At 42.6% G+C, this 72089-nt stretch overlaps 2 protein-coding genes across 2 annotated transcripts; one reads left to right on the top strand and one right to left on the bottom strand.

Moving 5' to 3' along the window:
• Window positions 1-13896: 13896 nt before the first annotated feature.
• Window positions 13897-17265, bottom strand: LOC139549794 (ATP-sensitive inward rectifier potassium channel 1-like). The gene has a single exon (XM_071360547.1). It carries the CDS (start codon window positions 17252-17254, stop codon window positions 16154-16156), a length of 1101 nt encoding a protein of 366 aa, XP_071216648.1. The 5' UTR covers window positions 17255-17265; the 3' UTR covers window positions 13897-16153.
• An 11527-nt stretch (window positions 17266-28792) lies between these two features.
• On the top strand, window positions 28793-71277 carry LOC139549302 (G protein-activated inward rectifier potassium channel 4-like). The gene is made up of 4 exons (XM_071359601.1): window positions 28793-29340; window positions 43391-43473; window positions 51594-52467; window positions 69357-71277. The coding sequence occupies exons 2-4, from the start codon at window positions 43411-43413 to the stop codon at window positions 69713-69715; spliced, it is 1296 nt and encodes a 431-aa protein (XP_071215702.1). The 5' UTR covers window positions 28793-29340; window positions 43391-43410; the 3' UTR covers window positions 69716-71277.
• Window positions 71278-72089: the final 812 nt, after the last annotated feature.

Raw genomic sequence — 72089 nt, 5'->3', positions numbered from 1 at the left:
AGCAGAAATAGAGATAAAATGAATCACTAACCTTTGATGATCTTCATCAGATGACACTCATAGGACATCATGTTACACAATACATGTATGTTTTGTTCGATAATGTGCATATTTATATCCACAAATCTCGGTTTACATTGGCGCCATGTTCAGAAATGCCTCCAAAATATCCGGAGAAATTGCAGAGAGCCATGTCAAATAACAGAAATACTCATCATAAACTTTGATGAAAGATACATGTTTTACATAGAATTAAAGATACACTTGTTCTTAATGCAACCGCTGTGTCAGATTTCAAAAAAACTTTACGGAAAAAGCACACCATGCAATAATCTGAGACGGCGCTCAGATATAACAACATTTCTCCGCCATGTTGGAGTCAACAGAAATACGAAATTACATCATAAATATTCCCTTACCTTTGATGATCTTCCTCAGAATGCACTCCCAGGAATCCTAGTTCCACAATAAATCGTTGTTTTGTTCGATAATGTCCATTACTTATGTCCAAGTAGCTACTTTTGCTAGCATGTTTAGTACACATGTTCAAACGCTCGCGCAGATCCAGGCGAACGTCGGACGAAAACTTCAAAAAGTTATATTACAGGTCGAATAAACTTGTCAAACTAAGTAGGGAATCAATCTTCAGGATGTTGTTATCATAAATATTAAATAACGTTCCAACCGGAGAATTCCTCTGTGTCTACAGAAGTAATGGAACGCAAGGCAATATCATTAATAATGCGCATGACCAAGAACTGAAACTCTGCCAGACCACTGACTGAAACACCTCCCATCCGGTCCCATATCACAGTAGAGGCTTCATTCAACGTTCTACGGACTGTTGACATCTAGTGGAAGGCGTAGGAAGTGCAAACATATCCATATCTTACTGGGATTTGAATAGGCAATGAGTTGAAAATCGATCAGCCTCAGAATTCTCACTTCCTGTTTGGATTTTTTCTCAGGTCTTTGCCTGCCATATGAGTTCTGTTATACTCACAGACATAATTCAAACAGTTTTAGATACTTCAGAGTGTTTTCTATCCAATAGTAATAATAATATGCATATATTAGCATCTGGCACTGAGTAGGAGGCAGTTCAACAATCAAAGCTAGATGCCCTCAATCTCACACAAATCATCAAGGAACCCACCAGGTACAACCCTAAATCCGTAAACATGGGCACCCTCATAGACATTATCCTGACCAACTTGCCCTCCAAATACACCTCTGCTGTTTTCAATCAGGATCTCAGCGATCACTGCCTCATTGCCTGTATCGGCTATGGGTCCGCGATCAAATGACCACCCCTCATCCCTGTCAAACGCTCCCTAAAACACTTCTGCGAGCAGGCCTTTCTAATCGACCTGGCCCGGGTATCCTGGAAGGATATTGACCTCATCCCGTCAGTCGAGGATGCCTGGTCGTTCTTTAAAAGTAATTTCCTCACCATCTTAGATAAGTATGCCCCTTTCAAAAAATTCAGAACTAAGAACAGATATAGCCCTTGGTTCACTCCAGACCTGACTTCCCTTGACCAGCACAAAAACATCCTGTGGCAGACTGCAATAGCATTGAATAGTCCCCGTGATATGCAACTGTTCAGGGAAGTCAGGAACCAATACACGCAGTCAGTCAGGAAAGCAAAGGCTAGCTTTTACAAGCAGACCTTTGCATCCTGTAGCTCTAACTCCAAAACGTTTTTGGACACTGTAAAGTCCATGGAGAACAAGAGCACCTCCTCCCAGCTGCCCACTGCACTGATGCTAGGTGACACGGTCACCACCGATAAATCCATGATAATCGAAAATTTCAACAAGCATATCTCTACGGCTGGCCATGCCTACCTCCTGGCTACCCCAACCCCGGCCAACATCTCCGCCCCCCCGCAGCAACTCCCTCGAGCCTCCCCAGCTTCTCCTTCACCCAAATCCAGATAGCAGATGTTCTGAAAGAGCTGCAAAACCTGGACCCCTACAAATCAGCTGGGCTAGACAATCTGGACCCTCTCTTTCTAAATCTATACACCGCCATTGTTGCAACCCCTATTACCAGCCTGTTCAACCTCTCTTTCGTTTCATCCGAGAACCCTAAAGATTGGAAAGCTACCGCGTTCATCCCCCTCTTCCAATGGGGTGACACTCTAGACCAAAACTGCTATAGACCTATATCTATCCTGCCCTGCCTCTCTAAAGTCTTCGAAAGCCAAGTTAAAACCTCTCTGGGGCAGGTGGGACGCAATCGTCCCACCGGCCAATAGCCAGGGAAAATACAGCGCGCCATATTCAAATAAAATTATATAAAAATCAAACTTTCATTAAATTACACATGTAAGATACCAAATTAAAGCTACACTCGTTGTGAATCCAGCCAACATGTCAGATTTCAAAAAGGCTTTTCGGCGAAAGCATAAGATGCTATTATCTGATGATAGCACAACTGTAAACAAAGAGAGAAGCATATTTCAACACTGCAAGCACGACACAAAACGCAGAAATAAAATATAAATCATGCCTTACCTTTGACGAAATTATTTTGTTGGCACTCCAATATGTCCCATAAACATCAAAAATGGTCCTTTTGTTCGATTAATTCCGTCGATATATATCCAAAATGTCAATTTATTTGGACCGTTTCATCCAGAAAAACACAGCTTCCAACTTTCGCCACTTCACTACAAAATATATCAAAAGTTACATGTAAACTTTACCAAAACATTTCAAACTACTTTTGTAATACAACGTTAGGTATTTTTAAACGTTAATAATCGATCAATTTGAAGACGGGATGATCTGTGTTCAATACAAAAAGAAAACAAACTGACGCACCTTTTTTCGTAACGTGCCTCTCTCAAAACAAATTCTTCATGTGACCCTCATTTACGATAGCCCTACTTCTTCATTACACAAAGGAATAACCTCAACCGATTTCCAAGGACTGGTGACATCCAGTGGAAGCGGTAAGAACTGCAAGCAAGTCCATTAGAAATCTGGTGTCTCTAAGAAAGCTCATTGAAAAGACAGTGACATCAAAACAATAAAAATTCTGAATGGTTTGTCCTCAGGGTTTTGCCTGCTACATAAGTTCTGTTATTCTCACAGACATGATTCAAACAGTTTTAGGAACTTCAGAGTGTTTTCTATCCAAATCCACTAATAATATGCATATCTTATATTCTGGGTATGAGTAGCAGGCAGTTGAATTTTGGCATGCTATTTATCCGAAAGTGAAAATGCTGCCCCCTGCCCACAAGAAGTTAATAAACAGATCACTGACCATTTCGAATCCCACCATACGTTCTCCGCTGTGCAATATGGTTTCCGAGCCGGTCACGGGTGCACCTCAGCCACGCTCAAGGTACTAAACGATATCATAACCGCCATCGATAAAAGACAGTACTTTGCAGACAGAGTTCAGTGTGTCAAATTGGAGGGCTTGTTGTCCAGACCTCTGGCAGTCTCTATGGGGGTACCACAGGGTTTAATTCTCGGGCCGACTCTTTTCTCTGTATATATCAATGATGTCGCTCTTGCTGCGGGTGATTCCCTGATCCACCTCTACGCAAACGACACCATTCTGTATACTTCTGGCCCTTCTTTGGACACTGTGCTAACTAACCTCCAAACGAACTTCAATGCCATAAAACACTCCTTCCGTGGCCTCCAACTGCTCTTAACCGCTAGTAAAACCAAATGCATGCTTTTCAACCGTTCGCTGCCTGCACCCGCCCGCCCGACTAGCATCACCACCCTGGACGGTTCTGACCTAGAATATGTGGACAACTATAAATACCTAGGTGTCTGGTTAGACTGTTAACTCTCCTTCCAGACTCATATCAAACATCTCCAATCCAAAATCAAATCTAGAATCGGCTTTCTATTTCGCAACAAAGCCTCCTTCACTCACGCTGCCAAACTTACTCTAGTAAAATTGACTATCCTACCAATCCTCGACTTCGGCGATGTCATCTACAAAATAGCTTCCAATACTCTACTCAGCAAACTGGTTGCAGTCTATCACAGTGCCATCCGTTTTGTTACCAAATCACCTTATACCACCCACCACTGTGACCTGTATGCTCTAGTCGGCTGGCCCTCACTACATATTCGTCGCCAGACCCACTGGCTCCAGGTCATCTATAAGTCTATGCTAGGGCAAGCTCCGCCTTATCTCAGCTCACTGGTCACGATAACAACACCCACACGTAGCACACGTTCCAGCAGGTATACAGTGGGGCAAAAAAGTATTTAGTCAGCCACCAATTGTGCAAGTTCTCCCACTTAAAAATACTTATTTTCCACCATAATTTGCAAATAAATTCATTAAAAATCCTACAATGTGATTTTCTGGATTTTCTTTTCTCATTTTGTCTGTCATAGTTGAAGTGTACCTATGATGAAAATTACAGGCCTCTCTCATCTTTTTAAGTGGGAGAACTTGCACAATTGGTGGCTGACTAAATACTTTTTTGCCCCACTGTATGTGCAGATGAGGATGTGCAAGTATAAATACTGGTGTGCAAAAGAGCAGAAAAACAAAAACAAATATGGGGATGAGGTAGGTAGTTGGTTGGATGGGCTATTTACAGATGGGCTGTGTACAGCTGCAGTGATCGGTAAGCTGCTCTGACAGCTGATGCTTAAAGTTAGTGAGGGAGATGTAAAGTCTCCAACTTCAGTGATTTTTGCAATTCGTTCCAGTCATTGGCAGCAGAGAACTGGAAGGAAAGGCGGCCAAAGTAGATGTTGGCTTTGGGGATGACCAGTGAAATATACCTGCTGGAGCGCGTGCTACGGGTGGGTGTTGCTATGGTGACCAGTGAGCTGAGATAAGGCGGAGCTTTACCTAGCAAAGACTTATAGATGACCTGGAGTCAGTGGGCTTGGCGACGAATAAGTAGCGAGGACCAGCCAACGAGAGCATACAGGTTGCAGTGGTGGGTAGTATATGGGTCTTTGGTGACAAAACAGATGGCACTGTGATACACTTCCACACTCACGAAGGTTTTAGTAAAAGGCAGGGCTGTGACTACACCAGTGAGAGGAACCAATTACATTCCTGCCTAGCAACAGTGATGTATTGGTTGTCTAGATGTGTAAGGAGTTGACCACGCCTATTAGAAGGTTATAAATGCTGTATTTGTGCTTGTGTAATCATGTCTTGTCTTTGCAGCTGTATGACCGAGTGGGTGAATAAACTTGGTTTGAAATTTTTATTCAGTTTGTTCAGAACCTAATAGTTCTCCATTTTTGTAATCACCGAGTTAAAAAAAACGTTGGGGTAGATTAAAACACACACTGGCCTCCTTGTGAACAGAAGTTTTCATGTTTTGTGTTGTCTGTAATTAAAACCTTTTTGTTGCTGATTAAGATTTGGCAAAATGAAAACTAACGAAATGTACATGTTCTCTTTTAGAAGAGGATGGGGTGTCCATATCTCTCCCTTTGAAATGTTTCCCGAGGCTGTTACTTTGGGAGAGCAGTTAGTAAAATGTTGCAGTTCTATTAAGTATAAAGGTACGCAGCTCCCAATCAAGTAAGGCCTGGCCATTTGTTTGTTTTTGCCCTATGTGTTACCACACACAACCCACCTGTTATGAATATTTGTTAGTGATGTTAATACTGTTTCTGATTTATTTGGTTTTAGTGGGTTCTTCACAGGTTAGAAAGGATGTACGTTAAAGGGCACACCAATGACATTTTCTGAGGTATCTATTGTCCAAATTTTGGTTGCACACATACATTCTCTTGCTAAGAAATGTGCTGAAAAACCCAATGTAAACCTGGTACACAGAATGTTTGAAATGTCTTTAAATAATGAGTCTGAAGTACCGGGAAAGAACACTCACTTAATGGTGTTGAATGACCTCTGTTCTGACTTTCTGGTGAGGCCTGATCACCCTCACCAGAAAGGCTAGATACATTGGGTGAGATTTAATTATAATATGTAAATTCTAGTAAATATGAAGAAGTGTATTGCTGTGATTGTTTTTTTTGTTTTGTTTTTGTCTTTGCTTCAATACAAATCTCACCAGATATGGTCTGCTGTATGGTCGGGATGTCTCCCTAAGGGTTAGCCCTCTAACTCCCTGACCATATAAATCTGCGCTGAGGTCGCCAATATGATAAGGGAATATAAGCCAATTTGCTAAATGGTTTCAATAGTGTGTTGTTACTCTCTTCAAGATTTGTCTTACACATTTGTATTAAGAATATTGGGAATGTAATAATTTGTCATACAGTGAATAGTTTATCCGGCTTTCCAAAATCAGAAATGCCCTAAACTGTTGTTCTGGTCTGTCATCTCAAGAGGTTATGGCGAAGGTGACCCCAGATTGTATCTAGATGCATGAAAGGATTATAATTTGACCGAGAACAGTGTGAGCCTCACCCTCCCTCGGCTGAAGTAATGGCGTTCACTATGGCCCTGTCCTTCACCACTTCTACCTGAGAACTGAGTCCGAGTCAGCAACCGGTGTACAGCATCCAGTCAAATCTATCAACTACCTTTTCTCTCAGGAGTGCGGCATGAGTCCCGAGACCGTACACGTGGAGTGAGCATGGAGAGAAATCTCTCATGCTGTTGGTGTACTGGCCAGAAAATGGACAAGACAGAATGGACCGTAAAGGATGGTGGTGGCGACTCAGGTATGAGTTACATGTGTGCCATTGGGAGGATGAACTATAAAGCTATCTGAAGAAGAAAAGTAACCTGTCTAGCCCCGGGGTTCCGCTAGCGGAACTCCTCCCACATTCCACTGAAAAGGCAGAGCGCGAAATTCAAAAAATATTTTTGAGAAATATTTAACTTTCACACATTAACAAGTCCAATACAGCAAATGAAAGATAAACATCTTGTGAATCCAGTCAACATGTCCGATTTTTAAAATGTTTTACAGCGAAAACACCACGTATATTTATGTTAGCTCACCACCAAATACAAAAAAGCACAGACATTTCTTTCACAGCACAGGTAGCTTGCACATAACCAACCAAACTAACTAAGAAACAACTTCATCAGATGACAGTCTTATAACATGTTATCCTTTTGTCAATAGGGGGAGCAGTTAGCATTTATTTTTTCTGGGTGTCGCCAAATTAAACTGCCTCGTGCTCAATTCTTGCTCGTACAATATGCATATTATAAATTCTATTGGATAGAAAACACTCTCTAGTTTCATAAACCGTTGGAATTATGTCTGTGGGTGACCCAGAACTCTTTCTACAGCGAAATCCATGACAGATAGTGCGAAGATCTGAGAGCGAAGCTCTGGTTTCAGATCAGTTTTTAAGGTCTGTGTGTATCCTATGGAACGACATGAACTGCACCTGCCTTCCCCTGGATGTCAGTAACCAATGAGAAGTGGAATGGGCTTTTTGCGTAGCTCTCAGAGGTTATAAAAGGCCAAGGAGTGAGGGTAGCCCCCCTTTCGACTCTGACCATTACGCAGGAGAGGACCTCGGGATGCCATTTTCAAAGGCTCGGTTATCAACGTGAAATGTATCCGTCTGTAATTTAATTCGATATAGGAGTTAGAAACATCATAACGTAGTTAATTTAAACTGTTTTATAGCAATTTATATCCGTTTAGTGCGATTTTGAGGAATTTCTATGTGATGCTCTTTGAAGCTTTGGGCACGTTTCGGGGTCCCGGTCGAACGTTAGTGGGCATTTCGACGGACAGAGGACATCTTTCGACCAAAAGAAGATTAGACCCAAGAAAGGATACATTGCCCAAGAATCTGATGGAAAATCACCTCATAGTAAGAAATATTTAATATGATAAATCGTTGTTCTGTCGAAATATTTTAAACGCATATTCCGCCATTTTGTTTGCTATAGCTTCGCTTGGCGAACCCTGTATTGCACAGTAAGGATAATTTTAGAAATGTAAATCAGCGATTGCATTAAGAACTAATTTGTCTTTCGATTCCTGTCAACCCTGTATTTTTTAGTCAAGTATATGATTAGCTTTCGATTAAACTAGATCACTATGAAAGATGGCGTCCGACATGTTGAGGCTTGATTTGCTACTATTTTCATTGTATAACCACGTTTTTTTATGGCTAAATATGCACATTTTCGAACAAACAATATATGTATGTTGTAATATGATGTTCCAGGATTGTCATCGGAAGAATTCTGAAAAGGTTAGTGAAAAAATGTATATCTTTTGGCGATGATAACGATATCGCTCCCTTTGGCTTGAATTCATGCTGGGGTGACGTTTGCACATGTGGTATGCTAACTTATCGATTTATTGTGTTTTCGCTGTAAAACGCTTAGAAAATCTGAAATATTGTCTGAAATCACAAGATCTGTGTCTTTCCATTGCTATGCTTTGTCTATTTTTATGAAATGTTTTATGATGAGTAAATTGGTCATACACGTTGCTCTCTGTAGTAATTCTAGTCGAGTTGTGATGGTGGGTGCAATTGTAAACTGTGATTTCTACCTGAAATATGCACATTTTTCTAACAAAACCTATCCTATACCATAAATATGTTATCAGACTGTCATCTGATGAGGTTTTTTCTTGGTTAGTGGCTATCAATATCTTTATTTGGCCGAATTGGTGATAGCTAGTGATGTTGAGAAAAAATGGTGGACAAAGAAAAATGGTGTATTTTGCTAACGTGGTTAGCTAATAGATTTACATATTGTGTCTTCCCTGTAAAACATTTAAAAAAACAGAAATGATGGGTTTATTCACAAGATCTGTATCTTTCATCTGGTGTCTTGGACTTGTGATTTAATGATATTTAGATGCTACTATTTACTTGTGAAGCTATGCTAGCTATGCTAATCAGTGTGGGGGGGGTGGGGGGTGCTCCCGGATCCGGGTTTCTGAGGCAGTAAAAGTTAAACAATAAATCTATGTTTTGTTCGAAAAATGTGCATATTTGAGGTATAAATCATAGTTTTACATTGCAGCTACCATCACAGCTACCATCACAAATAGCACCGAAGCAGCCAGAGTAATTATAGAGACCAACGTGAAATACCTAAATACTCATCATAAAACATTTATGAAAAATACATGGTGTACAGCAAATGAAAGACAAACATCTTGTGAATCCAGCCAATATTTCAGATTTTTTAAGTGTTTTACAGCGAAAACACAATATAGCATTATATTAGCTTACTACAATAGCCAACCACACAACAGCATTGATTCAAGGCAACAGTAGCGATAGTGACAAAACCAGCAAAAGATATTAATTATTTCACTAACCTTCATAAACTACATCAGATGACAGTCCTATAACATCATATTACACAATACATATATGGTTTGTTCGAAAATGTGCATATTTAGAGCTGAAATCCGTGGTTATACATTGTGAAAACGTAGCAACTATTTTCCAGAATCTCCGGATATATTTCTGACACTCACCTATTCTGACCAAATAACTAATCATAAACTTTACTAAAAAATACATGTTGTACAGGAAATGATAGATACACTAGTTCTTAATGCAATCGCCGTGTTAGAATTCTAAAAATAACTTTAGTACGACATACAGCTTACGTTATAGCGAGAGAGCGCCCAAAATCTGGGCGGAAACTAATAGTAAACATTTTCGACAGAAATATGAAATAACATCATAAATGGGTCCTACTTTTGGTGAGCTTCCATCAGAATCTTGTACAAGGGGTCCTTTGTCCAGAATAATCGTTGTTTGGATTTAGAATGTCCTCTTCGTCTGTTGATTTAGCAACCAAAACTTGCCAAGTGGCGCGAAGCTGTCCATCGTCACCAAACGCAGAGAAAGGAACACGCCAAAACTCCCGAAAAAATTTCAAGAATCTGATAAAACTATATTGAAAAAACATACTTTACGATGATATTATCACATTTATCAAATAAAATCAAAGCCGGAGATATTAGCCGTCTATAAGGAAAGCTTTTCAGATGCCAAAGCTGATGTCCTTCCCGCATCTTCCTGAACAAAGGACATTGGGGTCATGTCATTCCAAGACCTCTCTTTTGACCATAGATATAGCTAGACTCCCCATTTCACCTCTCACTGCCTATTGACATCTAGTGGAAGGCGTATGAAGTGCATGTATAGTCATAAATTCAAGCAAATTGATAGGGAGGCCCTGGAACAGAGCCTCGATTTCAGATTTTTCACTTTCTGACAGGAAGTTTGCTGCAAAATGAGTTCTGTTTTACTCACAGATATAATTCAAACGGTTTTAGAAACTTGAGAGTGTTTTCTATCCAATAGTAATAATAATATGCATATTGTACGAGCAAGAATAGAGTACGAGGCCGTTTAAATTGGGCACGATTTTTGGGCACGATTTTTCCCCAAAGTGAAAATAGCGCCCTCTATCCTCAACAACCTGTCTGGGAACAGCCAATGAAATTGCAGGGCGCCAAATTCAATCAACAGAAATCTCATAATTCTAATTTCTCAAACATATAAGTATTAGACACCATTTTAAAGATAAACTTCTCGTTAATCCAACCACAGTGTCCGATTTCAAAAAGGCTTTATCATTATGTTAGGTCAGCAACTAGTCACAGAAAGCATACAGTGATTTTCCAACCAAAGAGAGGAGTCACAAAAAGCAGAAATAGAGATAAAATGAATCACTAACCTTTGATATTCTTCATCAGATGACACTCCCGGGACAACATGTTACACAATATATGTATGTTTTGTTCGATCAAGTTCATATTTATATCCAAAAACCTCAGTTTACATTTGGCTTTGCCTCCAAAACATCCCGTGAATTTGCACAGAGCCACATCAATTTACAGAAATACTCATAATAAACATTGATAAAAGATACAAGTGTTATTCACAGAATTCAAAATATACTTCTCCTTAATGCAACCGCTGTGTCAGATTTAAAAAGAACTTGACGGAAAAAGCAAACCATGCAATAATCGTGGTCCCGTGGTCCCGTGTGGCTCAGTTGGTAGAGCATGGCGCTTGCAACGCCAGGGTTGTGGGTTCATTCCCCACGGGGGGACGAGGATGAATATGTATGAACTTTCCAATTTGTAAGTCGCTCTGGATAAGAGCGTCTGCTAAATGACTTAAACGTAAATGTAATAATCTGAGTACGGCGCTCAGACAACAAATCAAGCCAAACAGATATCCGCCATGTTGGAGTCAACAGAAGTCAGAAATAGCATTATAAATATTCACTTACCTTTGATGATCTTCATCAGAATGCACTCCCAGGAATCCCAGCTCCACAATAAATGTTCGATAAAGTTCATCTTTATGTCCAAATACCTCCGTTTTGTCTGCACGTTTAGCCCAGTATTCCAAATTCATAACGCGCAATCACTAGGAACAGACGAAAAGTCAAAAAGTTCCGTTACAGTCCGTAGAAACATGTCAAACGAAGTATAGAATCAATCTGTAGGATGTTTTTAACATAAATCTTCAATAATGTTCCAACCGGAGAATTCCTTTGTCTTCAGAAATGCAATGGAACTCAAGCTAACTCTCACGTGAATGCGCATGGTCAGCTCATGGCACTCTGGGAGAGACCTTACTCAATCCCCTCTCATTCGCCCCCACTTCATAGTAGAAGCATCAAACAAGGTTCTAAAGACTGTTGACATCTAGTGGAAGCCTTAGGAAGTGCAATATGACCCCATAGACACTGTGTATTCGATAGGCCAAGAGTTGAGAAACTACAAACCTCAGATTTCCCACTTCCTGGTTGAATTTTTCTCAGGTTTCCGCCTGCCATATGAGTTCTGTTTTACTCACAGACATCATTCAAACAGTTTTAGAAACTTCAGAGTGTTTTCTATCCAAATCTACTAATAATATGCATATATTAGCAGCTGGGACTGAGTAGCAGGGAGTTTACTCTGGGCATGCTTTTCATCCAAACGTGAAAATGCTGCCCCCTATCCCAAACAAGTTACGCCAGAAGAATGAGTGTCGGGGAGGGACGGGGGAGTCCATAATGCCCATAATGGATTTAGGCTTCTTAAAAATTGGTCATTTGGGGTATCAGGTTGATTGTGGGGGTCTGCACACTGTGAAATTTAGGGTAATTTAGATGTAAAATGCATTGCGATACCAATCTGTCATTAACATGCAACTCGCAAAAGTGTAGGACGTGGATCAACGGGGGGCCGTGCTGAGAAAAGTTAATGCTGGGAATAAGATGAACATACAGTATGTCAACGTCAGTAGTACATGCTGTATATTTATCTCCCGTATGTAAATTAACATTCTGCCAGTGTCGGTGTGTGCTAAATTTAGGGTCTTACATTCAAATGATAGACTCAACGTGAAGCACTAGGTACTGTAATTCTACATTTGGGTTGGATAATTTACCAATAGGTCTAATTATGATTTGGAAAGGCGAGAAGGAGAGACAGCTGCCCCTAAACTGTGAGGAGAGCACAACGTGAAGGGAGGGTGCACTGCTTATCCTGCAGGTGGTTTTTGAAACTAATTAAGTATTTGTGGGAATCCATTGAGTCTAGGGAGGTTATCAGAAAATCCACTAGATTGTAGCGTGGGCTATCCATAATTGGGATGATGACAGTAGGGGCTTTGTGGTCCTTGCCCCAATCTCATTCTTAACAAGGTTGGTGTGAAACTGTTATAACATGTGTTCTCTCTCTTCCCTGTGAAAGTCAATAAGGTTTCTAGGTCGTGTGAAATGTGAATGATCATTGTTCCAAATGAGGGAAATGGAAACTGACTAATTGACTTGAGCACTATTTTAGTATGTTTATAACTATGTAAGTGGCCAAGCAGTAGTAATTATTGGGTTAGATGGATTGATTTATGTGCAAATGTATTTGTGGCCGGCGGCAAAGTACAAAGGGGGGCGTGTCTCTAAATCTAATTGACTTCCTTCTACCTGACAGGGAAGACTGGGGAAAAGCAGGAGGAAGTTTGTTAGGGCATTCATTTGTGTGGACCCCAGCAGAACAGTGTCCCGAAAGTTAAGGAAGGTGGGAATCGTCATGTTATAAAACTTCGGTTCTTCCTATATATGAATATGCATAGCTTAATGCATTACTACCTGTACCATATTTTGTGTTACCTTTTGCTTTTCAAGTCTTTTGCTATCACTCTCTTACGAACCCGAAGGAGGAAGAGAAAGTCACAAGCTCCAGCTGAAATGTAAGAGGGGTGTTGGCTTGTGAAGGGATGCATACAGCCGTGATGATTACGGATGAGAACTCTCTTGGTAGATAAAAGTGTCTGCAGCTTACTATGAGGTATTCTATATCAGGTGAGCAAAAGCTTGAGATTTCCTTCACACTGGAAGCAACGTTCATGGAGAGAAACACCCCTCCTCCTTTGGACATACTCTAGGCCACATTTGTCTGATTGTGCCGCTGCATGGAGTGCATGGAGTTCTATGTACAGAGAGTCATCCAGCCATGCAAGGCATATAATATTGCAGCTTTTTAAGTCTCTCGAACGAAGGAGAGGGTCAGAGGGTCAAAGATGGTAATGGAGAGAGGTTAGCAAGTCTTGGGGGTATGATCTTTGATCCTCTGTAAAGTTCTCACTCATCATTATTCATGATTCATTCAGGATTATCCATAATCATGGTAGCATCCACATTAATGTACAGGGGAAGTGTTTGGAAACATAATCTATTGTTATTTACAATTAACGTCACTCCAAAATGACACAAGACATTATTTACACAAAATATTCGCTAACACACCAAAACACACCAAAACACACCAAAACACACCAAAACAAACTGCAAATGCATCCAACAAGTCTGTAGAGTCACAAGCTTCATGTAGTCATTGCCTGCTAGGAATTGGGACCAAATAAAAATCTTATTGGTAACTTATTGAGAAAAAATATATTACTTGTTAAACTGAATCTCTTTCTCTGAGCAGTTGTGGAAATGTATTTATTTGTATTTATTTATTTATAGGGGACAATGCACATTAATCAACATCAATATTACAATAATGAAACATCCATGTAAATGTGCTGGGTTAAGTCAAAAGCTAATTTGCCCCCGTAGTCCCTGGACATGTAAGGGTCTTTACACAGCCACTATACAAATACTCACTAAAGCAATACAAAATACAAATACATTACATCCAATAATATATCATTCTAACAACAACAACACTATCATCAATTGTCGTCTTACGTACGAGGAACCACAGATAACTCATGTGTACAGGTTTGGAAAGATTTGAGCCTTGTTTTAAATTTAAAAAATTAAAAACAATAATCAGTGCAACTTCTCAAGTCCATGGGCATTGCATTCCAGTATACTGTAGCTATAACAGAGAAGGCCGATTGACCGATTTTACTGTGTTGAAAAGAGACAATGGAATCCCCTCTAGTTACTGCCCTTGTTATCCCGAGGTGCTTTCCTTGAGCATGATATGCTGGCATAGGGTTTTTTTCCCCAAAAAAAGTTGGATGCAATATAGCACAGTTTTTTACGTTATTTTATACAGTCAATATTGCTCATCTTAACAACGGTATCTTTAATTTCGGATCCTACTGTATGTATATATACAGTTGAAGTCGGAAGTTTACATACACCTTAGCCAAATACATTTAAACTCAGTTTTTTATAATTCCTGACGTTTAATCATAGTAAAAATTCCCTGTCTTAGGTCAGTTAGGATCACCACTTTATTTTAAGAATGTGAAATGTCAGAATAATAGTAGAGAGAATGATTTATTTCAGCTTTTATTTCTTTCATCACATTCCCAGTGGGTCAGAAGTTTACATACACTCAATTAGTATTTGGTAGCATTGTCTTAAATTTTTTTTACTTGGGTCAAACGTTTCGGGTAGCCTTCCACAAGCTTCCCACAATAAGTTGGGTTAATTTTGGCCCATTCCTCCTGACAGAGCTGGTGTAACTGAGTCAGGTTTGTAGACCTCCTTGCTCGCACACGCTTTTTCAGTTCTGCCCACACATTTTCTATAGGATTGTGGTCAGGGCTTGTGATGGCCACTCCAATACCTTGACTTTGTTGTCCTTAAGCCATTTTGCCACAACTTTGGAAGTATGCTTGGGGTCATTGTCCATTTGGAAGACCCAAGCTTTAACTTCCTGACTGATGTCTTGAGATGTTGCTTCAATATATCCACATAATTTTCCTCCCTCATGATGCCATCTATTTTGTGAAGTGCACCAGTCCCTCCTGCAGCAAAGCACCCCCACAACATGATGCTGCCACACCATGCTTCACGGTTGGGATGTTGTTCTTCGGCTTGCAAGCCTCCCCCTTTATCCTCCAAACATAACGGTGGTTATTATGGCCAAACAGTTATATTTTTGTTTCATCAGACCAGAGGACATTTCTCCAAAAAGTACGATCTTTGTCCCCATGTGCAGTTGCAAACCGTAGTCTGGCTTTTTCATGGCGGTTTTTGAGCAGTGGCTTCTTCCTTGCTGAGCGGCCTTTCAGTTTATGTCGATATAGGACTCGTTTTACTGTGGATATAGATACTTTTGTACCTGTTTCCTCCAGCATCTTCACAAGGTCCTTTGCTTTTCGCACCAAAGTACGTTCATCTCTTAGAGACACAACACCTCTCCTTCCTGAGCGGTATGATGGCTGAGTGGTCCCATGGTGTTTATACTTGCGTACTATTGTTTGTACAGATGAGCGTGGTACCTTCAGGCGTTTGGAAATTGCTCCCAAGGATGAACCAGACTTGTGGAGGTCTACAATTTTTTTCTGAGGTCTTGGCTGATTAATTTAGATTTTCCCATGATGTCAAGAAAAGAGGCACTGAGTTTGAAGGTAGGCCTTGAAATACATCCACAGGTACACCTCCACTTGACTCAAATGATATCTATTAGCCTATCAGAAGCTTTTAAAGCCATGACATCATTTTCTGGAATTTTCCGAGCTGTTTAAAGGCACAGTCAACTTAGTGTATGTACACTTCTGACCCACTGGAATTGTGATACAGTGAATTATAAGTGAAATAATCTGTCTGTAAACAATTGTTGGAAAGATTACTTGTGTCATGCACAAAGTAAATGTTCTAAACGACTTGCCAAAACTATAGTTTGTTAACAAGACATTTGTGGAGTGTTTGAAAAACAATTTTACATGACTCCAACCTAAGTGTATGTAAACTTCCAACTTCAACTGTACGTATTATACATTTTGCATCCAAAAGTTCACATCATATTAAGTTATTCTAGGATACCAATCACTCCAAATCCACCATTGTCAATTCCATTAATGGAGGGGAGGTGGTGTCCTACTATGTTGTGGAAGCAGTAGGCACAGTGTGCAGTGGTCACCGCCTCAACCTTGGAGAAGTTGGAGAAGTCCACTCTGTACTTGCCCTCTTTGCTGCGGGAGATAATGGGCAGGAAGTTGTAACCCCACATGATCTCCTGAGGGATGAAGGAAGTCCTGACCTGGCAGGCTGAGCTGGTGGTCTCGGCTGTGCCGTCCAGAAAGACCACCAGCTCAAACTCCTGTTTATGGAAGGTGTCCTCTGCCATGTCAAAGAAAGGGCTAGCCTTGTCAATCACATGGTAGAGTGTGAGAGGGCACACAAAGAAGAGGTTGTCCTTCCCAGCGTCCATCATGAACTCAATGTTCACCTGGTCCATGATGATTGTCTCCCCATCGGGTTTGACAGTTGTCCTCAACAGCTTGCCGTAGATTTGGCTCCCGATCATCAGGGTCTTGCGTAAGTTGGCCACTCTTATTATGAGGCAAAGGAAGTCCTTCTTAGGACAGATGACAGCCATCTCACTGAATGCGATGGTCTTGGCCCTTTTTTTAGGGAGGGATATCTTGGAGACGATGACTCCACATATGAAGCAGTGTATGAGGGCCCCTATGAGAGTCTGGATAATGATGAGGGCTACAGCAACAGGACAGTGAGGGGTAATGGCGCGTACACCATACCCGATGGTGGTCTGGGTCTCTAGGGAGAAGAGGAAGGCTGTAGTGAGACCGACGACGTTCCACACACAGGGGGTGTGGTCGTTTGAGGGGTTCTGCCACTTCAGATCCCCGTTGTTCCAGGCAATCCAGAACCACAGCAGGCTGAAGATGAACCAGCTCAGGGTGAAGGAGGTGATGAAGAAGAAGAGGACAAAGCGCCAGCGGAACTCCACGAAGGTCGTCCAGAAGTCCACGAGGAAAGCAAAGTGGTTGCCGTATTTCACGTTGCCAAATTCAATGTTGCAGCGGCCATCTTTGGTCACCAGCCGAGTTCTGCGGATTCTTCGCTCCACCAGGTGGTCCTGGATGAGCTTCTGGATACCAAACACCATTTTCTAGCTCCTGTCGTCTGTTAGAGAGGACAATGTGTTAATTTAAATTTAGTACACACCCAGAAAAATAAATCAAATATCCTTGTCATCCAAGAACTGTTAGATATATACAGACTGAATACTATTAATACAGAATACTGGGGGTTTTCATTAATATGTTTAATCTTCCAAGATTAACCTGCATCCCACCCTGTAACCGATCCCTCCCTCTATGCCAGTTGTTCAAGGCTCTTGGACGCTTTGAACTGAATGGAACAAATATTATGAACCAGAATTCAATGATTAATAATGTCCTTATCATTGTTTTTCAGATGAAATAGCTGCCCTTCACAACTTTCATTAATGCGATAATGAAAAACCAAGCATTGGTCTATAAGAGGCTGTAAGAGAGAATGGAGTTGTGTAACATTCACTCTTGGATTCAGACTTGTGAAATAGTTCATGTTTTCTTAAATTCACACATTGTTATTAAACTAATTAGGTAAAACACAAGGTAATAGTCCCACTGACCTTAATTATCATCAAAATATCATTATTTGAAACAGCTTAGAAGCACAAACGTCTCAGCCAGTCTATGATCAATGAAATGATTTCACAAGCCCCAACCCTCATTTTTATCTAACTGTAAAGTGTTGCTCTAGTTACTAGCAGTTGCTATGCATCACTTGCTTGCACATTTTAATCCACACTTAAATCCTGTAATCCTGGGCACATGGAATAGTTAAGACCCCAAGTCATTACAGAAAGAAAGTTATTGTTGAAATATGTCACTCCACTGGCCCAAATCAGTCAGATCCCCATAACCTCCCTAAAACCATTATCATCTAGCCTACTACAACCATATACAGTTGAAGTCGGAAGTTTACATACACTTGTTGGAGTCATTAAAAATTGTTTTTCAACCACTCCACAAATTTCCTGTTAACAAACTATAGTTTTGGCAAGTCAGTTAGGATATCTACCTTGTGCATGACACAAGTAACTTTTCCAACAATTGTTTACAGACAGATTATTTCACTTATAATTCACTGTATCACAATTCCAGTGGGTCAGAAGTTTAAGTACAATAAGTTGACTGTTCCTTTAAAAAGCGTGGAAAATTCCAGAAAATTATGTCATGGCTTTAGAAGCTTCTGATAGGCTAAGTGACATGATTCGAGTCAATTGGAGGTGTACCTGTGGATGTATTTCAAGGCCTACCTTCAAACTCAGTGCCTCTTCGCTTGACATCATGGGAAAATCCAAATTAATCAGCCAAGACCTCAGAAAAAAATTGTAGACCTCCACAAGTCTGGTTCATCCTTGGGAGCAATTTCCAAACGCCTGAAGGTACCACGCTCATTAGGAACAAACAATAGTACGCAAGTATAAACACCAAGGGACCACTCAGCCGTCATACCGCTCAGGAAGGAGACGCGTTCTGTCTCCTAGAGATGAACGTACTTTGGTGCGAAAAGTGCAAATCAATCCCAGAACAACAGCAAAGGACCTTGTGAAGATGCTGGAGGAAACAGGTACAAAAGTATCTATATCCACAGTAAAACGAGTCCTATATCGACATAAACTGAAAGGCCGCTCAGCAAGGAAGAAGCCACTGCTCAAAAACCGCCATGAAAAAGCCAGACTACGGTTTGCAACTACACATGGGGACAAAGATCATACTTTTTGGAGAAATGTCCTCTGGTCTGATGAAACAAAAATATAACTGTTTGGCCATAATAACCATCGTTATGTTTGGAGGCTTGCAAGGGGGAGGCTTGCAAGCCGAAAAACAACATCCCAACCGTGAAGCACGGGGGTGGCAGCATCATGTTGTGGGGGTGCTTTGCTGCAGGAGTGACTGGTGCACTTCACAAAATAGATTGCATCATGAGGCAGGAAAATTATGTGGATATATTTAAGCAACATCTCAAGACATCCGTCAGGAAGTTAAAGCTTGGTCGCAAATGGGTCTTCCAAATGGACAATGACCCCAAGCATACTTCCAAAGTTGTCAAGGTATTGGAGTCAAGGTATTGGAGTGGCCATCACAAAGCCCTGACCACAGTCCTATAGAAAATGTGTGGGCAGAACTGAAAAAGTGTGTGCGAGCAAGGAGGCCTACAAACATGTCTCAGTTACACCAGCTCTGTCAGGAGAAATAGGCCAAAATTCACCTAACTTATTGTGGGAAGCTTGAGGAAGGCTACCCGAAATGTTTGACCCAAGTAAAAAAAATTAAGACAATGCTACAAAATACTAATTGAGTGTATGTAAACTTCTGACCCACTGGGAATGTGATGAAAGAAATAAAAGCTGAAATAAATCATTCTCTCTACTATTATTCTGACATTTCACATTCTTAAAATAAAGTGGTGATCCTAACTGACCTAAGACAGGGAATTTTTACTTGGATTAAATGCCAGGAATTGTGAAAAACTGAGTTTAAATGTATTTGGCTAAGGTGTATGTAAACTTCCAACTTCAATTGTAGCTGCATATAAACTGGCACTTTCATAGTAATCACTGGTAGGGTATAGCACAGACGTATTTGATGGATGACCCCTGGCAATATGAAAGGCATAGGAGTTTTCTGAATAAATCGGTCCTGTCCTGCTGCCAAGTTAGGCCAAATACTGATTTGGGTGGTGGTGCGCTTGTTAGGGAGTGGTGTGTACAAAATGACCAGTGCCGTAAGCTCGTGCGTTTGTTTCTACGCTCAAAGCTTTGAAACATCCTGTATTGTATTTCACAAACTAAAACCCGATAATCACACACCATGCTTTGTTGTGAAGCTTTTCTTGTTTGGGTCTCACAAAGCCCTTTACCACTAATCATTATTTATTCCCCATTGTTACTATAACGTGATGTAATGAATGCTGAGCTCATTTTAGGTTTACTTTGATACGATGCTTGGCTGATGCTTTTCAATATTACTCTTTTGAATAGTGATGCTTTTATTAGTATTGTATGGTTCAGTTGTCATTGTCAGTAATAACTCTTCAACAAGGAATGATTTCCTCAAGGAAATCTTATAATACTTTATTTAGGCGTATTACACACTGTTCTGCAACCAATGCCAAGGTAATAGGGACCATTTCCACCCTTGTAATCATCAGTTTTTGATTAATTGCAATGTTATGACTACACTTATTCAGATTTTAATGTTTGAGCCAATTAGATACTTCACTCAATATTTACACTGATAAATGTAAACACATGTTTTATACTTTGCTTCTACAATGAGAGGTCAGAATTTTACCATTATTTAACCTTTGTGAGAAAGACTGTGGCTACTGTAAATATCTCAAATAACAATAACAATAAAAATATATATATTTTCCCAAGACCATTTCCTTTTAATGTTAAGATCCTCAACAATTTACAAGACGACAAACTAACCTATACATATACCTGCACACAAAGTTAGGAGTGGAGTCAGATCAGTCATACTACATACAATATGCTTACTGGCAGACATGCCACTTTCACTCATAGTATTTTGGGAAGCAGCGCTTCTTGGAAGGAAGAAGAATATTAGCGGAATGCCGATTTAAAAATATATGCATCACATATTTGTAGGAGAGAGTAGCTCTAACACGACAAGCTCACCCTAGGCTCAAAGTGGGTGCATTTAAACATGATAGATATCATTATTACACTGTTGTTATAACAAGAGAATACCAAGTACTCACTGGATGATAATGGTCCAACTACAGAAGATGAGCTCCTCACTCAAACTGAGTTTTCCTGTGAGTGTGGAAACTGTGTTGCACCCTGGATCACCTCTGTCTCTCTCTCTCAGCCAGTCTCTGATGGTGTGCCCTCTGAACTGTGGTGTCTCAGTGCTACAGCTGTGTGTGCTTTTATAAAGCCTTGTACTGATGGGATTGGAATCACTTCAGGTGATGTTTACACACACACAAGCATGAAGTAGGCTACCCATACAGCCCTCCAGCAGGGCTATTGAGTGTGCATGTGTTTAGCCCACACGACGCTGGTTCCCACGTCCAGCCTGACTACCCCCTGCTACACCACCCGTGTCTGGGGCAGGGCTCTCAATGTTTAGATCAAGAGGAAGCTGTGTGCCACTGTTTACTGTACACACACATACACAATCACACACAATGGGGAAAATAAAGATCTTGAATCGAGGGACAGATTTTCTGATAAGACGTGTGACATAGGATTTGAGTTGTATCTGCTATTGAATTGTCAACCTGAGTCAAACAGTGATGCTCCATTTATGATGCACAGTCGCACAGTCCCAATTCCCCTGATCTACCTGTAGCTCACAGCTCCCGAAGTGCTGTGACTTGCACTTTCTCCTTTTCTTATTCACAGATTACTGTAATATTTCTAAGGCCTGGTGAGCTCATCCCCATTGTGAATGAAAAGTAAGCCTAGCAACATGCACAGGTTAGACTGACACAGAGAAAGGAGATGAAAGAAAGAGACCATGTCCTAGATCAGATAGCAGATAGCTCTCTTGGGTAAGACTGGTATTATCTTTATTCATGATCGTGGAGGATATGTGTGAATGCGTGGGGTAGGGAGTAGACGTGGTGTGAATTGCTGTTTGTGTTGTCTTTCACCTCGTATTGTTTCAAGGAAAAAGTGGCGTTTTTATCTTCCAAGTCTACATGTCTGTTGAGACACAAGAAGGGATCATGGCTGAAAAAAATTATTACTTAATCTTCCTAGGTATAATGGTTTCCACTAGTTACCACAGCCAAAAAGTCCCAATTGGCTATATCATAAAAATCGTAAAATTGAATTAAAACAAATATTAGCTTTTTGGTCTTCATTTCTGGTTAGCGTTAGGCATAAGGTTAGCGGTGAGGTTAAGGTTAGGTTTAGGTTCAAAATCACATTTTAATAAGAGAAATTAAGAGAAATTGAAGAAATAGGCGAGGTTTATGACTTTGTGGCTGGGGTAACTAGGGAAAACCAGGTATTTTTTTTGTTTTGTTTATTAAATCGTCCATTTAAAAAAACAAGCACAACTAAAACTTGAAAAAGCCATACATGCACATTAGTAAAATCATTGAGGATAACACACAATAAACTCTGGGACTTATTTACATTGTGGTCCTCTTAAGACAAGATCAAACACAGTTGCACACAGTATGACCTTGAAATAATAAAACATAAAAACAAAGAAGAAGAACATCTATCTCATCACTGCAGTTACATCGTAGGGTACATTCACTTGGGCACAGAAGACATCAAACAGTTTGGTGCTTTATTTTTAAAGCTGCCCAGAGAGGAAGTTGTTTTTATGGGCAGAGGCAACTCATTCCACTCTGAGGCTCCAGTACACAAGAAAGTACCTTTCCCAGCATTACTCCTGAAACTGTATAAGCTATAATGCTTTATTACCTGTTATAAGCATGTATGAGTCAGCATTATCTTGATATAAGGTTAATACATGACCAAAAGTATGTGGACACCTGCTCGTCGAACATCTCGTTCCAAAATCATGCGCATTAATAGGGATTTGGTCCCCCCTTTGCTGCTATAACAGCCTCCACTCTTCTGGAAAGGCTTTCCACTATATGTTGGAACATTGCTGCGGGGACCACAAGAGCATTAGTGAGGTCAGGCACTGATGTTGGGCGATTAGGCCTGACTCGCAGTCAGCGTTTCAATTCATCCCAAAGGTCAGGGCTCTGTGCAGGCCAGTCAAATTCTTCCACACTGATCTCGACAAACCATTTCTGTATGGACCTCGCGTTGTGCACTGGGGCCTTGTCATGCTGAAACAGGAAAGGGCCTTCCCCAAACTGTTGCCACAAAGTTGGAAGCACAGAATCATCTAGAATGTCATTGTATGCTGTACATTTCCCTTCACTGGAACTAAGGGGCCTAGCCCAAACCATGAAAAACAGCCCCAGACCATTATTCCTCCTCCACCAAACTTTACAGTTGGCACTATGCATTCGGGCAGGGAGCGTTCTCCTGGCATCCGCCAAACCAAGATTAATCTGTCGGACTGCCAGATGGTGAAGCGTGATTCATCACTCCAGAGAACGCGTTTCCACTGCTCCAGAGTCCAATGGCGGCGAGCATTACACCACTCCTGCCGGGACTTGGCATTGCGCATAGGGAATCTTAGGCTGGTGTGCGGCTGTTCGGCCACGGAAACCCATTTCATTATACTCCCGAAGAATAGTTATTGTACTGATGTTGCTTACAGAGGCAGTTTGGAACTCGGTAGTAAGTGTTGCAACCGAGGACAGACGATTTTTATGCGCTACGCGATTTAACACTCGGCTGTCCCATTTTGCAATATCACTCAATCAATTAGATTTCCAGCTCTTTTTCATGGAATGTTTAGAAGTTTTAGTCGGAAAATCAGGTCAGAGGAAGTCCACAAAGACTTGCAATTAATTCCAGTTGGATGATAATTTAGGATTCTTCATATGAAATTATTTTCTTTTAATTTATGATTTAAAAAATCTGTTGTCTCACATGATGGTTTTCAGCAAGGGGTCCATTTTTCTACAGGGAAGCTTTCTGCAGAGTCATCATATTGAGGGACATTCATATTCCTCAAACATCCGTCTGCCCCGCAGAGTCTCTGGCAGAAATGGTAGGCTGCTACGCTCTCAAATGTCTGACATGGAAAATTGGGTCGTACTCAAAAATGATTGGCTGCTTTTGATCACACAAATAGTCCTTCAAAATGATTTGTTTGGCATGTAGCTGCCTCATTGTCTGTATGCATCGGTGCTCACCTTTAGCTGACAGATGAGAAACATGTAAACATTCAGAGAAGCAAGCTTTTATCAATATGATTGTAGGACAGGGGCATACTGTTGTGATATCTTTGTGTGGATGAGGTGGGTGAGGCTGTACATGTCAATGGTACTGTTCCAGTTAGACCTTGATGTGGCTTGCAGGCTTTCCTCAAACACACCGTGGCTGCAGGTTACCATGCTGGCATCTAACAAGAGCAGGTATAGACTCTCAGCGTCACGTGAAGGTGTGGGTGTGTGCGTGCGCGTCTCTTCCTCCCTTGTCTTGCATTACCTAGCTCATGTCCTCCCCTTGCACGTCCTCCCCTCCAAAGACTTCATGACGATTAAGCAGCCGTCTAGCTTGAAGAAAGTAATTACACTGAAGTGAAAGAAAAGGCCTAAATTAAATCTGAGCCTATGAAAAGATGAAAATCTATTATTTTCTCGAGCGGCCTTTCTCATCCTGTTCTGTTCTGTAAGGGGTGCAGTGGCGTGTGTTATGGTATGAGTGCCAATGTAATTTCTTACAGATGTAGGATCTTAATTTGATCACCCTGCTGCAGGAAAACTTGTCGTTTTTTAGGTTTAAAAAGCCTTCTGAAGTTTGTGATTCCCACTGTCTGACTTGATTTTCCCTTACAAAAAATGTATCTACCCCTAAAAAGAAATCCATTAATAATTATAATCCACAAAACAATTCACATTTCCTGTTGCTGTAGGATTATTTTCCTGCTGTAGCAAACAGGCTCAAATTAAGATCCTACATCTGTAGAATGTTATGTGGCACTAAGAGGTGGAAAGAGCACCATTTGTAAGAGAGAACATTAAGTTAAAGCCCGCTGCAAGCTCTTTCTATTGTCCCCCCTGTCTGGTTTAGTTTCGCCACGTCTGCTGTTGTAGATAACACCGCACCATAGTTAGTTCCCGTTTTATTTACAATTACAGGTACAGTCCTATACATTTAAGCTTCCATTTCTGGTTGTTGTGATATAATAGAAACATTGTATGACCACCTTATCCCACTGCTGAACATTTCCTTTCAGCCTGTGTTATTTTTCTCTGTCAGCACTTCACTCCCCTACCTTCACTCCCCTACCACAACACGAGGCTGATTGGGGTCAGAATGAGCCTACAAAGTGGACGTACTGATCCTTCTAACCCCGCCAGGCCTCTCTGAGAACCACTGGGCTGGTCAGCTTGATGAGGTATTACTATCAGACATTGGTGCCAATCCAACACTGTTCCACTTCCAGAGACCAAACACCGACTGGAGTGTTTTTTTCCCTCTGAGCATGACAGGACCTCCCAGCAGACAACATGAACATTTGTATAGACAACACTGTTACAAGAGATGGCTTACAACAAGCCTAAGTCTCCAGCCCAGCCAACAGCCACAGCCTGTCCTGTTGTAGTTATTCACCTCTACAACAACAGTGCAGCGATACTTACACACTGTACATTCACACAGATAACTGCAGCAGTCAGGGCAATTCTTCAATGGTTTACTGCTACTGCTTCTCTCCACACAGTGTCAGTGTGTCGGTGCTGTCCTTCCCACGCACAACACACCATCGTGTGCAAGTGGTCTAGTCTTCCAGTCGAGTGCATCCTTGCTTCCCTGTTTTTAAGTTGAAATCCAAACCTCTTCCAGAGAAATTGTTGCAGTTCTCTCAGTTTAAATATTGTGCTTGATAGGAGGTAGAACGTTGGAGAATCTAACCAGTACTTCAAAAACATTGACAATCTTTTTAACTGCGGTGTCACAGATCAATTGTTCAGTGGTCCTGGAATATTAACTTTTATCTCCCCGTTTGATTTATTTAAGAGCCCCATAGAGGAACTGAAAATGTCCTAAACAATAGGATCAAACCGCATGACATGAGCTTGAGTAGATCTAGATGAGTAATGTATCCACATAAAAGAAGTACGTCCACACACCATAGAATAATTCAGATTTTAAACACTAATAGAAGTTCTCTTTTTTAATAAATTAGTTAGTGCATCAAACATGTGTACCTGTACTGAACAAAAATATAAACTCAAAATGCAGCAATTTCAATGATTTTACTGAGTCACAGTTCATATAAGAAAAACGGTCAATTGAAAAATATTCATAGGCCCTAATCTATGGATTTCACATGACTGGGAATACAGATACTGTATGTACCTGCTGGTAACAGAAAAAATTATAATTAAGTAGGGGCGTGGATCAGAAAACCAGTCCGTATCTGGTGTGACCACCATTTGCCTCATGCAGCGCGACACATCTCCTTCACATAGAGTTGATCAGGCTGTTGATTGTGGCCTGTGGAATGTTGTCCCACTCCTCTTCAATGGCTGTGCGAAGTTGCTGGATATTGGCGGGAAATGGAACATGCTGTCGTACACGTCGATCCAGAACATCCCAAACATACTCAGTGAGTGAGATGTCTGGTAAGTATACAGGCCATGGAAGAACTGGGACATTTTCAGCTTCCAGGAATTGTGTACAGATCTTTGCGACATGGGGACGTGCATTATCATGCTGAAATATGAGGTGATGGAGGCAGATGAATGGCATGAAAATGAACCTCGGGATCTCGTCACTGTATCTCTGTGCATTCAAATTGCAAACCGCTCTCCTACACGATCCCATACACGTGCTGACAAAACTGCACATTTTAGAGTGCCATTTTTATGTCCCCTGCACAAGGTGCATCTGTATAATGATCATGCTGTTTAATCAGCTTCTTAATATACTAAACCTGTCAGGTGAATGGATTATCTTGGCAAAGGAGAAATGCTCACTAACAGGGATGTAACCAAAGAAAAACAAGCTTTTTGTGCGTATGGAACATTTCTGGGATATTTTATTTCAGCTCATGAAACATGGGACCAACACACCATGTTGCATTGATATTGTTGCTCAGTGTATATTGATGGTTGTCTGGTAAATGGATGGTCTAATGATCTACACGATCTGAATGCCAAAATGTTTGCTTTGCTGACAAGGTGATTTATTGAAGTTAAACAAATCGGTCCCAGCACAGACGATAAATTAATCATTTAATCATTTTCTGGCGCCAATTGATATGCTTCATTATGAATATATCATTACCATGCTATTCATGTTGGCCCTCTCTGCTTAATATGAAAATGATAATTTAGTGAAAATGATAAATATTGTAGACATTAACGCAGGGACTGTACCTTAAAAGCAGTTAAAACCTGCTGCTCGATTTAGTTAGCCAACAAGGCAGAGTGATTATGGAATACTATTTTGATTTTTTAAGCAATCCCTCCCTCCCTTACTCTATAGTCCTGTTTCTTCCATGATGAGGAGTTTATATTGGTGTAAGTCCTTGGCTCGCTCTGATTTCCCTGCTCTGCTCCTGCCTGGTCCTCCTGCCTGGTCCTCCTGCCTGATCCTCCTGCCTGGTCCTTCTGCCTGTACCCCGCCTGGTCCTTCTTGTTCTTGGGAGCTGTTAACACTTCAGTTCATTGAGGTGTCAATCACAACTAATGAACTCTGGGACAAGGCAGGGGAATGTAAATGAGGGAGGGAGGGAGGGAGGGAGGGAGGGAGGAAGGAAGGAAGGAAGGAAGGAAGGAAGGAAGGAAGGAAGGAAGGAAGGAAGGAAGTAAGTAAGTAAGTAAGTAAGGCAGTAAGGAAGGAAGGAAGGAAGGAAGGAAGGAAGGAAGGAAGGAAGGAAGGAAGGAAGGAAGGAAGGAAGGAAGGAAGGAAGGAAGGAAGGAAGGAAGGAAGGAAGGAAGGAAGGAAGGAAGGAAGGAAGGAAGGAAGGAAGGAAGGAAGGAAGGAAGGAAGGGGAGAATGGAGATAAATTACTCACTCATTCAGAATTTTGTGCCTCCTAAGTCTGGGTAATTAACATTTTCCAGGGACACATCCATCAACCCTGTGGCCCAACCTCCCATCAGTCCATGGTAAATGAGGACAAGGCTTGTGTAAAGGGTCAGACAGATGGTCGCTGGTTGTGAAGGAGATGTGTGAAGGACATGTTTGTACTGTATTTTCCTATTTATTATTAGGATCCAATGTAGCTAACAAAAATAGTGCAACTCAATTGTCACCCAGATCACATTTACATAATACCACGGTTCTGGAGTTGGGGAAACACCAGGTCCAAACTTCGCTACCCTGATCCTCCCTTCCCTCTCCTCTCCTCTCACTGCACCTACACCTCTTCCTGTTAATTCTCTCTCTCTCTCTCTCTCTCTCTCTCTCTCTCTCTCTCTCTCTCTCTCTCTCTCTCTCTCTCTCTCTCTCTCTGTCTCTCTGTGTCTCTGTCTCTCTGTGTCTCTCTCAATTCAATTCAATTCAAGGGGCTTTATTGGCATGGGAAACATGTGTTAACATTGCCAAAGCAAGTGAGGTAGATAATCTCTCTCTGTGTCTCTCTCTCTCTGTCTCTCTCTGTCTCTCTCTCTCTCTCTCTCTCTCTCTCTCTGTCTCTCTCTCTGTGTCTCTCTCTGAGTCTCTCTCTCTCTGTCTCAAGCCCTTAGGGCCTTTTCCTCAACTGCGATTTTAGAGGAATTGATTATACAGCACTTCCCTTCGGTGTATCTCTCTCTCTCCCTCATTCTCTTCCTATCCTCTCTCTCTCTCTCCCTCACTTTCTCCCTAATCTCTCTCCCTATCCTCTTTCTCCCTATCCTCTCTCTCTCTCACTGTCTCCTTCACTCTCTCTATCCTCTATCTCCCTATCCTCTCTCTCCCTCACTCTCTCCCTATCCTCTCTCTCTCTCCCTCACTCTCTCCCTATCCTCTCTCTCTCTCGCAGTATTTTCTCTTCCAAGCTCATTCCTCTATGCCTTTGCCTGCAGAGTGAAACGAGCCATGTGGTAGGCAGGCACACACACATAGACGCTCTCTACGCACACACACACACACACACACACACACACACACACACACACACACACACACACACACACACACACACACACACACACACACACACACACACACACACACACACACACACACACACACACACACACACACACACACACACACACACACACACACACACACACACACACACACGTAAAGGACAAATCCTGAGAGACAAGAGCTCTGTGTGGAAGTGAGAGAAGAGCAAGGGGGGGAGGGGGGTGGTTGGGGGAAGAAACACTCACACACATATTCACATGCTCTCCCTCTCTACCTCACACACACTCAAACACACACTCAAACACACACACACACACACAGGACTAGAGCGGTGAAGAGGAGAAGAGAAGAGCTGGGAGGCAGGAGGGCTGCTGAACAAAGCAAGGGAAGGAGAGTGGAGTCCAGGGGAGAGCAGCAGCCGTGAAATGCCTCGACGGGAGCCTGCCAGCTACTCTTGTGGCCACCTAAAGGTAAGACTCATGCTACACTGAGAAAAGTGGGAAGACACGGACGGAGCAGAGCGAGAGAGAGGGGTGGAGAAAGTATAGCGCTGATGCAAGCCTAACGCTGTGGTTATAGGGTACCCTCAGGCTGCAGCTGAGCCGTTCGATCTGCCTTTGAATGCAGTGCTGTGCTGTGCTGTCATTACCTTCCGTAATTCTACACCTTGCCATTGTCCATTTAGCCGCGTGTCAGATCAAAGAGTGTATGTTAATTAAAATCATATAGTATGGCTCTTATGCTCCCCAAGAGAGAGACTGATATGGTGTGTTGTGGTGGAGCTCAGCTGCCTCAGATTCCTCCAGCCTGCTAGCCTGTCTGCCTGCCTGCCTGCATGTATGCCTGCCTGCGACCTCTGTCCCGTCACAGCCTGCCTAGGTTCTATATCACTAATGTCACTGCAGTGATAGATCACCCATGCATTTGTTTGCCCTCAATGCGAGGGCTAGGTAATCAAAAAGCAATGGGTTTTCAGCCCTGTCAGACCACTGTGAGAGGCTGCTGATGCTACTGCCTTTGTGTGCCTGCCTAGCTGTCTGGTGTGAGAGGATGCTGTAATTGTCCTATAGTACAATGCAGGAGTTTTACGAGTGCAGCAGCCAACAGTGTGGGGGTTTGCTACAGAGGGTGGCAGCACAACACAGTCCACACATTCAATGACAGAAGGAACGGTGGAGAGAGAGATAGAGAGAGAGGGATAGAGAGAGAGGCCATTATCTGTTTGCTGTAGCTTTTCGCTGGAATATCAGAGACTATCTAAGAATTTAGACCAAATCATTTGTATTGATTCCATTGATGTGTCTCTGAGCCGGGCATTAGAGAGTCTGATTTCAGTGCCATTGTGATGTACTATTGTCTGCTGATTCCGTAAGCTCTCCTGTTATAGGCTGTCCTGGAAGAGTGTACCCTGCACAAAACATCTTGAGAGTTGTCACTGTAAAACTTTCATGACAATCATGTCTGTGGCCATGGACAACAAGATTTTTTTTCCTACGCAATGTTCCCGGGAATGTCCTCAGCAGGGAATGCAGAGGTGGTGTAGTAGCGTTCAGTATTCATGCAGAATGTGTACGTGATCATACATTTCCCCTTGAGCAGTGTAAAGGCAGGGCTAACAGGGAAATGCTATAGGAGAAGGATGGTGCAGACCAGTAGCACATTGCACATATTTTATTCTATGCTCACCTTTTGACATTTTGATGCAATGTGCATTTTATTTTTTCTCTCAGTCTATCCTTATAGGCATCACTTCATTCTGACCAGCCTATCCATATAGGCATCACTTCATTCTGACCAGTCCATCCATCTGTACAGGTGGTAGACATGGATAAGTTAAAAAGCAGCCCATCCCCGCTTATATTATACAGTGCATTTGGAAAGTATTCAGACCCCTTGACTTTTTCCACATTTTGTTACATTACAGCCTTATTCTAAAATGGATAAAAAATAAATACAAAAAATCTCATCAATCTACACACAATGCCCCATAATGACAAAGCAAAAACTGTTTTTTTGCATTTTTTGCAAATTTATAATAAAAAAGAAACTGAAATATGACATTTACATAAGTATTCAGACACTTTACTCAGTACTTTGTTGAAGCACCTTTGGCAGCAATTACAGCCTTGAGTCTTCTTGGGTATGACGCTACAAGCTTGTCACACCTGTTTTTGGGGAGTTTATCCTATTCTTCTCTGCAGATCCTCTCAAGCTTTGTCAGTTTGGAATGGGAGCGTTGCTGCACAGCTATTTTCATGTCTCTCCAGAGATGTTTAATCGGGTTTAAGTCCGGGCTCTGGCTGGGCCACTCAAGGACATTCAGAGACTTGTCCCGAAGCCACTCCTGTGTTGTCTTGGCTGTGTGCTTTGTGTCGTTGTCCTGTTGGAAGGTGAACCTTCACCCCAGTCTGAGGTCCTGAGCAGGTTATCATCAAGGATCTCCCTGTACTTTGCCCTGTTCATCTACCCCTTGATCCTGATTAGTCTCCCAGTCCCTGCCACTGAAAAACATCCCCACAGCATGATGCTTTCACCATCATGCTTCACCGTAGGGATGGTGCCAGGTTTCCTTCAGACGTGACACTTGGCATTCAGGCCAAAGAATTCAATCTTGGTTTCATCAGACCAGAGAATCTTGTTTCTCATGGTCTGAGAGTCTTTATGTGCCATTTGGCAAACTCCAAGCAGGCTGTCGTGTGCCTTTTACTGAGGAGTGGCTTTTGTCTGGCCACTCTACCATAAAGGCATGATTGGTGGAGTGCTGCAGAGATGGTTGTCCATCTGGAAGGTTCTCCCATCTCAACAGAGGAACTCTGGAGCTCTGTCAGAGTGACCATCGGATTCTTGGTCACCTCCCTGACCGAGGCTCTTCATCCCCTATTGCTCCGTTTGGCCAGCCGGCCAGCTCTAGGATGCGTCTTGTTGATTCCAAACTTCTTCCTTTTAAGAATGATGGAGGCCACTGTGGTCTTGGGGACCTTCAATGCTGCAGACAGATTTTGGTACCCTTCCCCAGATCTGTGCCTTGACACAATCCTGTCTCGGAGCTCTACAGACAATTCCTTGGACCTCATGGCTTGGTTTTTGCTCTGACATGCATTGTCAACTGCGGGACCTAATATAGACAGGTGTGTGCCTTTCCAAATCATGTCCAATCAATTGAGTTTATCACAGGTGGACTCCAATCAAGTTGAAGAAACATCTCAAGGATGATCAATGGAAACAGTATGCACCTGAGCTCAATTTCTAGTCTCATAGCAAAGGGTCTGAATACTTATGTAAATAAGGTATTTCTGTTTTACATTTTTTATAAATTAGCAAAAAAAAAATTAAACCTGTTTTCGCTTTGTGAAAATGGTGTATTGTGTGTAGAGTGATGAGGATGTATTTATTTTGAATCTATTTTAGAATAAGGCTGCAATGTAACAAAATGTGGAAAAAGTCAAGGGGTCTGAATACATTGCACTGTTTATTTTATTTATTTCACCTTTATTTAACCAGGTAGGCTAGTTGAGAACAAGTTCTCATTTGCAACTGCGACCTGGCCAAGATAAAGCATAGCAGTGTGAACAGACAACACAGAGTTACACATGGAGTAAACAATAAACAAGTCAATAACATGGTAGAAAAAAAGAGAATCTATATACAATGTGTGCAAAAGGCATGAGGTAGGCAATAAATCGAATAATTACAATTTAGCAGATTAACACTGGAGTGATAAATCATCAGATGATCATGTGCAAGAAGAGATATTGGTACTGGTGTGCAAAAGAGCAGAAAAGTAAATAAATAAAAGCAGTATGGGGGGTGAGGTAGGTAAATTGGGTGGGTAGTTTACAGATGGACTATGTACAGCTGCAGCGATCGGTTAGCTGCTCGGGTATAGCAGATTTTTAAAGTTGTTGAGGGAGATAAAAGTCTCCAACTTCAGAGATTTTTGCAATTCGTTCCAGTCGCAGGCAGCAGAGAACTGGAAGGAAAGGCGTCCAAATGAGGTTTTAGCTTTAGGGATGATCAGTGAGATACACCTGCTGGAGCGCGTGCTGCGGGTGGGTGTAGCCATCGTGACCAGTGAACTGAGATAAGGCGGCACTTTACCTAGCATAGCCTTGTAGATGACCTGGAGCCAGTGGGTCTGACGACGAACATGTAGCGAGGGCCAGCCGACTAGGGCATACAGGTCGCAGTGGTGGGTCGTATAAGGTGCTTTAGTAACAAAACGAATGGCACTGTGATAAACTGCATCCAGTTTGCTGAGTAGAGTGTTGGAAGCTATTTTGTAGATGACATCGCCGAAGTCGAGGATCGGCAGGATAGTCAGTTTTACTAGGGTAAGTTTGGCGGCGTGAGTGAAGGAGGCTTTGTTGCGGAATAGAAAGCCGATTCTTGATTTGATTTTGGATTGGAGATGTTTGATATGAGTCTGGAAGGAGAGTTTGCAGTCTAGCCAGACACCTAGGTACTTATAGATGTCCACATATTCTAGGTCGGAACCGTCCAGGGTGGTGATGCTAGTCGGGCGTGCGGGTGCAGGCAGCGAACGGTTGAAAAGCATGCATTTGGTTTTACTAGCGTTTAAGAGCAGTTGGAGGCCACGGAAGGAGTGTTGTATGGCATTGAAGCTCGTTTGGAGGTTAGATAGCACAGTGTCCAAGGAAGGGCCGGAAGTATATAGAATGGTGTCGTCTGCGTAGAGGTGGATCAGGGAATCGCCCGCAGCAAGAGCAACATCATTGATGTATACAGAGAAAAGAGTCGGCCCGAGAATTGAACCCTGTGGTACCCCCATAGAGACTGCCAGAGGACCGGACAACATGCCCTCCGATTTGACACACTGAACTCTGTCTGCAAAGTAGTTGGTGAACCAGGCAAGGCAGTCATTAGAAAAACCGAGGCTACTGAGTCTGCCGATAAGAATATGGTGATTGACAGAGTCGAAAGCCTTGGCCAGGTCGATGAAGACGGCTGCACAGTAATGTCTTTTATCGATGGCGGTTATGATGTCGTTTAGTACCTTGAGCGTGGCTGAGGTGCATCCGTGACCGGCTCGGAAACCGGATTGCACAGCGGAGAAGGTACGGTGGGATTCGAGATGGTCAGTGATCTGTTTGTTGACTTGGCTTTCGAAGACCTTAGATAGGCAGGGCAGGATGGATATAGGTCTGTAACAGTTTGGGTCCAGGGTGTCTCCCCCTTTGAAGAGGGGGATGACCGCGGCAGCTTTCCAATCCTTGGGGATCTCAGATGATACGAAGGAGAGGTTGAACAGGCTGGTAATAGGGGGTGCGACAATGGCGGCGGACAGTTTCAGAAATAGGGGGTCCAGATTGTCAAGCCCAGCTGATTTGTATGGGTCCAGGTTTTCCAGCTCTTTCAGAACATCTGCTATCTGGATTTGGGTAAAGGAGAAGCTGGGGAGGCTTGGGCGAGTAGCAGCGGGGGGGGCGGGGCTGTTGGCCAAGGTTGGAGTCGCCAGGAAGAAGGCATGGCCAGCCATTGAGAAATGCTTGTTGAAGTCTTCGATTATCACGGATTTATCGGTGGTGACCGTGTTACCTAGCCTCAGTGCAGTGGGCAGCTGGGAGGAGGTGCTCTTGTTCTCCATGGACTTTACAGTATCCCAGAACTTTTTGGAGTTAGAGCTACAGGATGCGAATTTCTGCTTGAAAAAGCTGGCCTTTGCTTTCCTGACTGACTGCGTGTATTGGTTCCTGACTTCCCTGAACAGTTGCATATCGCGGGGGCTCTTCGATGCTATTGCAGTTCGCCACAGGATGTTTTTGTGCTGGTCGAGGGCAGTCAGGTCTGGAGTGAACCAAGGGCTATATCTGTTCTTGGTTCTGCATTTTTTGAACGGAGCATGCTTGTCTAATATGGTGAGGAAGTAACATTTAAAGAATGACCAGGCATCCTCAACTGACGGGATGAGGTCAATATCCTTCCAGGGTACCCGGGCCAGGTCGATTAGAAAGGCCTGCTCGCAGAAGTGTTTTAGGGAGCGTTTGACAGTGATGAGGGGTGGTCGTTTGACCGCAGACCCGTGGCGGATACAGGCAATGAGGCAGTGATCGCTGAGATCTTGATTGAAGACAGCAGAGGTGTATTTGGAGGGCAGGTTGGTCAGGATAATGTCTATTAGGGTGCCCATGTTTACGGATTTAGGGTTGTACCTGGTGGGTTCCTTGATGATTTGTGTGAGATTGAGGGCATCAAGCTTGGATTGTAGGACTGCCGGGGTGTTAAGCATATCCCAGTTTAGGTCACCTAACAGAACAAATGCAAATGCAAAACTGTAGCAATGCATCTGTGTCAGGAGCTTAGCCAAGCGTGAACAATTATTTGTATTAAACTGTGTGTCTTTATGATTAGAATAGAAAGTTATACTATATATTATATATTGTGTAATGGTCAACTGTGGATGAAAGGAGTGCTCTCTTCTGATACCTGCTGTGCTGTTGAATTAGTTAGCGGAATTAAAAAGTAATCTACTGTAGAATTTCTCTAGCCTTATAGCATGTTTTATCATTGAAATATATAGTCGACACTGAGCTCTGTTCTGTTCAAATACAATTCCAAATCCTGCACGGGAAGAAAATGATTGAGTGTCCCGTGTGGTTCAGTTGGTAGAGCATGAGCATGATGCTCGGCTATTGGAAATGGAACGAGCTCTGTGTTTATACTGTATTTAAAAGTGACATCGTACATGTTTAATGTAGGTGATTTTTCCTTGTAAAAGTATATATGCTCTGTCTATTGCTATTGCCTGGTTCTGTCAAAACATACAGTTGATACATGGAAGTCCACACTGCTTGTAAGCAGATCAAACGCACTTCCAGCAGCCTGTAAACAGATGCTGGTCGGGCAGCTGCAGGGATCACATTTTTGTGATCGCCTCTCTGTCACAGCCAGACCTCCTCGTACAGCAGAGACAGAGCTAGCAGATCACCTTCAGTCTCTACTACCGTGTCTGGCAGTGTAGTACAATAATGTTCTCCTTCCCTGTAAAGCCACTCACCTAGACAGAATGGAAGGGCATTCCTTGTCCAGGTTAATTGGCCGTTACCGAGGTGGAGGTGGGAGGAGAGTAATAATTGGCCATGCTCTAATCTGTCCAGTGTCATCGACAGGAGAACAATCTGGGATGACACTGAGGTTTTAGAGACAAAGCTCCTTGTAAAAGCAGTGATGTCCTTTATCCCTAACTAGCCCCATTGGAATATCCAAAGTCAAACCATTTACCACGGGCATTACGATTGGGTTGCGTGCAGCTGCACTCCGAATTGATGATTACTTGTGTGCTGCCAGCTGTGGGCATGTGCGCAGGATTGAAACAAACCCAAGCTGTTTTACGTTCAAAAGTCTGTTTTGTATCCAACTGACTGTATGACCAAAATTATCCTATTTACACTTTGTAATCAATTTTGACAGTAAAATAAATGTTTCGGACTCATATCGATGCCACATAGTCTGCTTTCTAAATGTGAAGTTGGATTTTAGTGGCAGTTGCTCCTTAACCCTGATGAAGGCATTCTAGAGGAGATTCCACGATACTGTTCCCTAGTTCCACTGGCCAGCTGGTTAATATGCAGGTCAAGTCAATTGAACATTATCTTTCAGGGTGAGACTGGCGCATCAATCTTTTCTCAGTACGTGTTCACCATAAGTCCGTTTGGATAAAACCATTTTATTATTATCTACTTCAGAACATCTTTGATGACGTTCAAATCCTTAAGAGTCGATTGACACACGTGTTCAACAATCTAGCTGACATAATTAGACTTTTAGAGGATAATGACAATAATCTTCACTTTCCTTTCATATGACAATAATAATGTATTATTTGTTTTATAATATGACGGTGGTATAAAGCAGTAGTCGTGTCTATGCTGGAGAATCATAATTACTACCCAAGCTATCATTAAGGTGAAATAACTGAACATGTTGTTAACTTAACCATCTCCAGAGGAGCTTTTCTTTGCGTACACCTCTATCTATGGAGGCAAGCGTGATTATTCTTCACCCAGGGGACAAGTTGCCCTCAGTCATAGCCCATTAACACAGAGAAAAGAGACATATGTTTAATATAACAGGCTCAAGGCCTATTGAGTGACACCATGGATGTTCTGATGTGGTATGGTGGTGGCGAGTGGAACGGCCTCCTGATAGGACTGGTGCAGGGACAGAGCGAGGTGCCGCAGGAATTCTAATTAGGTCTGTGTGACCTTTGGCTCTTCCTGCATGCACTTCGCACCCCCTCCTCTCTTCATCTCCTGCTCTCTACATCCTCTCGTCCATCCATCCCTCACTCTCTCACTCCTACAGAGATGGAGCTGTGAGAGAGGGAATGTGGGGCCTGGGCTGTAAATCATGACAAGAGGCTGACGAGCCACCTGATAAAGGCGGGACAGGGTGTTGCAGGGTGTTGGTGCTCCTTTCCTCTCTTTAACCCCCATCCCCCGCCACATTCATTCCTGTAGGACTGCTCTGGTCCAGTAGAGTGGGTGTTTTTGGCTTGGCCTGGTGCTCAGTCCGTCCAGCATCACTCAACAGTGTTGGGGAGTCTGGGGCATCACTTTTATAAATACACGTAACCTTGGCGCAGGGGCGCGAGAGGACGAGATTGGAGCAAGCAGCAGAGACTCAACTTGCGACAGCTATTCCTGGCTGAGGCTGTGTAGTGTTTTATTTGTCTTTTGTCATTTCATTAGACTAATAGTCTCCAGTGTGGGCAGGACGTCTAGCTGAGGCAGTGTCTATTGCTCTGTAGAAGGTGATCCGTGAGAGATGTACTGTATATACTCAAGGCCGGCTATCAGCCATGGGGAGGGGAATAAGCAGTCTGGGCCTGGAGCCAAGCTGGCTGGCATCCGCAGGCTTTGGAGACGTTTTTAGTCATTTGCCCTGACCGACCTCAAAGTGTCAAAGAGATAGGAACGAAGCGCTGCACTGTGGGCCACTTGTCTTAGCCTGAGACGAACGCACGCATGAGAACCTGGTAACCATGACGCTGCTGAGAGAAAGTTACGGTACGCTCCCAATGCTGGGCTACAGAGATGAAAGAGACATTGGAGCAAATTATTCCACTAGAGGAGATACCTATCTTTTGCACTGATTGTGCAGATCCTCCCAGTGCAGATACTGTTTAAGACTCAGCTCTCTCTCTCTCCTCTCCTCTGCCAGATCTGTGCTCTGTTTTGATGACTCCTCAGAATGGCCTTTCAGTGGAAAACGGGAAGTTTCTATATGGATGATTGCCCCCTAATAGCAGAATTTGTATTGTAAACCAAAGGTTTACTGCGGAATTAGCAGTTTCTCACTGCAATCATCATTCTCTGAGGAATGGACAGTACGGTGGTATATTGTAGCTTGTTCACAGATCTATCTTGAAACAATTTGCAAAACATGCACGTCTCATGGATATTTTTAGGCAGAAAATGTGTTTGTTTCCCAGACTCCCTAAACTTGCTCTTTTAAAGAGCTTTGATTACCTTCAAATTATGAGAAAATGTAAGCTAATTGAGAAAATAAAGTGATCCAAACCCAGTTATCTTGTTGATGAAGTTCTTTGTCTTCTCAGGCAGAGTAATGATTAGGGGGTACTACGGTCCTCCAGAGGCCGGTTTAACTCTGCTGGGCGACGGCCGTGTTATTGGAGCAGTAATTAGTATTGATACAAGCCCCATCCTGGCCTGGCCACCTGGCTCCTCACGGCTAGCCCTCACCTTCCCAAACTGCACTGAGGGCTGACAACGACTACATTTTAGAAGTGCCTTTAATTAAGATAATTAAACCTTACAATAGCTGTTTGTGTAACTCAAACAAAGACTTGGACTGTCCTCAAAAAACATAATGTGAAAGTATACAGGTGGAAACACTACAGAAGCCTGACACAGCTGCTGTAGTGAGAGACAGAGAAAGATAGAGAGAGAGAGAGAGAGAGAGGGGGAAAGCAGGTTTACTTCTCTGCCACTGTCACCCTGCCTCTAAACACGACAGACAAGCGCTCACGCTATCAGAGCCTAAACACAATTTACCCAAAGCATCCTGTCGCTCTTCAAGTAACAAGATAAACGCTTGTTACCCTCTTAAAGATAAAACACTGAGCTGGAATCTGTGTTCGCACAACCGCTGGTGAGTCTGCAGCGAGAGCAAAGCAGCAATCAAACGCAGGCAGAGTATGCACACAGGTCCTGGGTTCACCAGTCACTGGGGAGATGTTTAATGCATGAAAGCCTAAACTGACTTGGGAAGCAGGACCTGGTAACACTATAATGCATTCACCCAGGGTTCTTCTGGGGCTTTGTGTGTCTTCTATTCCTCTGTCTGTCTGTCTTTCTACATCTCAGATGCCTGTCACGTCACTCTGCCCTTTGCTTTAAACCCGTCAATGTCAACACTGTATTCCTGCGTGGATCTCCTGTGTGACGTGAGCCCTCATTCCTCCACCCTGCTTTGCAATTCCTCTCCATGATGCCTTGCCTTCCATCTCACTGATCAAAACAGAGCAATGTCAGAGCAGGATGACAGAGACAAATCAGATGGTGTTGTAGAAGCAATCTGGTGATTGTTCTCTGATTGACAGAGGTGGGATCAAGTCACTATTATTTTAGTCACAAGCAAGTCTCAAGTCACAAGGTCCGAGTCTCAAGTTGAGTCCCAAGTAGAATGGGGCGGCAGGTAGCCTAGTGGTTAGAGCGCTGTAACCGAAAGGTTGCAATATCAAAAAAGGTTGCAAGATCCCCGAGCTGGTAAAAATCTATGTTCTGTCGCTGAACAGGGCAGTTAACCCACTGCTCCTCGGCCGTCATTGAAAATAAGAATTTGTTCTTAACTGACTTGCCTGGTAAAATAAAATAATAATGGATTGAGTCTCGAGTCAAGTCCAATCATACATTCTAAGAGCAAATCGTTTTGTCAAGTAAAGAAAAAGCTATACATGCAATGAGTTGTTCAACTACACATCTTTGTCTATTTATTGAGACTACCAGATAGCTCTTTTTATTATTTTGTCTAAAACATATTTCGATTATGTAAAAATTCATTTTAACCACAAATTCCAAATGCAAGCTTCATAAGAAAATTATAAATTTCAAGAAATGTTTGACACACCAAAAGACCAGTAGGCCTATGCTAGTAATTGTTGCTTGATGCCCCATTGCTGGTGAGCTTGCAAAGTAAACAGTGAATATCACCAAACATTTTTTGGAGCTGCATATTTATTTATGGCAATCCTCTCCATAAAATGTGATGTTTGCACTGCACCCGATCCTATAGCTGTATAGCAAATCAGAAATCTGTTTGCTAGCTCAATGGCTCTCAAAATGTTTGACCCTTGACCCCCAAAAAGCAGTGGTTAAAAGCTTGTGACCCCCGTGCACGCACGTACATGCGCGCGCAATAGCTGCGCAAACGTAGCCTGCCACTACCTCCATAAACGGCACTGCGTTTTCAAAACTATAAACTATGTTTTACACCTGCATTTTGAGCTGAAAGTCATTCATCTTAGCAGCCAATATCAAGAAGGCATATCATGTCACTTCTCTGGAGGCCAGAGCAAGCAGAATCATACGGCCTACCTACCTGTATGCAGTGGCAGGTGCAGGATCGGATGGAAAGCATGGTCAGTCTACACCAAACACTATCACTTTCAAGGTCTGCCCGTCTCCAGAATACTCGTTGCCAATTGGGTAGCCCTTTTCTTCCTCACAAATACTGTATTTAATTCACCAGAATATGTTCAATATTCATTCCATAATATTGAAGGCAGGGAGATGTTACAGCTATCCTTAGACATAAAGCCACTAGCCACCCAAACTAGGCCTATCTGAAATATGGAAGTCACCGCAGCAATGTTCCAACATCTAGTGGAAAGCCTTCCCAGAAGAGTGGAGGCTTTTATAGCAGCAAAGGGGGGACCAACTACATATTAATGATCATGATTTTGGATGAGAATTATTACAATATGGCAAATATTTGTAAATTCTTGGATTCTATCCATGCTGGCTTTTGCGACCTACCTGAGACATGAAACAGATAGGTGGGAGGGCATACAGCCTGTCACCATCTGGCAGTCCGACGGACGAATCTGGGTTTGGCGGATGCTAGGACAACACTACCAGCCCCAATGCATAGTGCCAACTGTAAAGTTTGGTGGAGGAGGAATAATGGTCTGGGGCTGTTTTTCATGGTTTGGGCTAGGCCCCTTAGTTCCAGCGAAGGGAAATCTTATACTCTACAGCATACAATGACATTCTAGACGATTCTGTGCTTCCAACTTTTTGCCAATAGTTTGGGGAAGGCCCTTTCCTGTTTCAGCATGACAATGCCCCCGTGCATAAAGCAAGGTCCATACAGAAATGGTTTGTCGAGATCGGTGTGGAAGAACTTGACTGTCCTGCACAGAGCCCTGACCTAAACTCCATCGAACACCTTTTGGATGAATTGGAACGCCGACAGCGAGCCAGGCCTAATCGCCCAACATCAGTGCCCGACCTCAGTAATGCTCTTGTGGCTGAATGAAAGCAAGTCACCGCAGCAATGTTCCAACATCTAGTGGAAAGCCTTCCCAGAAGAGTGGAGGCTTTTATAGCTGCAAGGGGGGGACCAACTACATATTAATGATCATGATTTTGGAATGAGATGTTCAAGGAGCAGGTGTCCACATACTTCTGGTCATGTAGTGTATATAAATACAAATGGTAGGCTATATGTAACCTATTAAAATATGTATGAAAAATATGTATTTTCCCATTCAGTTTCACACTCGCAACCCCCCAAAACCTTCTCCCCAATTTGAGAACCATTGCGCTAGCTCACCCAACCTGTGTTGATTGACAGTTTTCTGGTCCAATCAGAGGGCTGAACATGCATTTCACTAGCCAATCTGTTGCAGGTTTTTTTGGTTTTGCAAATGCATGCTGCAGCTACGGTCTCTGACTGTGTGGAGAGTAATCCATGGAGACTCTGTGCCACAAAATGAGTGACAAAACGTGGCTAGATAATTTCAAGTCCACAGTCTCAAGTCAAAGTCAGGTCCCGAGTCTTGAGGCTCCAAGTCCAAGTCAAATCTCAAGTTATTTTTTTTCTATCAAATCGAGTCTCAAGTCATCGAATTTGTGACTCGAGACAGACTTGAGTCCAAGTCATGCGACTCAAGTCCACACCTCTTCTGATTGGTGATTAGGGAACACACAGTTCATACTCTCTGTCACTCTATTGGTTTATTTTCAAACACCAGTGACCCTATCAGTTATTATGCTTTTATATAACTGAAAAGGTGTTGTTATGAAATTGCTGCTAAAATTAGTCCTTATCGATGTGCCCTCTCCGCCTCTCATATCTGTAGTGCTGACTTCCTGTATGTGTTATTTCATCCTATTGCCAAAATATTTTTTTCTTCTGTTTTTCCCTCTGTCAGTTTGAGTCATTGTAATTGATGTTTAAAAATAAAATTTCCAGCACTTTAAAATCAGATCACAGATACTGCAGTCTGTCACTAGATCACTGTATTACACCAACATACCTAAAATAGCAACAAAGAAACCACATTTAGTGTTCGAAAGAAGTCTTTGAAACTACATCAAATCACCTTTCATAGTGTTACTTTATTTTAAAACGCCAAAGAGCTATTATTGTAGTCACATGGGAAGTTTAAACAAAGAAATGAAGATTTTAAAATGTGCTGTGGACAGAATGTGAAAGGTCCAGGCTGGTGATCGTTGTGATTCAAGTAATGGTCAGCGTGTCCGTGCAGCATCAGGGCTTTTAACAGTTGGGTTGGTGTTCAGCCCAGGCAGCGTACTGGCACTGATGTGTTCTCCTCCACTCCTCCTCGGGGGGATAACAAAGGTTGAACACGGTAGCTACAGACAGCTGAGACTGCTTCATTCAGAGATTACAAATTAGCTAACAGAGTGATGCACATTTTGAACAGAGTCCCATTTCCCATGTGAGTTCAGAGATAATCCACACATTAGCATTCTGTGTTGGTGAGAAAGGTCTGTCTTATTATGATGAACTGAGGCTCTGTTCTAATGTCCTCACTACTGACTTTACTGTCCTCACATACCACCTACTGTAGCATGGAGTAATGAATGAATTAATGTACTGGCTATGCATTCTTATTGGCATGCTAGTATGGTTGTTGGAACATAGTGTTTTAGCCTAGATTTAACATTAAAATGGAGACCTGAGCATGCATTGTTAAGATTCAGGCTCGCTGTTAGTAGTGGCTCCTATTCAAACAGATGACTGGCATAGTAGTATTGATTTCATTAAAGTGATTGACATGATATGTGTAGAAACCTATTTATTGGGGGGTTATCAATCAATGTAGTATTGACTACGCAGAATTTTCCTGATCCCGGATTTTTCCTGAGTGATCTTATGGGATGTTTTGTGAAAAATCATCCATTGTTGAGAGTTGATTGATGCATAATTCTGAACATTAATGAAAGTGAAATGCTGGCTGTAGTGGAGATTCACAGTTTGTTGAACCTCCACCTCCCTCTCTCCCCACAGGTGGTGAGCTCCACCTGAGGATGGCAGGAGATTCTCAAGTCCACATGGACCACGACATGGAGATAGGAGTCACACCCACAGCGGTAAGAACATGTTTTCCATATGCACATACAGTCCTCCCCCTCTCCCAATTGTCCTGTGCAACACTGCTGGGAGGTAGAGAGAGAGAGAGGGGGCAGAGCAAGGAAGCGGGAAAGAAAGAGGGGGTGGTGAAAGATGGAAGTGTCTGGTGTAAGGGAAAATATAAGGGGACGAGAGGGAACCATTGTGGATCATGAGCTTCCTATAAGACGGGTGATCATGTGTGTGTGCCTGTCTGTCTCTGCAGAAGAGGATGGATGGATGGTTCAGCCCACTACTATGGAGAGGATTGTGAGAAAACGACTCACACGTCCTGATAATGGATGGTGAAATAGTCCAGGTTATTTGTCTTCATTCCAGAGACGATTGAATTTATTCTTCCTAACCGAGTGTGGTGAGGCAAACCAATTGTGGAAAAACACCAGCACACAGCAATTGCTAATGAATCTGTTGGAGTGTCAGCACTGCGGACATCATTGACTCTGGGATGGCCAAACGTGGGCTCGCTGAACTACTGTAGCACTGTCTATGATGGCTTCATCAATCACTCAATTAGAAATTTCTTCAACACTCTCAAATAGAAACAAAAAGGTCCCTTGTCAGGAGAACTTGCAATGCAGGACATTTAAAACCTGTAGTGTGTTGAAGGTTTAAAAATGTCCATTCTAATCCACATAATAATTCACATTTCCTGTTGCTGCAGGATTATTTTCCTGCTGTAGCAAATTGTTTCAAATTAAGATCCCACATCTGTACAATTAAAGGCCTTGAGGAAACATAAACTGATCTTGTTGTAGGAGGGGGTCTAAAAGCTACCTTCTCCCAAGGAAATACATGTTGAAGTGACCCATGTGTTCTCCCAAACACAGGTCAAAGATCCCAATGTCATTGAGTGACTAATTGCTGTAATTGTCAATGGGTGTTGTCTTTCACTTCACTGTCAAACCTCTCATTACCGTATAATCTAGAGAAAGATCAATATGTTTATAAATAAAGCAACATCTGATACATGGAATACTCTCCTAATGTGTGTGTACATAGAACTACAATGAAGAGACCCTAGCTAGAATTTCACAGCAGCTATGTTTCCATTAACTTGTCCAGTGATTTTTTTGTCGACATTTAGAACATTTTCATCGAAAACAGATTCAACAATTGCCTGCTATCTTGTGTCGATAAAAACAGCTGGCTGAAATGACGTCACAACTAAGAAAAAAACAACTGTGTTGAATACAAATTAAGTGGTTGATATGTTTACATTACCCATTTAGGCAAATTGCGGATGAATAAATTGGTGACAGGATGTATGCCCTCCCACCTATCTGTTTCATGTCTCAGGTAGGCCGCAAAAGCCAGCATGGATAGAATCCAAGAATTTACAAATATTTGCCATATTGTAATAATTCTCATGTCAATGTATTGTCACAGTCCATGCCATGGTGAAACTTACACTCCTGTAGATCTGACATAATTGGATAGGGAAACTTGCGTCCAGCAAATCAGAAAGAAAGTCGAAGAAAATCAGCCATTGTTGAAAGTCAGGACAAGGATCCTGCAAACAAACATTATTTTTATAGCTGAAAAAAAGATTTAGCAGGCAGTAGGCATATAGAAATAAATGTGGAGTGGAGCTTCATAGTTATGTGTTGATATCACGTGCCCTGCATATTAGTCAATCATAATTCATTTAAAAAACACTGTTTCTATCATAATTTGTCTCGATAAATAAACTTTGACAAAAGAAAAATCCACCCTTTGAATGGATAAATTAATGGATTTTTTTTTAAACAAAATTTCCCCAATATCTACTGTTTCCATTACACGTTGAGCATTGCTTTTGAGCATTGCTTTTGTCGAATAAACTTGGGTCAAAGGAAACCTGCCTACAGTATTCAAATCTTTATTTAAATCATTTGCAGGACTATAGCATGTATTTTGAAGGTTGTGTCTTTAATTTGAATTCCTTCAATCGGGAGCCATTATTTCAGTTTTGGAGCTGGAGCTGAATAATATTCAATACAGGTTGCAACAAAAAAAAGAGTTGTGTGGCAGTTTCGGATGTCACGCCACTCTGGAGAGAGGGTGAGCAGTGAACACAGGTGTCTGATTAACACCCTGATCTTCAGAGGGCACAGGAGGAGCAACACCACTACGGCAATACCACATTTCAATTAACAACTGAGCTCGTCGTCTCCAACAATCAGGATACAGAGTGCCAATGTACCCTTGGCCTGTGTGTGCTGGGGGATAGAGTAGGAGCTGAGAGGGACGGGACAGTGGGGTGTTCCTATGTTCCTATCCAGACCTGCCAGTGTCCCATAGGGGGTGAGGTACAGCACTAGGGACAGGGGAGGCACAGCTGTGGAGCCAGATCGCCTGGCTGGAGCTAGGCCAGCAGTGAGGAAGGAAGGCCCTGTACCCTTATGTTCTCTCTCTCCTTTTCTTCCCTTTTTTCCCTTTCTTCTTCCTCCCACAGTGATGGCGCACCATGTGCTTGGAGAAACACTCTCTCACACAATGTTATGGGAGCAGTGCAGCTACAGTATCAGGGCCCTTAATTTCATTTAACAGGAGCATCGTATGCAGTCCTCGCCCAGCACTGTTGTAGCAGAGATACAGTTGTTTAAATACACTTAGGTTGGAGTCATTAAAAGTTGTTTTTCAATCACTCCACAAATGTATTGTTAACAAACTATAGTTTTGGCAAGTCAGTTAGGACATCTACTTTGTGCATGACACAAGTATATTTTTTATTGTTTACAGACAGATTATTTCACTGTATCACAATTCCAGTGGGTCCGAAGTTTACATACACCACTTTGACTGCCTTTAAACAACTTTGAAAATTCCAGAAAATGATGTCATGGCTTTAGAAGCTTCTGATAGGCTAAGTGACATAATTTGAGTCAATTGGAGGTGTACCTGTTGATGTATTTCAAGGCCTAACTTCAAACTTAGTGCCTCTTCGCTTGACATCATGGGAAAAGCCAAATAAATCAGCAAAGACCTCCACAAGTCTGCTTCATCCTTGGGAGCAATTTCCAAACATCTGAAGGTACCACGTTCATCTGTACAAACAATAGTACACAAGTATAAACACCATGGGACCACGCAGCCGTCATACCGCTCAGGAAGGAGACGCATTCTGTCTCCTAGAGATGAACGTACTTTGGTGCGAAAAGTGCAAATCAATCCCAGAACAACAGCAAAGGACCTTGTGATGATGCTGGAGGAAACAGGTACAAAAGTATCTATATCCACAGTAAAATGAGTCCTATGTCGATATAACCTGAAAGGCCGCTCAGCAAGAGAGAAGCCACTGCTCCAAAACCGCCATGAAAATGCCAGACTACGGTTTGCAACTGCACATGGGGACAAAGATCGTACTTTTTGGAGAAATGTCCTCTGGTCTGATGATACAAAAATAGAACTGTTTGGCCATAATGACCATTGTTATGTTTGGAGGAAAAAGGGGGAGGCTTGCAAGCCAAAGAACACCATCTCAATCGTGAAGGACGGGGGTGGCAGCATCATGGTGTGGGGGTGCTTTGCTGCAGGAGAGACTGGTGCACTTCACAAAATAGAGGGAGACAAATTATGTGGATATATTGAAGCAACATCTCAAGACATCAGTCAGGAAGTTAAAGCTTGGTCGCAAAATAGGTATTCCAAATGGACAATGACCCCAAGCATACTTCCAAAGTTGTGGCAAAATGGCTTAAGGACAACAAAGTCAAGGTATTGGAGTGGCCCTTACAAAGCCCTGACCACAATCCTATAGAAAATTTGTGGGCAGAATAAAAAAAATTGTGTGAGCAAGGAGGCCTACAAACCTGACTCAGTTACACCAGCTCTGTCAGGAGGAATGCGCCAAAATTCACCCAACTTATTGTGGGAAGCTTGTGGAAGGCTACCTGAAAAGTTTGGCCCAAGTTAAACAATGTAAAGGCAATACTACCAAATACTAATTGAGTGTATGTAAACTTCTGACCCACTGGGAATGTGATGAAAGAAATAAAAGCTGAAATAAATAATTCTCTCTACTATTATTGCGACATTTCACATTCTTAACATAAAGTTGTGATCCTAACTGACCTAAAACAGGGATTTTTTTACAAGGACTAAATATCAGAAATTGTGAAAAACTGTATTTGGCTAAGGTGTATGTAAACATCCGACTTCAACTGTATCTGTAGCATTGATTTACAGTTTATTTATGGTCAACGAGGGTAGCAGTTGAAGGTAGTTGAGGATGAAAGCAAAGAAATTACTTAAAAGGTTGAGAATGTGTATTTTCTCATATTATAATGCACACATTGTAGCAGCAAGGGTAATATGAGGACATTTCACACATTTTAGCAACAAGGGTAATATGAGGAAATGTCACACATTGTAACAACAAGGGTTGTTACATACACTTTTCCGGCGCCGAAAAGAGATGGCCGCCTCGCTTCGTGTTCCTTGGAAAATATGCAGTATTTTGTTTTTTTATGTGTTATTTCTTACATTACCCCAGGTAATCTTAGGTTTCATTACATACAGTCGGGAGGAACTACTGAATATACGATTAACGTCAACTCATCATCGTTCCTACCAGGAATATGACTTTCCCGAAACGGATCCAGTGTTTTGCCTTCCACCCAATACAATGGATCTGATCCCAGCCGGCGACCCTGTGCGACGCCGTAAAAGGGGCAAACGAGGCGGTCTCGTGGTCAGGCTTCGGAGACGGGCACATCGCGCTCCACTCCCTAGCATACTACTCGCCAATGTCCAGTCTCTTGACAATAAGGTTGATGAAATCCGAGCACGGGTAGCATTCCAGAGAGACATCAGGGATTGCAACGTGCTCTGCTTCACGGAAACATGGCTAACTCAAGAGACGCTAACGGAGTCGGTGCAGCCAGCTGGTTTCTTCATGCATCGCGCCGACAGAAACAAACATCTTTCTGGTAAGAAGAGGGGCGGGGGGGTATGCCTTATGATTAACGAGACGTGGTGTGATCATCATAACAACACACAGGAACTCAAGTCATTCTGTTCACCTGATCTAGAACTCCTCACAATCAAATGTCGACCGCATTATCTACCAAGGGAATTCTCTTCAATCATAATCACAGCCGTATATATTCCCCCCCAAGCAGACACATCGATGGCCCTGAACGAACTTTATCTGACTCTTTGTAAACTGGAAACCACACACCCTGAGGCTGCATTCATCGTAGCTGGGGATTTTAACAAGGCTAATCTAAAAACAAAACTCCCTAAATTCTATCAGCATATCGATTGTGCTACCAGGGCTGGAAAAACCCTAGATCATTGTTATACTAATTTCCGCGACGCATATAAGGCCCTCCCCCGCCCCCCTTTCGGAAAAGCTGACCACGACTCCATTTTGTTGATTCCAGCCTACAAACAGAAACTAAAACAACAAGCTCCCGCGCTCAGGTCTGTTCAACGCTGGTCCGACCAATCTGAATCCACGCAATGTTCCGCATTGCGTCCAACAACAATATTGACGAATATGCTGATTCGGTGAGCGAGTTCATTAGGAAGTGCATTGACGATGTCGTACCCACAGCAACGATTAAAACATTCCCAAACCAGAAACCGTGGATTGACGGCAGCATTCGCGTGAAACTGAAAGCGCGAACCACTGCTTTTAACCAGGGCAAGGTGACCGGAAGCATGACCGAATACAAACAGTGTAGCTATTCTCTCCGCAAGGCAATCAAACAGGCTAAGTCCCAGTACAGAGACAAAATCGAGTCGCAATTCAACAGCTCAGACACAAGAGGTATGTGGCAGGGTCTACAGTCAATCACGGATTACAAAAAGAAAACCAGCCCCGTCGCGGACCAGGATGTCTTGCTCCCAGACAGGCTAAACAACTTTTTTGCCCGCTTTGAGGACAATACAGTGCCACTGACACGGCCCCCTACCAAAACCTGCGGGCTCTCCTTCACTGCAGCCGAGGTGAGTAAAACATTTAAACGTGTTAACCCTCGCAAGGCTGCAGGCCCAGACGGCATTCCCAGCCGCGTCCTCAGAGCATGCGCAGACCAGCTGGCTGGTGTGTTTACGGACATATTCAATCAATCCTTATCCCAGTCTGCTGTTCCCACATGCTTCAAGAGGGCCACCATTGTTCCTGTTCCCAAGAAAGCTAAGGTAACTGAGCTAAACGACTACCGCCCCGTAGCACTCACTTCCGTCATCATGAAGTGCTTTGAGAGACTAGTCAAGGACCATATCACCTCCACCCTACCGGACACCCTAGACCCACTCCAATTTGCTTACCGACCCAATAGGTCCACAGACGACGCAATCGCAACCACACTGCACACTGCCCTAACCCATCTGGACAAGAGGAATACCCATGTGAGAATGCTGTTCATCGATTACAGCTCAGCATTTAACACCATAGTACCCTCCAAACTCGTCATCAAGCTCGAGACCCTGGGTCTCGACCCCGCCCTGTGCAACTGGGTCCTGGACTTCCTGACGGGCCGCCCCCAGGTGGTGAGGGTAGGTAACAACATCTCCACCCCGCTGATCCTCAACACTGGGGCCCCACAAGGGTGCGTTCTGAGCCCTCTCCTGTACTCCCTGTTCACCCACGACTGCGTGGCCATGCACGCCTCCAACTCAATCATCAAGTTTGCGGACGACACTACAGTGGTAGGCTTGATTACCAACAACGACAGGGACAGGGAGGAGGTGAGGGCCCTCGGAGTGTGGTGTCAGGAAAATAACCTCACACTCAACGTCAACAAAACAAAGGAGATGATTGTGGACTTCAGGAAACAGCAGAGGGAGCACCCCCCTATCCACATCGACGGGTCAGTAGTGGAGAAGGTGGAAAGTTTTAAGTTCCTCGGTGTACACATCACGGACAAACTGAATTGGTCCACCCACACAGACAGCGTTGTGAAGAAGGCGCAGCAGCGCCTCTTCAACCTCAGGAGGCTGAAGAAATTCGGCTTGTCACCAAAAGCACTCACAAACTTCTACAGATGCACAATCGAGAGCATCCTGTCGGGCTGTATCACCGCCTGGTACGGCAACTGCTCCGCCCACAACCGTAAGGCTCTCCAGAGGGTAGTGAGGTCTGCAGAACGCACCACCGGGGGCAAACTACCTGCCCTCCAGGACACCTACACCACCCGATGTCACAGGAAGGCCATAAAGATCATCAAGGACAACAACCACCCAAGCCACTGCCTGTTCACCCCGCTATCATCCAGAAGGCGAGGTCAGTACAGGTGCATCAAAGCAGGGACCGAGAGACTGAAAAACAGCTTCTATCTCAAGGCCATCAGACTGTTAAACAGCCACCACTAACATTTAGCGGCCGCTGCCAACATACTGACTCAACTCCAGCCACTTTAAAAATGGGAATTGATGGAAATTATGTAAAAATGTACCACTAGCCACTTTAAACAATGCCACTTAATATAATGTTTACATACCCTACATTACCCATCTCATATGTATATACTGTACTCTATATCATCTACTGCATCTTGCCATCTTTATGTAATACATGTACCACTAGCCACTTTAAACTATGCCACTTTATGTTTACATACCCTACAGTACTCATCTCATATGTATATACCGTACTCTATACCATCTACTGCATCTTGCCATGCCGTTCTGTACCACCACTCATTCATATATCTTTATGTACATATTCTTTATCCCTTTACACTTGTGTGTGTGTATAAGGTAGTAGTTGTGGAATTGTTAGGTTAGATTACTTGTTGGTTATTACTGCATTGTCGGAACTAGAAGCACAAGCATTTCGCTACACTCGCATTAACATCTGCTAACCATGTGTATGTGACTAATAAAAATTTGATTTGATTTAAAATGAGGACATTTCACACATTGTAGTAACAAGGGTAATATGAGGACATTGCACATGAATAGAGGCATACGTTTTTGTTGACCTTTTGACCTGACCAGGAAAACAATGGCCTCTAGCAATAGACTGTAACGAGAGCACAGAGTGTTTCCTGAACAGGTCACTCCTGTCTACACACATGAACTTCTGAAGACAATGATAATGTGACCAACGTCTCAGCAGAACTGTCTCTATTCCTCTCTGTCTCTCCAGGTGAAAAAGCTTCCCAAACACATGCGGGAGGCCCAGATCTCCACTGAGCGCACCCACCTCATCGCCGACCCCATCAAGAAGCCCCGACAACGCTACGTCCAGAAGGACGGCAAATGCAACGTTCACCACGGCAATGTGCAGGAAACCTACCGTTACCTTAGCGACCTGTTTACCACCCTGGTGGACCTGCGCTGGCGCTTCAGCCTCTTCATCTTCACTTTGGTGTACGTGGTCAACTGGCTGTTCTTCGGCCTGCTGTGGTACATCATCGCCCTGATCCGAGGGGATCTGTGGCACAGCGACGAGGAGGGCTGGACCCCCTGCGTAGAGAACCTCAACAGCTTCGTCTCTGCCTTCCTCTTCTCCATCGAGACGGAGACCACCATCGGCTACGGCTACCGCGTCATCACAGAGAAGTGCCCTGAGGGCATCATCCTGCTGTTGATCCAGGCCATCCTGGGCTCCATCGTCAACGCCATGATGGTGGGCTGCATGTTCGTGAAGATCTCCCAGCCAAAGAACCGTGCCGAGACGCTCATGTTCTCCCACAAGGCAGTGATCTCTGTGCGGGACAACAAGCTGTGTCTGATGTTCAGAGTCGGGGACCTGCGCAACTCCCACATCGTGGAGGCCTCGATCCGGGCCAAGCTGATCCGCTCACAGCAGACCAAGGAGGGGGAGTTCATCCCTCTCAACCAGACGGACATCAACATCGGTTTTGACACGGGAGACGACCGGCTCTTCCTGGTGTCCCCACTCATAATCTCCCACGAGATCAACGAGAAGAGCCCCTTTTGGGAGCTGTCCCAGAACCAAATGGACAAGGAGGAGTTTGAGATCGTGGTCATCCTGGAGGGCATGGTTGAAGCTACAGGTACGTCCTCTTGAAACAAGGCTAATAGGTCAGCAGGACCCCTAGCCCATAGACCCTTCATGTAGACCTGAAATAACTAGATAGGCATAAGCAATATGGTAGTAGCTCCACCTTGTCTTCTGATAGGCTTGGTGGAATTGTCCAATCGTTTTGCAACTACACAAATGTGTAGGGAGTAGGGGCTAGCTAGGGGTTGTTTCTGGATTGGGCCTTGGTCAATTCCATTTCAATTCTTGTGTGTTCAGTTAATCCATTGAGGTTCTTCATATTAATTGATAATGTCATATCTTTCATTCAACAAACCAGACAAATTCAAACCCGTACAAACACAATTTCTAGAGGCAACATGTGGTACAGATCTGCATATAATAAATATATTTATCAACTCAGGTAAATATGGCTTTTAAAAGACCATAAAAAAAATAGAAACAACACTTTTTGAGAGCATAGGTGTCACGTTGGTATAAAGGGTCGGCAGAGAGGCGCAGGAATGCGTAATAGGGTTTTTTATTTACCCAAATTACAGCGTGCCATGTACAGGCACGGGGACAAAGACCAAACAAACACTATATAAAACGCAGGGTTGAGACCCAAACAAAAGAGCGAGGAGTACCTCGAGTAAATATACAATCGCACAATGATTATCACACGGGACAAGACCCGTAATCATCTGCACAATACACGTGGCACGAAAGCCAAAACAACACAGCACAGGTACTCACACGACCAACGGACATTGGAACTATAATCGACAGGACAATGGTGAACAAAGGGCACACTTATACCATCAAATGGGAATAGGGACCAGGTGTGCGTAATGACATTTCCGGAGGGATCCATGACAATAGGTTATATCTTGTTGCCATCACCATCCTTGTAATTTTCCACAAAGACAAATTACCAACAAAAAGAAACAGTGGGTAGGGTCTTTATTAGGAAGGTTGTTACAGTTATGCATATGCTTCCACATCCATACTTAGGCCCACATCTCCCCTATGTTGGTGCATCAGGGAGGCCTCTTTGAGATGTTTGTTCCAAAAAGGAAAGAATATTAGCTGCCCATGCTGGTCTGTGTTTGGGGAGAGGCGGTCTGTATTTGGGGAGAGGCGGTGCAATGATGAAAGCAATCGCTCCAGGGGGGTTTCAGACAGTACTGGCCTGGCCAAAGCATTATCAACGCCTTCTCTTCTCTGGAAAGTTACCAAAAACACAAAACCACCTTTTTATACAGAAGAAGATTTAACTTTTTTTCTCTCGCAACATTTAAATTCAAGGTGTAAAAGACCTGTCCTGTGCCTAATGAGGGGCAGATGCCGAAGTTGCGTCCCAGAGACTTTTTAATTAATTGCATTCACGAGATCCCCCAGCTAGCTTCCTGATAGCCTTGGAAATCCTTGTATGGAATATTGCTTGAGGAAATCTGCTTATTTATCACAGTAGCACAGGGAATGTACACACTTGTAGAGCCCTGGCTTCCTTATTTGCTTGTCCTAATATGTTCCTGTGGTGTATTATTTCACTCAGGTAAACATTGTACGTGCAAGCCTTACGCATCGTATACTGGCCTTTGTTCAAGGAAAGGTTATAATGCACCAATCTAAATACGATGCATTATACAGGTCACTTGCTTACTTTATTCAGTAGGGTCATGTTTTTTCTTCTTCCTCGTGAATGTTAATGTTTTTAAAAAGAAAGGAGAAACAAGGCACTCTTCATGTAATTACAATGCCTTTATTTGCATTGCATGTTCAATGGAATAAGGCTCCTGAACAGGTACTATTTGCAATGTGTCCCCCCCCCCCAACCGCTCATTTGCGTTGCTGCTACTCTCTGTTTATCATCATGCATAGTTACTTTAACTATACATTCATGTACATATTACCTCAATTAGCCCGACTAACTGGTTTCCCCGCACATTGGCTACCAGGACTATTTGCAATGTGTCCCACCACCCCCCACCCGCCAGCTCCCTCTTTTACGCTGCTGCTACTCTCTGTTAATGATCTATGCATAGTCATTTTAACTGTACCTACATGTACATATTACCTCAATTAACCCAACTAACCGGTGCCCCCGCACATTGACTCTGTACCGGTACCACCTGTATATAGCCTCTGTTATTTTCACTGTCATTTAAAAAAAAATTATCTGTTGTTATCTGTTGTTTACCTAATACCTATTTTTTTACTTAAAAATTGCACTGTTGGTTAGGGCTTGTAAGTAAGCGTTTCACTGTAAGGTGTAGTAGACCTGTTGTATTCGGTGCACATGACAAATAAACTATGATTTGATTTGAACAAATATTTTAAAACTCTGACATGTTTCGGCAGTATGGCCTTCGTCAGGGAGTACAAAGTTACAATGATACAATTATATTTTTGTACTACTTGATGAAGGCTTTGCCAAAAGGCCTGCAGATGGCGATATTGAGTTGTTTCATCTTACCGTCCAAAGGAAATGAATGCAGCCTGCTATACATTCGTATCCCCACCGTTTTGTATATAAAACATTCTCCATTCAGGCTGCAAAGGTGTCGATTTCCTCATTAACTCGATATAATGGAGAGAAGGTGAAAAAAAAGTTGGAAAATATCATTTAAAAAAAAAACATTTAACTTGTTTAGTATAATCTGTTTGTAACTCCACTCACTACTTGTAGTTGTATAGTCTGTTTGCTTGTGTTGTTGATCTTGGCTAGCTTAATGTTCCGGTCGGTAGCTAGCTAGCTAGCACTCACTCAGGTGGCTGCTAGCACCTTAATGAAAAGGGACATGAGGGAAGCTCTACAATATCGTGTTTTTCTAAGTAGAGAGAACTCTCGGGAGCAGGCAATGTTGAAAGTAATATTTAGACATGTACTTTTCTTAAATATAGTTTTGTAATTGACAAAAACAAGCAGACAACGAGAAAATTGTGTTTGAAAAAGGCTAAGTTTAGCTGTGAGACAATTTCTGTAACCTAGGTAACCACATGTAACCACAAGAGGACAAGTACATTAGTGTCTAGTTTCTTCAACAGTGAATAGGTGACTCCAGGATGCTGGCCTTCTAGGCAGAGTTGCAAAGAAAAAGCCATATCTCAGACTGGACAATAAAAAGAAAAAAATTAAGATGGGCAAAAGAACACAGAGGAACTCTGAGACTGGTGTTTTGCGGGTACTATTTAATGAAGCTGCCAGTTGAGGACTTGTGAGGCGTCTGTTTCTCAAACTAGACACTAATGTACTTTTCCTCTTGCTCAGTTGTGCACTGGGGTCTCCCACTCCTCTTTCTATTCTGGTTAGAGCCAGATGTGCATGCGCTGTTCTGTGAAGGGAGTTGTATACAGCGTTGTACGAGATCTTCAGTTTCTTGGCAATTTCTCGCATGGAATAGCCTTCATTTCTCAGAACAAGAATAGACTGACGAGTTTCAGAAGAAAGTGCTTTGTTTCTAGCCATTTTGAGCCTGTAATTGAACCCACAAATGCTGATGCTCCAGATACTCAACTAGTCTAAAAAAAAGGACAGCTTTATTGCTTCTTTAATCAAAACAACCATTTTCAGCTGTGCTAACATAATTGCAAAACGGTTTTATAATGATCAATTAGCCTTTTAAAATGGTAAACTTTGATTAGCTAACACAACGTTCCATTGGAACACAGGAGTGACGGCTGCTGATAATGGGTCTCTGTACACCTGTGTAAATATTCCATTAAAAATCTGCCGTTTCCAGCTACAATAGTCGTTTACAACATTAACAATGTCAACACTGTATTTCTGATAAATTTTATGTTATTTTAATGGACAAAATATGTGTTTTCCTTTCAAAAACAAGGGCATTTCTAAGTGACCCTAAACTTTTGAACGGTAGTGTGCATATTAATATTCTTATGTACAGTAGAAAGAGGATGGGAGCTGTGCTACAAGATGTCTTTAAAAAAAAATGTAAAGATAAACATGCTTTTTGCCTGAGTAACCTCTTGCGGCAGAGCATTTCACGATGGCATGGCTCTATAAATAACTGAGCAACTCATTAAATCTGGTTTTGGTTTGGGTACCGTGAAGAAACCCGTTGTGGTATGTCTGTTTGAAGTGTATGCAGGTAGCCTAGTGGTTAAGAGGTTTGGGCCAGTAACTGAAAATCGTTGGTTTGAATCCCTGAGCAGACTAGGTGGAAAATGTGTCGATGTGTCCTTGAGCAAGACTCTTAACTATCACACCCTGATCTGTTTCACCTGTCTTTGTGCTTGTCTCCACCCCCCTCCAGGTGTCGCCCATTATCCCGTGTACTTATACCTGTGTTCTCTATTTGTCTGTTGCCAGTTCGTCTTGTTTGTCAAGCTTACCAGCATTTGTCCTGTCAGCTCCTGTTTTTCCCCAGCCTCTCTTTTTCTCACCCTCCTGGTTTTTGACCCTTGCCTGTCCTGACCTTGAACCTGCCTGCCTGACCACTCTGCCTGCCCCTGACCCTGAGCCAGCCTGCTGTCCTGTATCTTTGCCCCTATCTGGATTTCCGACCTCTGCCCTGACCTGACCCTGAGCCTGCCTGCCGTCCGGTACCTTGCCTCTGTTGCTGTAATAAACATTGTTACTTCGACACGGTCTGCATCTGGGTCTTACCTTATCCTGATATTAACCCTAATTGCTGCTGTAAGCTGCTCTGGATAAGAGTGTCTGCTAAATGATTAAAATGTATGCAAATACATTATACAAGTGAGTAAGCATTTTTAACATACAAATGTTTCTCAAAAAGAGAAGTGGTCAATCTCTCCTCAACCAGGAAAGAATATCATGCATGTTGTTGATGTTCGTTTTGTGTGTGCAATTAAGGACAAGGAGTGCTGCTCTGTTTTGAGCCAGCTGCAGCTTTCGAAGGTCTTTATTTGTTGCACCTGATCATATTACCGGACAGTAATCACGATGGGCAAGACCAGAGCGTGAACAACTAGTGCAGTTGATCTTTGTCAAAAACGCAGAACATCTTTTTATTACTGACATACAGGACCTTTGGAAAGTACCCAGACTCCTTGACTTTTTCAACATTTTGTTACGTTACAGCCTTACTCTAAAAAAAAATTTTTTTTATCCTCAGCAATCTACACACAATAGCCCATAATGACAAAGTGAAAACCTTATTTACTTAAGTATTCAACCCTTTGCTATGAGACTCGAAATTGAGCTCATGTGCATCCTGTTTGCAATGAGAACCCTTGAGTTGTTTCTACAACTTATTTGGAGTCCACCTGTGGTAAATTCAATTGATCGGATATGTTTTGGAAAGGCACACACTTGTGTATATAATGTCCCGCAGTTGACAGTGCATGTCAGAGCAAAAACTAAGTCATGAGGTCGAAGGAATTGTCCGTAGAGCTCCCAGACAGGATTGTGTCGAGGCACAGATCTGAGGAAGGGTAAAAAAACAATTCTGCAGCATTGAAAGGTCCCCAAGAACACAGTGGCCTCCATCATTCTTAAATGGAAGAGGTTTGGAACCACCAAGACTCTTCCTAGAGCTGTCCGCCCAGCCAAACTGAGCAAATGGGGGACAACGGCCTTGGTCAGGGAGGTGACTAAGAACCTGATGGTCACTCTGACAGAGCTCTAGAGTCCTTCTGTGGAGATGAGAGCAAAGTACAGAGAAATCTTTGATGAAAACCTGTTCCAGAGTGCTCAGGACCTCAGACTGGGATGAAGGTTCACCTTCCAACAGGACAATGACACTAAGCACACAGCCAAGACAACGCAGGAGTGACTTCGGGACAAGTCTATGAATGTCCTTAAGTGGCCCAGCTAGAGCCCGGACTTGAACCTGATCAAACATCTCGATCAAACATCTCTAGAAAGACCTGAAAATAGCTGTGCATCCAACTTGACAGAGCTAGAGAGGATTTGCAGAGAAGAATGGGAGAAACTCCCCAAATACAGGTGTGCCAAGCTTGTAGCATCATACCTAATAAGACTTGAGGCTGTAATCGTTGCCAAAGGTGCTTCAATAAAGTACTGAGTAAAGGGTCTGAATACTTACGTAAATGTGATATATCCGGGGTTTTTTTTTATACATTTGCAAAAATGTATAAAAAACAGTTGTTGCTTCGTCATTATTGGTTATTGTGTGTAGATTGATGAGGGGAAAAAAACAATTTAATCAAATTTAGAATAATGTTGTAATGTAATAACGTGGAAAAAGTCAAGAGGTCTGAATACTTTCTGAATGTGCAGTATCTCTCCCCATCTTGTAAATACAGTGTAAATGCAGTGACTACAAGAAATACATAGTAGCATAATTAGGAATATTTTCATCGGTGGACAGAGGATTTTCAGTTTACGTTTCATCTTCCCCTATTTTTAAAATACAGAAATCTCCAACCTCTAATTTGATCTGGCATGGCTTTTCATGCATCTGAACATTTCTGCTCTAGTTCTTTTAGGATTTGTATTTATTTCATTTTTCTTTCCATACCACCAGTAGTCATTCCTCACACTCACACCATGCCTGATGCCTAGACTCAGGCAGTAAATCGCATCGCTTTCCTCTTGACCAGTAGGAGCATGGCATGCTGGGCACATGTCGTCATGTCAATCACTGATCGTTGAGTAATCCCTCCTCCACTATGTCATGATACTAAAGGGGTCTTACACAAGCAATCACAAGCTTTTCTCACAGGAATTAACAGAAGGACCTCTCCTGACCTGGGAATTGTGGCCTTCAACCATTTTGCATTAAATGTTGTTCATCTGCATGGGAGGAAATCAATATGGTCGGCTCTTGCTAATGACATTGATTTTGTGGACTTTGTGTAAATTACAAAGTACTGCATCTGACGAATGGCCCAAGTGATCAGTCATCTTGGTGTCGGCTATAAGCCAGAGAAAGCAGAAGCCTACAACTCTTACTGTTGGATCGAAGCCCACAGTACCTGGACTGGGTAATGATAGCTCACTTTCGATTCGTTACTCAGAGTTAACAACCAGTGGATGTATTATAAGGTCAAAGACACCATTACAGTAACCCCCATGCTGCAGCAACTTTTGAATATATGTCCACACTTGTCATTATAAATGTATGAGTTTGTTGTTCTGCTCTATTATGGCTAGATAGCTTCTAGATGGGGTACATTCTCTGCTGTAGTGCTAAATTACTAGGCTTGTACTGTAGTTAATGTGCTGTTGACAAAATCCTAATGATTTTCAGATTAATAGTGGAATCATCTGCATGGTTCGTGGGATCCATTCCTATAGCCAGGCCGAGGGCATGCTAAACAGCCCCAATGCAAAACACATCTCCATCTCTTGAAGTACAGTAAACTGCCCTTTTCATGTACAATTTTTGCACCGTGGACATGTATAGCCCTGCAGCAAGCATCTGATTGCATAAGCATAATCTCATTGACAAAAATAAAATCTGACATTTGCTTATATCACTGACAACCTATCACCCTGAAGATAAAAAAAAACACTGAGTCAGCCACTTATTCCACTGACAAATGTCATTTCTCTCACCTTGAGCATTTCAGATAATTAGAAAACAAGATGATGATTTATCTTGTCAAAGAACATTATATCCATGTCTTTGTCAATGCAACAGCAATAGTTATAAAGGGAATACATCAAATGGTCTTGTAAGATACTCTGATTATCATTCTCTCAGCACATTATTAATATGTCAGTACACTGTTTATTAGAACCTGCTTCAAATACTATATCACAAATCAACATCTTATGAGACCCTCTACCATTTACAATTCAAGCCTAGCTAAGCGAATAAGCTTACTTTTTAATCCTCCTTGACAAACTGAACAGAAAACACACATCAGCAGGTATTCAAATCAAATCAAATCAAGGTTTATTTGTCACGTGTGCCGAATACAACAGGTGTAGACCTTACAGTGAAATGCTTACTTACAGGCTCTAACCAATGGTGCGGAAAAAAATGTGTGTGTGTGTGTGTGTGTGTGTGTGTAGGTAAGTAAAGAAATAAAACAACAGTAAAAAGACATTTGAAAAAAGAGTAGCAAGGCTATATACAGACACCTGTTAGTCAGGCTTATTGAGGTAGTATGTACATGTACAGTGGGGAGAACAAGTATTTGATACACTGCCGATTTTGCAGGTTTTCCTACTTACAAAGCATGTAGAGGTCTGTAATTTTTATCATAGGTACACTTCAACTGTGAGAGACGGAATCTAAAACAAAAATCCAGAAAATCACATTGTGTGATTTTTAAGTAATTAATTAGCATTTTATTGCATGACACATCAGAAAAGCAGAACTTAATATTTGGTACAAAAACCTTTGTTTGCAATTACAGAGATCATACGTTTCCTGTAGTTCTTGACCAGGTTTGCACACACTGCAGCAGGGATTTTGGCCCACTCCTCCATACAGACCTTCTCCAGATCCTTCAGGTTTCGGGGCTGTCGCTGGGCAATACGGACTTTCAGCTCCCACCAAATATTTTCTATTGGGTTCAGGTCTGGAGACTGGCTAGGCCACTCCAGGACCTTGAGATGCTTCTTACGGAGCCACTCCTTAGTTGCCCTGGCTGTGTGTTTCGGGTCGTTGTCATGCTGGAAGACCCAGCCACGACCCATCTTCAATGCTCTTACTGAGGGAAGGAGGTTGTTGGCCAAGATCTCGCGATACATGGCCCCATCCATCCTCCCCTCAATATGGTGCAGTCGTCCTGTCCCCTTTGCAGAAAAGCATCCCCAAAGAATGATGTTTCCACCTCCATGCTTCACGATTGGGATGATGTTCTTGGGGTTGTACTCATCCTTCTTCTTCCTCCAAACACAGCGAGTGGAGTTTAGACCAAAAAGCTCTATTTTTGTCTCATCAGACCACATGACCTTCTCCCATTCCTCCTCTGGATCATCCAGATGGTCATTGGCAAACTTCAGACGGGCCTGGACATGCGCTAGCTTGAGCAGGGGGACCTTGCGTGCGCTGCAGGATTTTAATCCATGACGGCGTAGTGTGTTACAAATGGTTTTCTTTGAGACTGTGGTCCCAGCTCTCTTCAGGTCATTGACCAGGTCCTGCCGTGTAGTTCTGGGCTGATCCCTCACCTTCCTCATGATCATTGATGCCCCACAAGGTGAGATCTTGCATGGAGCCCCAGACCGAGAGTGATTGACCGTCATCTTGAACTTCTTCCATTTTCTAATAATTGCGCCAACAGTTGTTGCCTTCTCACCAAGTTGCTTGCCTATTGTCCTGTAGCCCATCCCAGCCTTGTGCAGGTCTACAATTTTTACCCCTGATGTCCTTACCTAGCTCTCTGGTCTTGGCCATTGTGGAGAGGTTGGAGTCTGTTTGATTGAGTGTGTGGACAGGTGTCTTTTATACAGGTAACGAGTTCAAACAGGTGCAGTTGATACAGGTAATGAGTGGAGAACAGGAGGGCTTCTTAAAGAAAAACTAACAGGTCTGTGAGAGCCGGAATTCTTACTGGTTGGTAGGTGATCAAATACTTATGTCATGCAATAAAATGCAAATTAATTACTTAAAAATCATACAATGTGATTTTCTGGATTTTTGTTTTAGATTCCGTCTCTCACAGTTGAAGTGTACATATGAGAAAAATGACAGACCTCTACATGCTTTGTAAGTAGGAAAACCTGCAAAATCGTCAGTGTATCAAATACTTGTTCTCCCCACTGTAGGTATCGTTAAAGTGACTATGCATATATGATGAACAGAGAGTGCTACGGGTCTGTAATCATTTAGGCAGGTTGCCTTAGTGTTCTTGGGCACAGGGACTATGGTGGTCTGCTTGAAGCATGTTGGTATTACAGACTCAATCAGGGACATGTTGAAAATGTCAGTGAAGACACCTCCCAGTTGGCCCGGAGCACACGTCCTGGTAATCCGTCTGGCCCCGCAGCCTTGTGTATGTTGACCTGTTTAAAGGTCTTACTCACGTCGGCTACGGAGAGCGTGCTCACACAGTCGTCCGGAACAGCTGATGCTCTCATGCATGCCTCAGTGTTGCTTGCCTCGGAGCGAGCATAGAAGTGATTTAGCTCGTCTGGTAGGCTCGTGTCACTGGGCAGCTCACGGCTGTGCTTCCCTTTGTAGTCTGTAATAGTTTGCAAGCCCTGCCACATCCGACGAGCGTCGGTGTAGTATGATTCAATATTAGCCCTGTATTGACGCTTTGCCTGTTTGATGGTTCATCGCAGGGCATAGCGGGATTTCTTGTAAGCTTCCGGGTTAGAGTCCCGCACCTTGAAAGCGGCAGCTCTACCCTTTAGCTCAGTGCGAATGTTGCCTGTAATCCATGGCTTCTGGTTGGGGTATGTACACGTACAGTCACTGTGGGGACGACGTCCTCAATGCACTTATTGATAAAGCCAGTGACTGATGTGGTGTACTCCTCAATGTCATCGGAAGAATCCCGGAACATGTTCCAGTCTGTGATAGCAAATCAGTCCTGTAGTTTAGCATCTGCTTCATCTGACCATTTTTTTATAGACCGTGTCACTGGTGCTTCCTGCTTTAATTTTTGCTTGTAAGCAGGAATCAGGAGGATAGAGTTGTGGTCAGATTTACCAAATGGAGGGCGAGGGAGAGCTTTGTACGCATCTCTGTGTGTGGAGTACAGGTGATCTAGAATTTTTTTCCCTCTGGTTGCACATTTAACATGTTGATAGAGATTTGGTAGAACTGATTTAAGTTTCCCTGGATTAAAGTCTCCGGCCACTAGGAGCGCCGCCTCTGGGTGTGTGGTTTCCTGTTTGCTTATTTCCTTATACAGCTGACTGAGTGCCGTCTTAGTGCCAGCATCTGTCTGTGGTGGTAAATAAACAGCCACGAAAAGTATAGCTGAGAACTCTCTAGGCAAGTAGTGTGGCATGCAATTTATCCCAATTTACTCTACTTCAGGCGAGCAAAATCTAGAGACTTCCTTAGATTAGGTATTGCAATGTACAAGAGAAAACAGGGTGTTTTGTGTCCCCGTGCAGCCTGCATCGTGTTACCAGCCGTCATTCAGTGTGTGTGGGTGCATGTGCTACTGTCGTACCGAACACCCCCGCAGCCCCTGCACGGCAGGGGGGCCCACGAGCCTATCATCGATCTCTATTATTATTTCGTTTTTTAAATAATTTTGATAGTAACCCTCCAAGAAGTCATTCATAAAACGTTTTAATATCCATATGTACTAGGAAGCTAAGTGTTTGTTTCTTGGGCTTCAGGAATGTGACTGGAAAACTGCCTCAGGCCTTGAAAGTGATTTTTTTCATTCTCAGACTGAGAGCCTAATGCTTCTTAAGTAGTTCTTTATGAGTTATGGTTTAGAAAACAATCTCTGTAGAAGTTACAGGGATGGTAAAAACAGCTGGATTGCAGTAGCACCATCAGGGAAACTGGGTAGAAGGGAGTTGTGCTTCAAATACAGAAGTTTTGCAACATCTTTAATTGAGCATCTCATTCTCTTTAATTGCTGGCCTCAACACGTTATGGAAAGAGATTAACTGTATAGGAAGCTCTGGGGACAGGTCGTCTGGACACGGGACAGCCAATAAATTAGCAGATGCAAGGAGGTTATCATACCTAGCGGACAACAGTTCTTGAGGGCTTGATTTCATTCATACTGGTGAACCAGTTTTTGAATTGTGTGGTTGCAAATATCAATAGTCCCTTATCTCTGGTATATCTTGGGATGCATTATTCAACACTAAGTTTAAATTGTGTGCAGCGCAATGGACATAGGCCTATAACGTTTCAGGAAAGACTCTCTGGGTTGGCAATACTCAGTATAGAAAACAGTCTTGCGCACAACCTGGACCTTTAACCGGTGGTGAAAACATTTGCACACAAAACAGCAAGTTGGATTTAATTTAATGTAATTTAATTTACCTTGATTATTGCAGCCCATTTGTGTAGGCTATTAGCCAGACAAAACCCGCTAAATTCAACGATAAATAGTGGTTGAAAATATCATCAAGCCGACTACTTTTTTCCACATTGTTAGGCTATTCGATGTGTAATTTGTATAAAAAGTTTATAAATAGCAGCTAAATATGGTGTATATAGTAGCTATAGATAGTACACTTTATAATGAAACAGTCCCTAGTAAGCTAGTGTTTTGAGGGTGGACTGACTATATTATTTGATCCAGAGAAACTGTGTTACCCAGTGCTGTGTGTGCATGTGTGCCTGCGTACGAGCGTTCCATTGTGTCAGCTGAACTCACTGCAGCACACACACAGCTCTCTAAATAAAAATAGCCAGAGGAACCCTGGCCTTGAGGTGATGGCCAGTGTTTTTAAGGGGCCAGAAACACATTCCAGTGTTCTATTGACTCCCAGGCTTAAGAGGGATCCAGGTCCAGTATGTGGGTGAATGGGCTCTGTTGTGCTGCTGCTGGATGCTAAATGAATGTTGCAGAGGTGACATCTCTCTCCCACACATGCCTCTTCAAGCTAGATGGCCCTGAGAAGTGACTGTGGATGGGGATGGAGAGGAGGGGTGGGAGGGGTGTGTAGAGACCCCCGTGGCGTAGTGTTATAAAAGTCCATGGATTGTTCCAATCCCAACTCTGAGAAGAGCTGTTGAAAAATGGTGGTGAACAACATGCACTGATTTACTTCAAAGTCATTTTTTAAAATGTGGAATATATAGTATTTTTGTGTTTAATCACAAATAAGAATGCCCTGCTGATAATGATGTAGCTAGTGGAGCTGCTACGCCCAAAGACCCTAGTCATCAAAGAGCTTCCTGTTGTGTTTATTGTTGCCTACATGCACTGCTGTTGTTTTTAATGTTCTCAGAAGAGTTGGGGGATGAAACAATTTCCCCTTATTTATAGACCAAATGTGTCTGTTTTATTCCTTTATCCAACATCTTTGTTGTTGTGTAAATGTTGAAATCTATATAGAGATGTCCTTGGGTATGCATCGCTTTAAAAGAGAGAAGAAACTTAGTTCTAGGCATATGAAAGGGAGGGAGGGTGGGGAGAGAGATAAAATACAGTTTTGTCTGATTACTGAACGTTCTTCCCCAAAATCTCTCCTTCTGTGCGACTTCAAAGAAGAGCGCGTCAAACTTAAAACAGAATTACTAACAGATTCATGAATATGTTAAATATAGTATATTGTTGTATTATGTAAAAAAAAACATTTGCATGATATAATCACATAGAGTTTACTTGTGTAGTCCAGACACATTTGTATAATGCACACTCAGCCCACATATAATTCACATGTTAACCTAGATTTTGAAATTGTATGGAAAACATCCATTGTACATTATAAAGTGGGTTTATTGCTTAATTTGAAACATGAACAAACACTGGTTTCAGAGTCAACCAACCAGGTTACAGAGCATTTTGTATTATTCTGTACGTAATTTGTGGATGTCCACCACACATTTCATATGATATGTCACGAGTCACAATCCATATCATACAGCATGTTACAAATTTACTAAACGTACAATATGTAACAATTTTGCAAAACGTATAATATGGTATAGACAGTATATAGTATGTGCATAGTCACTTTACGCCTACCTACATGTACAAATTACCTCGACTAACCTATACCCCCGCACATTGACTCGGTACCGGTACCCCCTGTATATGCAGTTGAAGTCATAAGTTTAAATACACTTAGGTTGGAGTCATTAAAACTCGTTTTTCAACCACTCCATACATTTCTTGTTAACAAACTACAGTTTTGGCAAGTCGGTTAGGACATCTACTTTGTGCATGACACAAGTCATTTTTCCAACAATTGTTTACAGACAGATTATTTCACTTAAAATTCACTGTATCACAATTCCAGTGGGTCAGAAGTTTACATACACTAAATTGATTGTGCCTTTAAACAGCTTGTAAAATTCCAGAAAATTATGTCATGGCTTTAGAAGCTTCCGATAGGCTAATTGACAGGCGACAGTTAAATAAAGGTAAAATAAAATATAAAACATTTGAGTCAATTGGAGGTGTACCTGTGGATGTATTTCTAGGCCTACCTTCAAACTCACTGCCTCTTTGCTTGACATCAAGGGAAAATCAAAATAAATCAGCCAAGACCTCAGAAAAACTAATTGTAGACCTCCACAAGTCTGGTTCATCCTTGGGAGAAATGTCCAAATACCTGAAGGTACCACGTTCATCTGAACAAACAATAGTACGCAACTATAGACACCATGGGACCACGCAACGGTCATACCGCTCAGGAAGGAGACGTGTTGTGTCTCCTAGAGATGAACGTACTTTGGTGCGAAAAGTGCAAATCAATCCCAGAACAACAGCAAACGACCTTGTGAAGATGCTGGAGGAAACAGGTACAAAGGTATCTATATCCACAGGTAAACGAGTCCTATATCGACATAACCTGAAAGGCTGCTCAGCAAGGAAGAAGCCACTGCTCCAAAACCCCCATAAAAAAAGCCAGACTACGGTTTGCAACTGCACATGGGTACAAAGATCGTACTTTTTGGAGAAATGCCCTCTGGTCTGATGAAACAAAAATAGAACTGTTTGGCAATATTGACCATTGTTTTGTTTGGAGGAAAAAGGGGGATGCTTGCAAGCCGAAGAACACCATCCCAACGGTGAAGCACGGGGGTGGCCACATCAAGTTGTGGGGGTGCTTTGCTGCAGGAGGGACTGGTGCACTTCACAAAATAGATGGCATCATGAGGCAGGAAAATTATGTGGATATATTGAAGCAACATCTCAAGACATCAGTCAGGAAGTTAAGGCTTGGTCGCAAATGGGTCTTCCAAATGGACAATGACCCCAAGCATACTTCCAAAGTTGTGGCAAAATGGCTTAAGGACAACAAAGTCAAGGTATTGGAGTGGCCATCACAAAGCCCTGACCTCAATCCCATAGAAATTTGTGGGCAGAACTGAAAAAGTGTGTGTGAGCAAGGAGGCCTACAAATCTCATTCTGTTACACCAGCTCTGTCAGGAGGAATGGGCCAAAATTCACCCAACTTAATGTGGGAAGCTTGTGGAAGCTTACCTGAAACGTTTGACCCAAGTTAAACAATTTAAAGGCAATGTTACCAAATACTAATTGAGTGTATGTAAACTTCTGACCCACTGTGAATGTGATGAAAGAAATAAAAGCTGAAATAAACCATTCTCTATACTATTATTGCGACATTTCACATTCTAAAAATAAAGTGGTGATCCTAACTGACCTAAGACAGGGAATTTTTACTAGGATTAAATGTCAGGAATTGTGAAAAAATGTGTTTAAATGTATTTGGCTAAGGTGTATGTAAACTTCCGACTTCAACTGTAGCCTCGTTATTGTTATTTTATTTTGTTTCTTTTTACTTTAGTTTATTTAGTAAATATTTTATTAATTCTATTTCTTGAACTGCATTGTTGGTTAAGGGTAAGTAAGTATTTCCTGTTGTATTCGGCGCATGTGACAAATAACATTTGATTTGATGGTTCAAATTTGCTAAATGTATGTATGATATGTTACGAATTCTAGCTAGGTGGCTAGGTGGCTAAAGTTAGCAACCTTTGTTTTGCCTTAAGTAATCATCTGTCTTATGTAACCATACCAAACGTAGCATATCAGACTAATTTGAGTGTCCCGGATTTACCTTTACTATGTTACTTCTTGTCTATAAGACCAGGCTGAGTCAACAGGACCATATCGCATCTTTCTATCTCTTCCCATAGAATAGATAGTGTTTGTCTTCTTCTTCCCACTCAGAGTAATGGATTTACTATGCCCTGATGTAATCACAGCAGGAGTGTAGCAGGCTCCTGAAGATGCTGTTATTTAGCTCTAGATCACAGCAGATAGGTGGGTCTTTGTTTTCCCCAACAGACCAAGAGATGTTTATTCAGTGATTCACCAAGAAAAAATGATCCTATGCCAGTTCCCTAAAGAAGCAGTTGGCTTCGCAGATCAATTGATTGTTTAGGACGCTGTGTGCTGTCAGTTACCATGAGGAACCTCCAGTGTTCGCCCCTACCAAAGAAAAGAGCAGCTAATTGAGTGGAACTGATAAAAATGGCTTTAAAGTTTTTTTATTGTCCAACCAAATTAGTTGTAGGCAGATCACTGGATATGTGATTATTTGTTGTCTTATTTTTTATTCATATTGACCCTGACCTCTGACATGACCTTTGACCTTGGTACACCCACTGGAATACATTTCTATTACAATTTTTTTTACACAAACTTGTGTTCATAGATTTATTTGTATATGTCTGTCAGATTCATATAGTTTGATACTTGTATCAGCAAAGAACAATCAATACTGCCAAGGTAAACCATAGACACTGCAGCCCAAAGCTCGGTGAAACCAAGGTTAAAGGCAATAACTGACGTAAGTGATGAGGCCCCCACCCCCCATTTTCTCCATAACACAACACAATGGAGGCAGGATATTTGTCCACATGATAAAGCATGTATTAAATGTATAAAAATGTTTTTTGACCAAATGTGCAGTTACTGCCCTTTTGCTTGGTAGGGCAATACACTATATGCTACATACTCAATTTGGATAGATACTGTATTCCCCATCAATTAAGTTGGACACTACAGCAGGCTGAATGGTTAGTAAGATCTAACTTACAATGCTTTGTAGAGCACACTTTGGATTCCTATCAGGTTATGAGACAGATTCTCCAGAGGTATGGACATTAGCATAGACACACAGAGAATCCCAGGTGGAATATATCTTCTTGGACCTCTCAGTCCTGATGCTCCTCATATCTTATTCTCACTGATCCTCTCTGTTTGTTGATCCTGAGACCTCAGACCGTTATTGACTCTGGAGTGTTGTTTGTGAATAATTTACTATTCCTCTTCCTCCCTCCATCTGGCTCTCCTTTTCTGTGTTTGTGTGTGTGTGTGTATTTCTGTGTGTGCATGTGCGTTTGTGTGTGTGCACGTGTGATCGCGTCTGTGTGTGTTAACAGGGATGACCTGCCAGGCTCGGAGCTCTTATCTGGACAAAGAGGTGTTGTGGGGCTGGCGTTTCACCCCAGTCCTGTCTCTGGAGAAGGGCTTCTACGAGGTGGACTACAACAGCTTCCACGACATCTACGAGACCAACACGCCGTCATGCAGTGCTAAAGAGCTAGCCGCTACACTACGAGAGGGCCAGCTGCTCCCCACGCTCTCTTCGCTGACGCCCGAGCCCACCAAACCCTACACCCTGGAACCTCTGTCCACCCACAACCCACTCACCAAAGAGGTGGACAAGGGGGAGGAAGGGGAGAGGGGAGAGATCAACGGCTCGGCTGCAGCTCTGGAAGACCAGCCCGGACTGGACTGACTACTTCAGATAAGCCAAACCAGAGACAAAGTTACTAAAGACTATGCCTCATTTAGTCAATGGCCAGCTTGTTCCATTGCATTGCTTGGAGATAAAAGACCCCCCCCCCCTCCCCATGCAATAATTCTCTAGAGTGTCAATCTGTAGTATATATTTGTTTTGCAGACACAAATACACACAAACAAACAAACACACACACACACACAATTATACAAACACATAATATGCTCCAGATTGGTCGTATTGTCTTTTTATATTTGAGGCGACCACATATTTCCATTACAGTAGTAATAGCTCAAGTGATATACTGTATAACCTGAAGTGGAACAGGTATCCATGACGAACGAATATCACAGCTTACAAATTATCCAATATCCTAAATTTAGAGATTGTTGATTCCGCTTCCGACAGAATATGTACGGACCAGATCATTATCTTCAATCCCATCACGCTTTGTTATTACAGTACTCCACTATGGAAACTCTTAACTGAAGGCAATATATACGCAGCCGCGCTTTAGCCCTCCTTCGTACCTGTAGGCAGGAAGTAGAGCTCAGCTCAGTTCAGCTCGCCGCCCGCTATAGATCAAGCGCTGTCTCTTTGTCCAATCACCCTAGTATTTTGTCCAATCTCCCTTGTGGTTCCACTGTCATGCTTAATCGCATTACGTGTGACAAATATACTAGAGCAAAACACAGGACCCAGAGAGTCCCTCAGTATTGGACCCAGGGGAACGGGCAGTACCTCATTTTGATATTCATGATACATAAGCACAAGTCCTGTGACCCTGATATGCCCCCCTTCCCTCCATCCCTGTCCCCCCTCCTGCCCCTGACTGGTGCATATTTTAGTGCATGGTGTTGAGTATAGGCTACTGATGATACAAGCAGGTTTATAATGATATGTACGCTCAGAAGTATTTCTTCCCTGCACTGTGACATAATACAAGCTATTTGTGCTATTCGTCTTACTTCACCTTTGGTTAGTTCTGTTTAAATCAAATCTAAATAAAATGCAATTGTATTGGTCGCGTACACATATTTTGCAGATGTCCAGATTCAGTTTTATTCTACCCATAGTCCTGGTCTGGACTCAGCTAGCTACTGTTGTCTCTGCTTAAGAGCGTGTATGACTCTGTCACTTGTCCTGTGTGTCACATTTTCTACAGTTTTCTTTTGAGGATGTGTATGACAGAGCTTGCATGATAATAAACTGTCCCCTCGACATAGCAAGTTTAATACACTACTAATAATACAGGGTATTTTCTAGGCATGCAAACTACAATGAACAATTTCTACAGATATTGTAAACCAATATGTTGATGATAGCTAAGATGACAAATCTCTTAAATTGAACCCTTCTCCCCCCTTCTATAACATTTATTTGCATTTCTCCAAACACTTGTTCCATCAATGTATTTTATTTCACTGTGACATTGTAGCATCATATTTATGCCATTTGCATAAAGCTCCTTTATCATTAGAGAAAATAACTTCTCCCATAGGTGGAATGTCATCTGTTTTATGTGTGTTCTCATGGGAATAAACCTAATATGGCCAAAAGCACAGTACAGTATGTTTCTGTTAGAGAACCGTGTGTGTGTGTGTGTGTGTGTGTGTGTGTGTGTGCCCACATGTGTGCACGTTTATGTGGGTGTCTGTGTCTGACTGTCTGCGTGTGTGTGCGTTTGTTAGTTTGTTAATTGATTTAGTCCTCTGTAAGTATGTGTGGTTATGAGTTATTTTCCTAACAGAGAGAGCTAGTGGAAGTGAGAGTACACAGCACAAGCTGCTGCGTGAGCAAGTCCTGATTTCACCCAAGGCTCTGTAAAATAGTTGAGATTTTGACACATGCTACCTGACAACTGGATTAGAGGTGCATCGAATCATGAGAAACAGACTTAAGCAACCATTTGTAATTGGTGTGGAACAATCTCATCTTGCACAGAAGCTCTGGGCACAAACACACTACTAAGCACAGGCAGCTGGTAGAGAATAATGATACAGTACAAACAAGAAATAGAAATCCAAGGCAATGTATGAATTTAGTACCGCCTGTACTGTAAATACAGCATGCATTGAACCACAATTTCTTGTATGACTGCAAAGAGCTATGTGGGTGATACAGTTCTTCTGTTATCATTATTAACCAAAAACATAATGTCATAGGGTACCAGGGAAAGGAGACAAATCCTGGCTGTATTATTCCAAGCTTATTCACTGTTGCCTTTCTAAATGATTTCTGATTGAGTAAGAATCCCTGGTAACAAAAATAGCTATACTCACCACCCAGCAGTGTAACACCATCTCTGAGTCAGCTTCTTCGGTGTATTGGGAGATTGTTTTCCCCTGAAATGGCCTGCCGAGCGATTATG

This window comes from Salvelinus alpinus, chromosome 22 (assembly GCF_045679555.1).
Source record: "Salvelinus alpinus chromosome 22, SLU_Salpinus.1, whole genome shotgun sequence".
Lineage (NCBI taxonomy): Eukaryota > Metazoa > Chordata > Actinopteri > Salmoniformes > Salmonidae > Salvelinus > Salvelinus alpinus.
Note: the sequence above shows the minus strand (reverse complement) of the source record. Positions and strands in the feature narration are given on the sequence as shown.

What these genes read in the sequence shown, in the direction of transcription:
- LOC139549794 (XM_071360547.1), bottom strand. Translation starts at nt 17,254, where the DNA reads ATGGTGTTTGGTATCCAGAAGCTCATCCAGGACCACCTGGTGGAGCGA.
- LOC139549302 (XM_071359601.1), top strand. Translation starts at nt 43,411, where the DNA reads ATGGCAGGAGATTCTCAAGTCCACATGGACCACGACATGGAGATAGGA. An exon ending in TAGGAGTCACACCCACAGCG is followed by an intron (nt 43,474 to 51,593) that starts GTAAGAACATGT and finishes CTGTCTCTCCAG; the next exon opens with GTGAAAAAGCTTCCCAAACA. An exon ending in GGGCATGGTTGAAGCTACAG is followed by an intron (nt 52,468 to 69,356) that starts GTACGTCCTCTT and finishes GTGTGTTAACAG; the next exon opens with GGATGACCTGCCAGGCTCGG.